Source organism: Nicotiana sylvestris, chromosome 1, assembly GCF_000393655.2.
Source record: "Nicotiana sylvestris chromosome 1, ASM39365v2, whole genome shotgun sequence".
Lineage (NCBI taxonomy): Eukaryota > Viridiplantae > Streptophyta > Magnoliopsida > Solanales > Solanaceae > Nicotiana > Nicotiana sylvestris.
Genome location: NC_091057.1, coordinates 96503715 through 96575803, shown reverse-complemented (window position 1 = coordinate 96575803; position 72089 = coordinate 96503715). Strand labels below are relative to the sequence as shown.

Here is a 72089-nt window from a genome sequence, read left to right as displayed (position 1 = left end):
GGTGACAAGGCTCGACCTTATATATATATATATATAAATCAGTTTCAATTATAAATTCAATCAATTAATACAACAGAATGAGTTCAAATAATTTAAATATTACATGATAAAATCTTAAGTCTACCCGGACATAAACTTTCTTTAGCTACGTACAGACTCTCGTCACCTCGTGCGTATGTAGCACCTACAACTAGTAGAACATAATAATTACATCACCTAAGGGGGTAGTTTCCCCCTCATAAGGTTAGACATGAGACTTACCTTGATCAGAAGTTCCATAATCGTCTCCATCACCTCACTAGCACCTCAAACCAATGCCTATCAATCCAAAACTAGTCAAACAATCATGAAAACTAATAAAAATATACTCCAACACTCATAATTAATCAATTTATAACAATTCCCAACTTCGCTCGAAAAGTCATCAAAGTCAACCCTCGGGCCTATGTTTCCGGATTCCAAATTTTTTTTGAAGATAAACATTACCCATAATACCACGAACTCAAATACATAATTTATTCCTAATTTTATGCCCAATTTCGTGGCCAAAATCCAAAAAATACTAAATTCTAGATTTTTTCAAAATCCCACAATTTCTATAACATTCCATATTTAAATCCATATATTTATATTATAACAAGTAGTAATACCTTACCTCATGATATATAGCGAAAATGATCTTCAAGAATCGCCCCAAATCTCCCCACATGTGCTCAAAGAACTTAAAAGTGAGGAAGATTAGCTCAAAATCCCGAAATTAGATGTTTAATACACCTACCAGGCCTCCTCCTTCGTGATCGCGGTCATTACCCATGTGATTGCGGCTAACAAAAGTTCCAACATCGTTTCCTTCATCGCGATCGCGGCCAAAATCATGCTATCGTGATGTACAAATTTTATTTTCTTCTTCATAGACACCCTTCAGTATAATTGTCATAACTTTTTGTACAAAATTCCAAATGATAAAAGGTTTAATTTTCTGAAATTAGATTCAAAGGTCTACAACTTTCATTTTTTGATCATCTCCAAATTCTTTATAGATTGCAAGATATGAGCTTCCGAAGTCAGATAAGTGTCAGTAGAAATTCCTTCTATGCGATCGCGACCCTTTCTTCCACGATCGCGATTCACAAGGCCTGGATCGCACTTTACTCTTTCCAATCACGGCCCATACCTCCACAATCGCGCAGCACACCTCCAACCCCAGTTATCAGCAATTCCAAAAGTCCAAAAAGTGGTCCGAAACCACCCCAAAACTCACCCGAGGTTCGAGGAACCCCGTTCAATCATTCTAACAACTTTATATACCCTATGTAAACTTGTTCGAAGGTTCAGAACACAAATTACAACATCGAAACCAAGAATTAAGGATCAAACTCTACTTCTTAAACTCTCTTAACTTTCAAACATTCATCCTTCGTCGAATGCATCCTTATCACACACAAACATTTCAGAATGATACCAAATTTTGCGTACAAGTCACAAATCACAATACGAACCTATTCCAAGGTTCAAAATCCCAAACGGACATCAATAACACCAAATTCTACTTCAACTCGAACTTAGGAAATTCTATAACCTTCAAAATGCCAGCTTTCCACAATCAACGTCGAAATGCTCCCGGATTTTCCGATACTTAATCCGAACATACGCCCAAGTCCAAAATCATCATATGAAACTATTGGAACCTTCAAATCTCGATTCCGAGGTTGTTTACTCAAAAGTCAAATCTTGGTCAACTCTTTAAAACTTTCAAATTGAGAATTTTCCTTCTAAATCAACTCCGAACTTTCATCATATACCAGCTGATCAGGTGGTGGTGCGTAAATAACACTGTAACCTTTTTCCATATCCCATATACATATATTTACATATATACATGTATATAACGTCATCTGGTCATGGGTCAATGCACATGTATGAAATTGATGAAAAATACGTAACAATCTCAATATTCCTTCCGGATAAATTTTTCCAACTGCGTATTATTTTGAGACCCACGAGCAGAAGATAATAATATTTTTCATGGGGAATCAAGAATATAGACACCCCTACTATTTCTATGAATAGAATAATTTATAGAAATTATGTGTTTGCTCATTTCTTCAGTATCATATGGACCATGCCAAAAGGAAGAAGGGAGGACCTTAACATACCTGGAGTAGGAACAACTCCATATAATTATCCCGTTGGAAACCTTCGTGGATTGAACTTAGACCCAAAAATTGAATTTAAGATTCTGTGTTTTTTTTCTTTGAACTGGATGAACGAAGTTTGGCTTGAAGTTGAATTGATCTGATTTTTGGAGTGAGGCTTTGATCAAAATTGCTTAGAATTGAGATGATTTGCTTCTGTTCACATTTTTGTCTAAGGCAGAAGGTAAAAATGGTCTTTTTTGATCTTTAAGAGAAATGGTTTATCACTTTTTAAAAAATCTCACAACAAAGTATTGATAAGACTTTGAAACCTCAAATTTTGACACGTGTAAAGTTAATTAATGACTCACCTTATCCTAAGAGAGGGTTGCCACATTACTCCTTGGGGTAATTGATTAAATTTATCCACTTATTAGTTAACCGGGTAATGCTTCGTTACCCGATAATTAATCTATTACCCGCATAATTTAAAAATTACCACAAATTACTTAAAATATTACTCACTTTCCACATACCTTATACACCTTACTATCATGGTCATGTAGTACTTTGTATGGCACTAGTCCATAAATACAGGGTATTTTAGCTCGGGCCATATTTTATCCCAAAATGCCAAACTTTGACAAAATTCGTTTTCTTCGATTTTACTTACCCTCTTACCTTCACGAATTTACTCATCACTTATGATCCTTATAATCCCCAAATAATCTTTTTTTCCTTGGACTGATGTCAATTACCTTATGTCAAATTCAACGTACAATACTAAAGGGTGCAATACTGTCGTAACTTATTACTGCAAAGCGCAACATCACCGTAATGTAATATTGTTGGGTAGAACACTGTCGTAACATAATACTGTTGGATGTAACATCATCGTAATATATTATTGCAGAGGGTGACATCATCGTAACATATTACTGCAGAGCATAACATTGTCGTAATATAATACTGCGGGATGTAATATTGACGTAATATTTCGGGGTGTAACATGGTGTTAGAGCACTATGTAGTATCCTTAGCTTGTGATTTCGTGAGATTCCGGGTTTTGGGAGATATTTTCAGTTGAGAGTGTGTATTTATATATGCCGAGCGGCATCTTAAATGTTTTGATTATGTTTATCCGCAGTTTCTATTAGTTTTAATCTGTTGTTTCCTTTTTCCACAAATTGTTAGGCTTTCCTAGTCGTAGAGACTAGGTGCCATCACGATAGTTCACAGAGGGCGAACTGGGGTCGTGACACTGTGGTTGAGTATTGTGTGATCTTTGGAGCGAGGTAAGTGTTGAGTCTAACCTTGAATTGAGAGAATTAGGAACCCTCAGACTATGTGCTATGTGAATTTCATGTGAGCGGCGTATATGTAAGGTGACGAGTGCTTATACGCTATCGAATTTCTTATTTTTCCCTGATTTCCCGTTGTTCTTTAATTATCTCCTTCTCTGCCTAAAATGTTATATTCCCTATATGTTTTCCATGCATACTTGCTACCTGTTAACCAATATCTTATTTTGTTAATGATGTTATATCTATTCATAGTTTCAGGATTCCCTGCTATTTGCTTAAACTGACTTACTGCTATTTGTGTAGAAATTACTTACCTCAAAGTGCTAGGTAAAAACCCTCTTCCAAAAGCTCCAAAAATTGCCCAAGAGATGAAGTGAAATGAGATAAATGGACTAAGTACCACATTAAATGAGTTGGGCACATGTCCCTGATGTCATATTTGCGACACCAGGTTTGCAAATGCGAAGGTCGCAAATGCGGCAAATACTTTGCAAATGCGGATCCTGGGCTTCAGCTGCTAAGGTCGCAAATGTGAACATTGCTAAGGTCGCAAATGCAAACAATGCCCCAGGTTGAGCTCTTACGCAATTGCGAAGCTCTTCTCGCAAATGCAAGGTTCACATTTACAAACTAATTCTCGCATTTGCGAGAACTGCAACTGCTGCCAAGAAACACCAGAAATCTGGTGGTTTTTTCATTTCTTCCGAATGTCCGAAACTTACCCGAGCCCTCAGGGCTCCACACCAAACACCCACACAAGTCTAACAACATCATAAAAACTTGATCGTGCGATCGGAACACTGAAATAACATCAAAAACCACGAATCGGACGCCATGAATTCTCTAAAAACACTTTCGCACGTCTGATTCCTATCAAATCAACTCAGAATGACGCTAAATTTTGTGTGCAAGTCTTAAATGACATTACAGACCTATTCCAACTTTCGAAAATGAAATCCAAACCTGATATTAAAGGGTCCACCCTCGGTCAAACCTTCCAAAATCTTCAAATTTCTAACTTTCACCAATTGATCCCGAAATGACCTACGGACCTCTAAAACCACTTACGGACGCACTCCCAAGTCCAGAATCACCATACGGAGCTATTACCAATCTCGTAATCCCAAACACACATCTAGAATGTAAAAATCTACTTTAACCCAAACTTATGAAATTCATTCAAATGCCAACTTTCATTATTAGGTGTCGAAACACTCCTGGGTCATCCAAAACCCGATCCGAACATACTCTCAAGTCGAAAATCATCATACAAACCTATAGAAACCATCAAATTCTAATTCCAAGGTCGTCTACTCAAAATGTTGACCGGAGTCAGCCTTTCAAGCTAACCTTAAGGAATCAAGTGTTTCGATTTCAACCCGAACTCTTTTAAATCCCGAACTAACCATTCCCGCAAGTCATAATACAGTAAAAGCACGTACGGGAAATCTTATTTAGGGGAACGTGGTTCTAGAAAGCAAAATGACCGGTCGAGTTGTTACAGTAGATCTGCGGCGTCCGCAGACCTTGAAGTCCCCTTTTATTTTTCCCTTTTTTACTATTTCTTTTCATTCAAAATAGTTGTATTTCTTTCAGACTCTATTTGTAGAAAATCCTATAAGCTCATGAGTTGTGACTCCAAATCTTGATTGTACCAAATATTATGGGTATTTATATTATTCCTCACTCGGTTTTATTTTATTTTAGTCTTAATTGACTTTATTTATTGAAATTGAATAATAATTGGCTTAACGGTTCTCTAACATTGGCTAGCAAGTGAAATGTTAGGCACAATTACGGTCCGAAGATGAGAATTTTGGGTCGTGACAAGTTGATATTAGAGCATTAGGTTGCCTAGGTCTCACAAGTCACGAGCAGGTTTAGTAGAGTCTGGAGGATCGGTAAGGAGATGTCTGTACTTATCTTATAGAGTCTGTGAAGTTTATGAACAATTTCTATGTTGTACGATCTTATTCTATCATTGCTGATTGCACTCTTTTATTCTTGTCCTTCTGCAGATGGCGAGAACACGTGCTACGCCTTTAGCTGGACAGTAGTCGGAGCCCTTAGTGGCAGCTTCTATGGGGGAAGAGGCCGAGGCCGCGCTAGAGGCTAAGGCAGGGGCACAGCTCAGCCCAAAGCTCGAGCCGCAGCACAAGCAGTGGAGCCTCAGGTAGAGTTTGATGTGGAGGTTCCAGCCCAGACTATGCCTGTTATACCAGCTTAGGTCCCTGAGGGGTTCATCACCACCCCAGTGATTCAGGATGCTCTAGTCCGTGTGGTGGGCCTTATAAAGAGTGTGGCCCAGGCCGGTATATTTCCTATGGCACCAGCCATCTCTCAGGCTGGGGGAGGAGCACAGACTCCCGCTACTCACACTTCGGAGCAGATGGCTCCCCAGCATTAGACTCCAGTAGCCCCGCCTGTTGGGGTAATTCATCCAATTATTGCGGCACAGGCCGGTGATGGACCCTCATGTCTTTTGAGGCTTTATGGATATTGGACAGGTTTACTAAGCTCTTTCTAATTCACTTCATTGGTGCACCTTCAGAGACCCACAAAATTATCTTAACAGTTGTCATGAGGCGTTGCGGAACATAGGTATAGTGGAGACCAATGGGGTCAATTTTGTTGCATTTCAGATGACGGATTTCGCCAAGAAATGGTGGAGGGATTATGTGTTGACCAGACTAGCTGGGTTGGCTGCTCTTACTTTGGACTAGTTCTCTCAACTCTTCCTAGAGAAGTTCCTCCCTATCACATTGAGAGAGGAGTATCGTCGGTAGTTCGAGCGTCTCCAATAGGACAGTATGACTGTTACTCTGTACGAGACCCATTTTGTGGATCTAGCATGTCATGTTATTCTTATGCTTCCTACCTAGAGAGAGAGAGAAAGAGAGAGAGAGAGAGAGAGGGTGAGGAGGTTTATTGAGGGACTTGCTCAGCCTATCAAGTTGCAGATGGCCAAGGAGACCGTGAGATTTCTTTTCAGATGACTGCTAATATCTCCAGGCGAGACAAGATAGTTCTTAAACAAGGGGGGTCAGGGGTTTGACAAGAGGCCTCGTCATTTCGGTGGGTTCAGTGGTGCCTCATCTGGAGGCAGGGGTACTTTTGGTATGGTACATCATCCTAGGCCATTTCATTCAGCACTCTAGGAAACCCACAGTGCTTCAGGGAGTCGAGGTCCTTATATGCCTCATTCTAGGCAGTCAGCCTACAGTACACCACCAGCTCCTATCCGTGCACCTCCTATTCGAAGTTATTACCATGGTTATCCGACCTGTTCGGGTCAATCTCAGTTTTCGCAGCCACAACACCAAGATGGATGTTCTGAGTGTGGTGGTTTTGGCATATCAGAAGGACCTATCCGAGATTATTGGGGGCAAGCCACATCATCAAGGTTCTCGTGCCATAGTGCCGACACCAATTGCTACACCACCTACGCATCTAGTCAAAGGCAGGGATCAGGGAGCCAGAGGTAGAGGTCAGACTGTTAGAGGTAGAGGTCCGGCCATTAGAGGTGGATGCAAGCAAGTTAGAGGTCATCTCAGGGACGTGTTCCGAGTGGTGGGTCCCAGTCCCGATGTTATGCCTTCCCAGCCAAGACTAAGGCTGAGTCATCTGACGCTGTTATCACAGGTATTGTTTCAATTTGTAGTATAAATGTTTCAGTTCTATTTGATTTGGGTTCTACTTATTCCTACATCTCATCCTATTTTGCTTCATATTTGGTTATGACTCATGATTCTTTGAGTGCTCATGTGTATATGTCCACACCTATGGGAGATGCTATTGTTGTTTATCGTGTGTGTTGTTCGTGTATGGTTACTATTGGGAGTCATAACACTAGCGTAGATCTTCTACTTCTTGATATGATTGATTTTGATGTCATTTGTGTATGGATTGGTCATTACCTTATCATGCTATATTGGATTGTCACGCTAAGACGGTGATTTTAGCCTTGCCGGGGTTGCCTCGATTAGAGTATAGAGGGACTCCTGGCCATTCTACCAGCATGTTTATCTCTTATGTGAAAGCTTTTCATATGGTTGATAATGGGTGTCTAACTTATTTGGCTTATGTCCGCGATTCTAGTGCGGAGTTTCCCTCCATGAATTTAGTACTAGTTGTTCGTGAGTTTCCAGATATGTTTCTTATAGACCTGTTTGGGATGCCACCTGATAGGGATATTGACTTCTATATTGATTTGGCTCCGGGCACTCAGCCTATTTCTATTCTGCCATACCGTATGGCCCCGCCAGAGTTGAAAGATTTGAAGGAGCAACTGCAAGATTTTCTTGATAAGGGCTTCATTAGATCTAGGGTCTCGCCTTGGGGTGCACTTGTATTGTTCGTGAAGAAGAAGGATGGATCGATGATGATGTGCATAGATTAAAAGCAGTTGAACAAAGTCACCATCAAGAACAAATATCCATTACCAATAATTGATGATTTACTTTATCAGGTTCAGGGTGCCAAGGTGTTTTCGAAGATTGATTTGAGGTCTGGCTACCATCAGTTGAGGATTAGAGCATATGATGTCCCTAAGATAGCTTTCGGACTCGGTACGGGCATTATGAGTTTCTAGTGATGTCCTTTGGGTTGGCAAATACCCCAGCAACATATATAGATTTGATTAACCGGGTGTTCAAGCCCTATTTGGACTCCTTTATGATTATGTTTATTGATGATATCTTGATCTACTATCACAGTCAAGAGGAGCATGAGCAGCATCTTTGGATTGTACTTCAGACTCTAAGAGACATCCAGTTATATGCAAAATTTTCAAAATGCGAGTTTTGGTTGGATTTAGTCACTTTCTTGGGGCACGTCATTTAGGCAGAGGGCATTCACGTGGATCCTAAGAAGATTGAGGCAGTTCAGAGCTGGCCTAAACCTACTTCAGCCATGGAGATATGGAGTTTCTTGGATTTGGCGGGTTATTACCATCTATTTATGGAAGAGTTTCATCTATAGCAGCCCCATTGACCAGGTTGACCCAGAAGTGTGCTCCATTTTGATGGTCAGACGAGTGTGAGGCGAGCTTTCAGAAGCTCAAGACTGCTTTGACTATAATGTCAGTGTTGGTGTTGCCCACAGGTTCAAGATCTTATAGGATATATTGTGATACATCCCGTGTTGGGCTCGGTGTAGTATTTATGTAGGATGGCAGGGTGATTGCATATGCGTCGCGGAAGTTGAAGGTTCATGAGAAGAATTACCATATCTATGACTTAGAGTTGGCAGCCATTGTTCATGCGCTGAAGATTTGGAGGCACTATCTTTATAGTGTGTCATGTGAGATTTTCACGGATCATCAGAGCCTTCAGTATTTGTTCAAACAAAAGGAACTCAATTTGAGACAGATGAGGTGGTTGGAGCTATTTAAAGACTATGATATCACCATTTTGTATCATCCGGGGAACGCAAATATGGTGGCTGACGCCTTGAGTAGAAAGGCAGCGAGTAAGGGCAACCTTACGTACATTCCAGTCGGTGAGAGATTGCTTGCATCATATGTTCAAACTTTGGCCAATTAGTTCGTGAGGTTGGATATTTTAGAGCCCAGCCGTGTTCTAGCTTACACAGTCGCTCGGTCTTCCTTATTTGAGCGCATCATGGAGTAGCAGTATGACGAACCTCATTTTCTTGTCCTTAGAGACACAGTGCGGCATGGTGGTACCAAGTAGGTTACTGTTGGAGATGATGGAGTTTTGAGGATGCAGGGTCATATTTGTGTGCCCAATGTAGATGGACTTCGTGAGTTTATTCTTAAGGAGGCCCACAGTTGCCGATATTCTATTCATTCGGGTGCCGCCAAGATGTATTAGGACTTGAGGCAGCATTATTGGTAAAGGAGGATGAAGAAGGATATAGTGGCATATTTAGCTTGCTGTCTAAATTGTCAGCAAGTAAAGTATAAGCATCAGAGACCTCGTGGTTTACTTTAGAAGATAGAGATTCCCGAGTGGAAGTGGGAGCGTATCACTATGGATTTCACTGTAGGACTCGTACGGACTCAGAGGAAGTTCGACGCGATATGGGTTATTGTGGACAGGCTGACCAAGTGAGCTTATTTCATTCTAGTGGCAGTTACCTATTCTTCAAAGCAGTTAGCTGAGATCTACATCCGCGAGATCGTCCGTCTTCACGGTGTGCCCATGTCTATCATTTCTGATCGAGGTACGCAGTTCACCTTGCACTTTTGGAGAGTAGTACAGTGTGAGTTGGGCATGCAGGTTGAGTTGAGAAAAGCGTTTCATCCTCAGATGCACGGACAGTCCGAGCACACTATTATCATATTGGAGGATATGTTCCGCGCATGTGTTAGACTTCGGAGTCTCGTGGGATCAATTCTTGCCACTTGAGAAGTTTGCCTACAACAACAGCTATTAGTCGAGCATTTAGATGGCTCCTTATGAGGCATTATATGGGAGGCGGAGCCGATCAGTTGGATGGTTCGAGTCGGGGGAGGCTCGGTTGCTAGGTACAGATTTGGTATAGGATGCCTTGGATAAGGTTAAGATTATTCAGGATCGACTTTGCACAGCTCAGTCTAGGCAGAAGAGTTATGCCAATCGTCGAGTTTGTGATGTTGCATTCATGGTCGGATAGAGGGTATGTCTTCGAGTTTCACCCATGAAGGGTGTGATAAGGTTCGGAAAGAAGGGCAAGTTGAGCCCTAGGTACATCATACCCTTTGAGATTTTGGAGAGAATGGTAAAGTGGCTTACAAGCTCGCATTGCCACCTAGTTTATCAGTTGTTCATCCGGTGTTCCATGGGTCAATACTCCGGAAGTATCACGGTGATACGTCCCATGTGTTATGTTTCAGCTCTGTCTAGTTGGAAAAGTATTTGACTTATGAGGAGGAGCTGGTGGCTATTCTAGCTTGGTAGGTTTGTCAATTGAGGTCAAAGAGTTATCCTTTAGTTCGAGTGCAATAGAGAGGTCAGCCCGTCGAGGCATCTACTTGGGAGTCTGAGTCGGACATACGGAGCAGATATCCACACCTTTTCACCAGCTCAAGTACTTTTCTATGTTGTTCGAGGATGAATGATTGTTTTAGAGGTGGAGAATGTGATGACCCGATAGGTCATCTTATATTTTAGAACCTAATTCTGCGCTTTGAAGCCTTAAATACCTCATATTAGCCCTCCTCGATTTGCGTTCGCAGTCCAAGTGCATTTTATGTTAAAAACTGAGAAAATATGAAATATTTGCCTTAAAATCCATTTTAGTTGACTTCGATCAACGTTTTGGGATAATGGGTTGGAATTTGTGTTTTGACGATCCTGGTGAATCTGTATTATAATTTAGGACTTGGGATTATGCCCGAAATCACATTCGGAAGTCCCTAACCCGATTTATCACACTTTATAGAAATTTGAAAGTTTAAAAGCTTAATGACTTTGAATGTTTGGCCAATGTTTGACTTTATTGATATCGGGTCCGTATTTTGGTTCCGGAACCTAGTATAGGTCTAGTAATACATTTATGAGAGAGTGGGTGAAGTGTCTTACAAGCTCGCATTGCCACCTAGTTTATCAGCTGTTCATCCGGTGTTCCATGGCTCCATGCTACAGAAGTATCACGGTGATACGTCTCATGTGTTAGATTTCAGCTCTGTCTAGTTGGACAAGTATTTGAATTATGAGGAGGAGCCGGTGGCTATTCTAGCTCGGCAGGTTCGTCAATTAAGGTCAAAGAGTTATCCTTCAGTTCGAGTGCAGTGGAGAGGTCAGCCCGTCGAGGTAGCTACTTGGGAGTCCGAGTCGGACATACGGAGCAGATATCCACACCTTTTTACCAGCTCAGGTACTTTTCTATGTCCGTTCGAGGATGAATGGTTGTTTTAGAGGTGGAGAATGTGATTACCCGATAGGTCATCTTATATTTTAGAACCTAATTCTTCGCTTTGAAGCCTTAAATACCTCATATTAGCCCTCCTCGATTTGTGTTTGCAGTCCAGTGCATTTTATGTTAAAAACTTAGAAAATATGAAATTTTTGCCTTAAAATCCATTTTAGTTGACTTCGGTCAACGTTTTGGGATAATGGGCCCGAATTCGTATTTTGACGATCCTAGTGAATCTATATCGTAATTTAGGACTTGGAATTATGCCCGGAATCAAATTTAGAACTCCCTAACCCGATTAATCACACTTTATTGATGTTTGAAAGTTTAAAAGCTTAATGACTTTGAAAGTTTGACCAATATTTGGCTTTTTTGATATCGGGTCCATATTTTACTTTCGGAACCTAGTATAGGTCCAGTAATACATTTATAACTTGTCTGTCAAATTTGGTGAGAAACGGAGTTGGTTTGACGTGATTCGGACGTCCAGTTGTGAAAATAGAAGTTTCAAAATTTCTTGAAAATTTCATTTGATTTGGTGTTTAATTCGTAGTTCTAGGTATTATTTTGGTGATTTGATCATGCGAGCAAGTTCATATGATGTTTTTGAGCATGTGTGTATGTTTGGTTTGGAGACCCGAGGGACCGGGTGAGTTTCGGATAGGCTACGGAGTGAAATTGGACTTAGAAACATAGCTAATGCATTTTTGTTTCTGGTGTCTGTTGCAGATCTCGCATTTGCGAAGAAACCATTGCATTTGCGAGCTTGGGCATGGTAGGGTGTACTCGCATTTGCGAGGAAAAAGTTCACATTTGTGAACTTGCCAGTTCCGCTTTTGCAAAGGCAGAGTCACATTTGCGACTCAACACTGTTTTGAGGATCTTTGCATTTGTGAAGAAAGGTCCACATTCGCGAGGGCACCAAGGTTTGCATTTTCGTTCATTTTATTGCATGTGTGATCACTGGGATTTGAGAAGAGTTCGCAATTGTGACCTCTTTCTCGCAATTGCAAACATGACATTGCAATTGTGACATTTGCAACTGAACATATATGAGTTAGACGAGATTTTTGTTCATTCTTCAAATTTTCAAAACAAGAAAACTCTTGAGGCGATCCCAAGCACCCTTCTTCCCCAAATCGTTGGTAAATGATTCTAATCCATTTTCTTTCAATCTTTCACTACATTTGCTAAGATTTCAACCTAAAATTTAGTGTTTTCATGGTGTAAATTGAGGGTTTGAGAGGAATTAGGAATTTTTATAAAATTGGGATTTGGACCTCAAATTGAGGTTTGATTCCAAAATAAATTACATAACCGGGCTCGGGGTGAATGGGTAATCGAGTTTTGGTTCCAATTTCGGGTTTGGACCAAGCGGGCTCGGGAGTTGACTTTTGTTGACCTTTCCAATAATGACCTAAAATGAATCTTTTGCAATCGTGGGTAGTTTCTAAGGCTTAATTTGAATCATTTGGTTGGTAATTTGCTAGATATTGTTGGTTCGGAGGCTTGTTTGAAAGGCAAAGTTGTGGTTGAGCATTAAGTGTTCTTTGGAGCGAGGTAAATGTTGAGTCTAACCTTGAGTTGAGGAAATTAGGAACCCTCGAACTATGTGCTATGTGAATTTCATGTGAGCGGCATATATGCGAGGTGACGAGTGCTTATACGCCGTCGAATTTCTTGTTTTTCCCTGATTTCCCGATGTTCTTTAATTATCTCCTTCCCTGCCTTAAATGTTATATGCCCTACATGTTTTTCATGCTTACTTGCGACGTGTTAACCAATATATTCTTATGTTAATGATGTTAGATCTTTTTATAGTTTCATGATTCCCTGCTTTTTGCTTAAACTGACTTACTTACACCTTCTAATTGTCAATTACTGGATTGATCTCGCTGTGTAGTATTACTTATGTAGATTCCTATGTTGTACAATGTTTCCTTTTTGGTTCAGTTTGGTATTTATTGATCGTGAGGATTTCGTTCTTTGAATGGTTAATTTGACTGTGCACGTTGAGTATTTGGTACTGATATGGTGAGATTGGGTTGCACGCTGCAATAGGTGAAATAAAGGTGGATTGATATGGCGGAATAAGGTGAATTTGTTCTGTATGGTAGGATCAGGTTGCACGCTGCAACAGGTGGAATAAGGGTGGACTGTTACGGTGAAATAAAAGTGAATTATGACACTGATATTGTTATACGGTGGGATCGGGTTGCACGCGGCAATATATATTATTTGTTATTGTTAATGTTGTTACGGTAAAATAATGGAGGATTATGTGATGTACGGTGGGATCGGGTGTCGACGCCTCCTTTTTCCTCTAACCGCGGGGTCAGAAATCGGGTATACGACATTGGGAGGACAACTCTATTCCCTTTCAAGAATTGGGTTTGGAAGTTGAAGAGTCGCCACCTAATGATTATAGTGCATTAGGACACTTTAAGAAGGGTTTGAGATGAAGAGACCAGAGATTAGGGTAAGGGCTAGAAATTATCTCGAGGGGAAGGTATTAGGCACCCCTCAAGATCCACTAGTGTGGTTCCCGTCCATGCTACAATTGTGACTTTAAGAAGACAAGTAAGAGAACAAGTAAAGGGATTCACATAGCTTAGCAAACAAGCTTAAGAGTTGAAGAAATAGAGTGTTTAGAAAATTAGTCTTAAAAGAAAAAAAAGTTAACAAGTAAAGGGAAAGGGGGTCCTAGGTTTATTGATAATATGGATCACGTCAATGCAATATCCAGCAATCACTCCTCGAAAGAGGGGTCGCACGTGATATTAGCGCACCAGTCATCATATCCATATTCTACCATTCCCACCCCGTCAAGGTATTAAACGCGATTAGTCTCGTTTTCTTATTGCATGCTAATACCTGTCCCGACCTATCAGTCCCGGGGTATTAGGACTTCTAATCCTAAAAGGGGGGGGGGAAGGGATAGAGGCATATATGGAGTTTCAAAAGGATAAAAAGACTAGGGCGTCAATCAAAACAAGTAGCAAGTAATGGGGAATAAACAAACATACAAAGGCTTCACATAACCCCTTTGAATCACATAGCAACTAGTTTAGCATAACTTGCACGTACTGATTTGGTCTTTAAAGTTAAGAAATTAAGAGGCGGACGAATCGGTTACACACATAAAGTTGGATAAAATGTCTGCATCAAGCCCCACGGATCTGATTGTTAGTTATTGAGGTCTTAATGCAGAAGAGTTTAAAAAGAAATAAAGACTGCAGTAAGTTTATAAACGAATTTGAAATCAGCGGATTGTTTGAGTAGGAAAAGGGAATGCAGAAGAGTTGTGAAAGAGTTTCAAAGGCAAGAATATCTTTAAGAAAAGAGTGAGTTACCGGACTGTTTTAAAAGACCATTTCAGGGAATGAGTAAAATGTTTAGGGAGAATGTTTAAAAGAACTGTTTAGGAAAAGATGCATATTTGAAGAGTTTAAAAAGCATACTGGTTTACAAGAGCTTTATTGAAAGCATTACATCAAGACATTAAGGACCAATTAACGGATTCTTACTACTTAAACGAATCAGACAGGTTTGAGACGAAACCCTATAGGCATGGTATCTATACTTGATTTTAAGGCATGTTAAAGAGTTGGTAAATAGATGAATGTTTAATTACCCTATAGTTTGCCTAACGCATATGCATTTCCTATAGGCATGGTTTCTATATGCAATTGATTACATGAATGTTAGAATCCTATAGGCAGGATCTCTTGTGATTTGCAATATGATTAAACGTTAAACCCTACAGGCATGATCTCTAGGTGACTGAATTAGGAACATTAAACAAACCTATAGGCAGGATTTCTAGTAAAATTTAAAGCACAAAAGACCTATAGGCATGATCTCTACCCTTTGATTTATGCAGGCAACATAAACCCCTCCCCCACCCTTTACTAATATTTTCCCCGAGTTTCTTTTACAAAGTTATTACAGAACTGGAAGGAAAAGACTAAAAATAAATACATCAAAACTACAGACAGATCCGAGGAAGCCCAATGCAACCTTAATGCCCAACAACATGTGATTAACCAATTCCGAATTTCCAAAGCCTTCTCCTTACTCAGAATGTTTTCAAAGTTCCAAGGAGTCTTAAGAACTCCAGGCAATGCTTAACACTCTGAGTAATTATAATAGCAACAGAGTAGTGCAGTGTGGAAATGTCAGCCCTCAGGCATCCAAGTTCAGAGGGAGCTCAAGGGTCCCAAAGCATGCCTTACCAAAGGGGGCAGAACTTAAGGAACTAGGAGTAAGTGTAAAGTGAGGGGAGTTGAGGGAATCAGAGCAAAGGGTGGTCATACCTAGCCATGAGTATAGGCTGGCACATCCCTGACCCTTTACTTGATCCAAATAAATAAAGAGTAGACTTTTTAAAGTCCAACTTGAGCCTACATGGTGATTAGGACACTACCAGACTCTAGTCAAGGCTCAGCACATAAAGGGGGAAGATGGGAATGAGACTGATTTGAGTAAGGTTCAAGAGAACCTGGTCCCAGGTCATGAATAAAAATGGGATGCTACCCTAACCTAGAACAGTACTCACACATAAGGGGTCACAGGGAAAGGGTTCACATGGAAAGCATGTATAGAAAAACATCAAGGAAGGACAAGAAAGCATAACAGAACTTAAAGGTGTAGAAACATAAAGAAAGAACATAACAGACTAAAGTATAGCTACAGAATGCAGGATTCTGCAATATCTTCTCCTAAAGATACCTCTTCATCGGGAAAATACATTTTTAGGGGCTCGTATTCTCCGTCTATAGGATTCTCGGCGAGATGGTCCGCCAAGGCTTGCCCTTTGATTGCTTTCTGGGTTACATAAATAATGTCGAATTCACTTAGTAGGATCTGCCACTTGGCGAGCTTGCCAGTGGGTATGGGCTTCTGGAAGATATACTTCAGAGGGTCCATTCTGGATATGAGATAAGTAGTGTAAGCACATAAGTAATGCCTCAACTTTTGCGCGACCCAAGTCAGAGCACAACAAGTGCGTTCTAAAAGAGAATACCGGGCCTCGTACGGTGTGAACTTCTTACTGAGATGGCTTGCTCCTTTCTCCCTGTTTCATCATGTTGTCCTAAAACACAACCGAATGCTCTATCCGATACCGCAAGGTAAAGCAATAGGGGTCTTCCTGGCTCAGGTGGAACCAAGACCGGCGACATTGATAGGTATTCCTTGATTCTGTCAAAAGCTTTCTGACAGTCATCAGTCCATTTGGTAGCAGCGTCCTTCTTCAACATTTTGAAGATAGGTTCACAAATGACCATGGATTGAGCTATGAACCGGCTGATATAGTTGAGTCTTCCCAGGAAACTCATCACGTCCTTCTTTTTCTTTGGCGGCGGCAATTCTTGGATAGCTTTGACCTTTGATGGATCCAATTCTATTCCTCGACGACTCACGATGAAACCCAATAATTTTCCAGCAGGAACCCCGAATGCACACTTGGCAGGATTCAGTTTCAGATTGTACCTCCTCAGTCTGTTGAAGAACTTTCTTAGATCTGCCATGTGATCCCTAGCTTTCTTGGATTTGATGATGACATCCACATATACCTCGATCTCCTTGTGTATCATGTCATGAAAGATGGTAGTCATGGCTCTCATGTAGGTGGCACCAGCGTTCTTCAAACCGAATGGCATCATTTTGTAATAGTACATTCCCCATGGCGTGATGAAAGCCGTTTTCTCTGCATCTTCTTCATCCATCCATATCTGATGATACCCAGCGAAACAATCAACGAATGACTGCAGCTCATGCTTGGCGCAGTTGTCGATCAAGATGTGTATATTCGGCAAAGGAAAGTTGTCTTTGGGACTGGCCCGGTTGAGATCCCGGTAGTCGACACAGACTCTAACCTTCCCATCCTTCTTTGGTACCGTCACAATGTTGTCTAACCATGTCGGATATTCTACCACCCTGAGAACCTTAGCTTTGACTTGCTTGGTAACCTCTTCTTTGATTTTCAAACTCATGTCGGGTTTGAACTTTCTGAGCTTCTGTTTTACTGGCGGGCATGTCGGATCTATTGGCAACTTGTGAGCTACAATGGATGTGCTAAGACTAGTCGTATCGTCAAAAGATCATGCAAAGATGTCCTCATACTCTTTTAGGAACTCGGTGTACTCTTTCTTTTCTGATGGTGACAAATGCACGCTGATGCACGTTTCCTTGATATTCTCTGCATCCACTAAATCAACAATCTCAGTTTCGTCCAAGTTAGATTTAGGCCTATTCTCAAAGTTCTCGACCTCTCTGACAACCTCTTCTGGTATATCCTCCTCCTCTGAATCTATATCTGTTTGTTGTGTTGCCTTGTTGCACGTCACAGTCGTTGGTTCATCATCAAGATATGTAATAGTAATGTTGTGTAAAATAAAGTGAATGATAGGAAAATAATAAGAGCAAGATATATAATAAACTGAAATGCTTCGATTAGATTCATAATTGTTTTGAATATCATAGCTCTTTTCAAAATTAAAGACAACGCGGAAATAAAATCAGCTAGTAAAAAGTAAAAATATGATGCATGGTGCTTTTGTTTAGCCTTGCTACCCTGAAACTTTCCGGGCCCTGGTGGTTCTAATTGACCAATTGCTGACTGAGCATTGGATCTCTTATTGTATGATGATGGTGCCAGAATGCACGAACTAACCTTTGGGGAGGGGAATAAAAATAAAGAAAAAAGGTAACAAGTTATTGCGGGTTATGAGAAGAAAATTGTTGCAATATTTAAACACATTATGCAAGAATATAAATCACGTCCTAATTTGGGTGCCTCGTTGTGCCCGAGGTAGGCCTAGCGACAAATTAATTTGGAGAGCTTATAATGTTAAATGCCTCATTTTATTGATAAAAATAAGACGAATTCACAACGATGCTAAGAAAATAAAATGTCACTAGTGGCCATTGGCCTTATTACATCATTAAAAGACTCCTAACTACTTGGTCCTAGAAGGACCTTCCCCAGATTTGGCATCTCTATCCCCCTCGAACAACTTCACCAGCTCGTGCAGTCCTAGCAGCAGATAAGCTTGGGCCAAATGTCCGCCTGCATTCCCTTCAGCGAAGCGGAACACGGACCTGTCACTATCCCAGAACAGTGTCACAGCCTCTATGATTTTATTGTCAGGCTGGATTTCTAGAAGAGAAGGCAGATTCCCTAAGTATTTGCGGACGAGTGTCTGATCACTGGAGTGAAGATCTTCCCACCAATTCAGCAGCCTTGGATGAATGTTGGTTACCATGCCAAATCTGGGGACTTCGTGCCTCATTTTCTGCAAAACAGAGTGTTAGACCCTTACCCCACCAGACTCGACTATCTAAACCAATAATTAGCATAAAAAGCATTTAGTTCTCCAAATAAATGCACAGAACATGTAGGTGTCCGTTTGGGTTTCAGGGAAACCCGATGGACTTTGGACAAGGCTATCATAATGAGTCATTATGTGGACAACATGATTGACTCGACTATGTTTGACCATGATGCATGCACAGTTAGACAGAGTAAGGTTTCTATTGGGGTATTAGACACCAGGTACCCTTGAGCGGACAACTCAAGAGGGAAAGGCACGGAACCGTCGACTGCACCGCTGATCGACTGGTTTTACCGTAAATACGCCTTTGCCGAATTTAAAGGGTGATAATATTGGAAGAGCGCAACGACTCATTATAAGTGTTTCTATGGTGTTTGTTTGGCACAAGTGGAATATGATGTTGAAGATGCAGTTTACAAGAATGAAACAAATTGACATGTATTTTCACGTTCATAAGATAAATGATTACAATAATTGCAGTAATTACAAAAACATTGAAATAAAGTAGTAAAGGAAAGCAGCTAAAGGAAAGAAAAGACATGAAGAGCCAAGTCAGTTTCGTAGTGAAAGAATAAAAGACAGTAAATAAAGAAATTAATGAGATAATAAAGTCACAAGCAACATGCAATGGTAAAAGCCTAAAGAAAATCCTCAGCAGAGTCGCCATGCTATCGACGCCCCCTTTTTCCTCTAACCGTGGGGTCAGAAATCGGGTATACGACATTGGGAGGACAACTCTATTCCCTTTCGAGAATTGGGTTTGGAAGTTGAAGAGTCGCCACCTAATGATTATAGTGCATTAGGACACTTTAAGAAGGGTTTGAGATGAAGAGACCAGAGATTAGGGTAAGGGCTAGAAATTATCCCGAGGGGAAGGTGTTAGGCACCCCTCAAGATCCACTAGTGTGGTTCCCGGCCATGTTGCAATTGTGACTTTACAAGTAAACAATCAAGGCTCAAATAAGGATTCGCACATAAGATTGCGACCAAGTTGAAAATTTTCAAAGATAAGTAGAGAAGGCAGAAATTCATGAAAAAGAGATTTGAACAGTTTTACAAGAAGAGATGAAAGCAAGTAAAGGTTTATTGATAATATGGATCACGTCAATGCAATATCCAGCAATCACTCCTCGAAAGAGGAGTCGCACGTGATATTAGCGCACCGGTCATCATATCCATATTCTACCCTTCCCACCCCGTCAAGGTATTAAACGCGATTAGTCTCGTTTACTTATTGCATGCTAATACCCATCCCGATCTATCAGTCCCGGGGTATTAGGACTTCTAATCCTAAAAGGGGGGGAGGAGAAAAGGGATAGAGGCATATATGGAGTTTCAAAAGGATAAAAAGACTAGGGCGTCAATCAAAACAAGTAGCAAGTAATGGGGAATAAACAAACATACAAAGGCTTCACATAACCCCTTTGAATCACATAGAAACTAGTTTAGCATGACTTGCACGTACTTATTTGGTCTTTAAAGTTAAGAAATTAAGAGGCGGACGAATCGGTTACACACATAAAGTTGGATAAAAAGTCTGCATCAAGCCCCTCGGATCTGATTGTTAGTTATTGAGGTCTTAATGCAGAAGAGTTTAAAAAGAAATAAAGACTGCAGTAAGTTTATAAACGAATTTGAAATCAGCGGATTGTTTGAGTAGGAAAAGGGAATGCAGAAGAGTTGTGAAAGAGTTTCAAAGGCAAGAATATCTTTAAGAAAAGAGTGAGTTACAGGACTGTTTTAAAAGACCATTTCAGGGACTGAGTAAAACGTTTAGGCAGAATGTTTAAAAGAACTGTTCAGGAAAAGATGCAGATTTGAAGAGTTTAAAAAGCATACTGGTTTACAAGAGCTTTATTGAAAGCATTACATCAAGACATTAAGGACCAGTTAACGGACTGTTACTGCTTAAACGAATCAGACAGGTTTGAGACGAAACCCTATAGGCATGGTATCTATACTTGATTTTAAGGCATGTTAAAGAGTTGGTAAATAGATGAATGTTTAATTACCCTATAGTTTGCCTAACGCATATGCATTTCCTATAGGCATGGTTTCTATATGCAATTGATTACATGAATGTTAGAATCCTATAGGCAGGATCTCTAGTGATTTGCAATATGATTAAACGTTAAACCCTATAGGCATGGTATCTAGGTGACTGAATTAGGAACATTAAACAAACCTATAGGCAGGATTTCTAGTAAAATTTAAAGCACAAAAGACCTATAGGCATGATCTCTACCCTTTGATTTATGCAGGCAACATAAACCCCTCCCACACCCTTTACTAATATTTTCCCCGAGTTTCTTTTACAAAGTTATTACAGAACTGGAAGGAAAAGACTAAAAATAAATACATCAAAACTACAGATAGATCCGAGGAATCCCAATGCAACCTTAATGCCCAACAACATACGATTAACCAATTCCGAATTTCCAAAGCCTTCTCCTTACTTAGAATGTTTTCAAAGTTCCAAGGAGTCTTAAGAACTCCAGGCAATGCTTAACACTTTGAGTAATTATAATAGCAATAGAGTAGTGCAGTGTGGAAATGCCAGCCCTCAGGCATCCAAGTTCAGAGGGAGCTCAAGGGTCCCAAAGCATGCCTTACCAAAGGGGGCAGAACTTAAGGAACTAGGAGTAAGTGTAAAGTGAGGGGAGTTGAGGGAATCAGAGCAAAAGGTGGTCATACCCAGCCATGAGTATAGGCTGGCACATCCCTAACCCTTTACTTGATCCAAACAAATAAAGAGCAGACTTTTTAAAGTCCGACTTGAGCCTGGATGGTGATTAGGACACTACCAGACTCTAGTCAAGGCTCAACACATAAAGGGGGAAGAAGGGAATAGGACTGATTTGAGTAAGGTTCAAGAGAACCTGGTCCCAGGTCATGAATAGAAATGGGATGCTACCCTAACCTAGAACAGTACTCACACATAAGGGGTCACAGGGAAAGGGTTCACATGGAAAACATGTATAGAAAAACATCAAGGAAGGACAAGAAAGCATAACAGAACTTAAAGGTGCAGAAACATGAAGAAAGAACATAACAGACTAAAGTATAGCTACAGAATGCAGGAAAGCACAATACAAACATATAGTGAGGGACATGTGAAAGGGAGAAGTAAACACATAGTTTTGGAGAATATTATTTAACTTATGGAGACATACCAGTTGTAGCTTTCAAACAGCAGAACAAACAAAGCAAGAAAACAGCCATAGAGTCCACTCAAGCCTCAGCAAACACTTGAGAAAAGCAAGCAAGATTCTATAGTCTAGCCTTGGCTTTCAGCCGACTAGACACAGCAGTAGTACTAATAGTGGTAAAGAGAAGAGAGCTTTTAGTGTGTGTGTATTTTTGAACTCTATTATTCATGTGTTTAAAGAAAAAAAAGCAGGGTATTTATAGTTTAAAAACCAGGCAAGTAAGCAAGGCAAAGAATAATTCAGTATCAATTAGAATCAATCAGGAGAAGGGGATTCCTTTAATTAAGGAGTCCAAATTTGAACGGTAAAAGGGCAGAGTTTTATTTAAGGAAAGAAAATCAAGTAACACATTGGGCAATGAAGGGTAAATACATAAGGGAAGTTTAAAAATACACGGTTAGGTAAATAAGGTAAGAAGTAAATCAACTAGTACATAGTAAATCAAGGAATCAAGGATTCGAAATCAATAATGAACCAAGTCAGAAAAAGGTCCAAATTAGACAAAGAAAGAATCAAACAAGCTCACATAATGGTAGTCTGAAATCAATCCCCAAAATTAGGGTTATTTCGAGAGGGAAAGGTCTGACTATAAAGAGTGCATAGCTTTAAACATGCGAGGCTGGAATTAAACAAACAGAGTGGTCATGCAATCAAGAGTAGAAGAACATAGCTAGAAGAGAGTGTCAGATAGCATGAGAGAAATCAGAAGGTCTTGCAAAGCTCAGCAAGAATCAGAGAACATGAGACGAACTTAGAAATTAGGGTTTTTGAAATCAAACTAGTTGAGACACAGGAAGCAAAACAATCGCACACAAGTATTTTGAAAACCCCCAAAATCTAGGGTTTCCTCCATAGATTAAATGTAAAGACGAAAGCGTAGAAAATCAGGCAAAGTAAACTCAGAAAATCCAAGGAACATAAACATTTCATGGAATCATAATGAAAGAAAACACAGTAAAGGAAATCACTAGCAAACCCTAGGAGGAAATACAGTAAAAGAAAAATACATTGAAACCATAGTGAAAACACTTAGGAGTTATAACAAAGCAAATACGGTAAGAAATCACAGTAGAACAAGTAAAAATCAAGGAAACCCTAGGTTCGAGAAGACGAACAGTTTTGAAAGCAAAAACTTGAAATGATGTAAGAAATACTTTAAAAACCTCAGAAATAGCACGAATCTAAATTAGATCTAGAGAGAAACAAGAAAACCTCGAAATGGCATAGGGTTTCAGAGAAACCCTAGAAAATGAGAAAGGCCTGGAAAAGGGGCTGGTCCGAGTCGAGATGGACTCATAAGGCGAAGACACGTCGGAGATGAGCCGGAGATGGCCGGAGATGGCTGTAGAACTTGAATCGAAAAAGGTACTGGTTCGATTCTTCGTGGCCAAGGCCATGGAACTTCAGTAATCAAGTGCGAGGAGCCTTAGGAGACTGGTGGGTGGTGAAACCACCATAGATTTAGGTTAGAAAATGGCCGGAGAAGGTGAAGGGAGCTCATCGAAGAGGCGAGGAGGTGGAAGGTTCCAGAGAGAGTGAGAGATAGAGAGATAGAGATGAGTGAGTGAATGAGAAGGGATTGGGGGGGTCGTTAGGTTAAAAAAAGAAAGGGCAAACGGGGGCCGTTGATTAAAACAATCAACGACCACGATTTTAAAATGGGATCCAGGCGGGTTCATTTAATTGGGTCTGGGTCGGGTAGAAATGAAATTGGGTTGGGAATTGGGGGGTTAGAATTAGGCTGTAATTGAAATCAAAAAGAGGCTAAAATTGAAATAGCCATTTTTCCCTTTTGAATTTATAAAAATAGTAAAAGATGTTAAAAATTAAATTAAAAATACAGGGTTGATAAACAATATGTAGGTATTAATTTAAAAATATTAGGATTGATTTTGTAATAAAAATTGCTATTGAATCTAGAAGTAGGCTAAAATTGCAATTTCATGCAATTTTAGTTTATAAATAACAAATGGACTTGTAAAATTATGCAAAAAATCATGTAAATTGTATTTTGATGTAAATGTGAGAGTGAAATAAATTATTCACCAAAATGACAAGTTTTGGGAATAATTAATGGATTTTATAGTGCACAATAGGCCATAAATTGGTCTTAAAAATTATCAAAAATGCCAAAATCTTTTGGGGTGCTCATATATGCACACATATGCTATTTTGAAAGTGTTTTGAGTATATAAAAAATATATAGGGAAAAATTGGGTATCAACATCGGGTTGCGCGCCGCAACAACCTATGTGTTTCTATTTCCTTGAGTTGTGTTGGTTATATGGTTCTTTCATCTGAACTCTAAGGAATGGTAATTCTGAACATTATCGGCTTATTTCTTAAGGTTGTAGCTATTATTTTCAATTGACTGCCTTATTTGATTCTATATTTTCTTTTTTGTTTTTATTATATACTGCGTACAAGTTGTAGTGTGAGTGACCCTCCTTAGCCTTGTCACTACTTTATCGAGGTTAGACTCGGCACTTACAGAGTACATGGGATCAATTATACTCATACTATACTTTGCACTTCTTGTGCAGATTTTGGCATTGGTCCCAGCAGATCGTGAGGCATAGTAGCTTGGATTTGCTCAATGGAGACTCAAGGTAAATCTGTTGGCGTCCGCAGACTTTGAAGTCCTTTTCTATTTTCCCCTATTTTATTGTTTCTTTTCATTCAAAACAATTGTATTTCTTTCATACTCTATTTATAGAAAATCCTAGAAACTCGTGAGTTATGACTCCAGATCCGGATTGTAGTAAATATTATGGGCATTTATATTATTCCGCACTCGATTTTATTTTATTTTTGGCTTAATTGACTTTATTTATTAAAATTGAATAATAATTGGCTTAACGGTTCTCTAACGTTGACTTGCCTAGCAAGTGAAACGTTAGGCGCCATCACGGTCCTAAAGGTAAATTCCAGGTCGTGACATAAAAACGTACATTTGCTTCCCCGGAACGGCCCAAACCTAAGTCACTCTGTTTTCATAACTAGAATCCAAAGATACATTTTCACACACTATCATATTCCATGTACATAATTTTCTGTTAAAAGCCACGAATGTTGTTGGCAAAGAATTCAGGGTCTCTTAGTTAGACAGCTTAGCAAATAGATTCCGATAATCTCATCTAAAAAAGAAGCTCTTTCCTCAAAATATATTTCTAGAATCTCTTACCTAAGCCTTATCTGTGAAAATGTCACAACTAGTGTCGAAGTGAAAGTAGAGATTTCTCTAACCATTTAGGTTAAAGTATACATGCATCCTATAGGAAGTCATTGAAATATTTGAATATAAAAGAACACGGAACACTTAGTATAGCCTTCTTATCGTAATTATACTAATAAAATAAAATAAAAAAACCTCACCAGTCAACTTTCTAGTGAAACAAGGAGCACTTCGACTAAAAAATTTATCTGCATGATATAGGGATACTAGGGGGTTAGAAACTTTCATATATAATTGTAGCAATCCCATTAATTTATCAATATCCACCTCTCTAGCAAAAAACAATACTCTTCCTTGAAAGCACATGAATGCTTTGACCAAAAGGAAGTATAGCCGAAACATGGCATCTACATGCAAGCAATAACAAAATTCACAGTCTGAGGCTACAACCAGGGTATACCATCGATGATCACCCTTTCAATCTTTCTCTATGAGCAAATAACAAGTGGAATTTTATTATATAACCATCCCCGTCTATGTTCATAACCTGAAAGAAAATAAATACTCTTAATAAGCAGCTGTTTGAACATGAGGTAGCAAGAGAGAAGCTTCAGATTAATGATAGATGAAAACACAATACACGATAATACTTGTCCAGTAATATAGTTGGCTGCAAGAATTCCACAAATCCAGCAACTTCTTTTGGTTGACCACAACGTCATATATTTATGAAATCAAAATTAGTGAATGCAGATATGGTTTAAAGGAACTCTACTAAGATGATGGGAACCATATTTTCAAAAAATAATAATTCAAAGAATAGTTACTCTTACCTGTTTAATAAATGAATTTTTTATAAATAACAAGTATAAAGTCTTGGAAATGTTGGATGCAAGTGGAGGTAGGGAAATCTTCTGTATAGCAAGATTCAAATTCTAAGTTGATGGTTTTCAGTTCAGATTTAGTTTTAATTACTTCATTTTCTAGAGTCAAAATTATCTATTAATGCACGGAAAATCTGGTTAATGCATCTAATGTTGTCCTATTCTAATTGGAGTCTTTGTCCTAGAAGTCAAGTAGAACTCTCCCTTGTTTTAGATGTGCAGGAGCAAAGGAACTCGTCATTGTGTTTGAGATATAAATGCAAAAAATACTTTTAAAAGGTATCTGCCCTAGCTAAGGGAACACTTTGCAAAATTTCCTCTTAAGTGTCTTCACTTAGCTTGGCAGACATATCTGATGCAATGAATCCAGGGGCAACAACATTAACTTGTCGAAAGATAAAATTCAGTATAAGATACCTAATTACGAGTCATAACAAGTACTCCCTCCCCCCACCCCCCCACCCCCCGAAAAAAAGGAGCCATAAGTACAAAGGCGTCTCAATAAAAGTCATGGCCTAAAGCCAAATTTTAATAAGGGGCCTTAATTTTATTTTTTTGCCTATAGTATCATCTTGCAAAATATAATATTAATATTACATTGGTTTCTTTTTTTATTTCTTTCTTTTTGTCTATTGAGGAGTTATCTTGTAAAGTATAATATTAATATTTACATTGGTAAGGAAATTCAAGTTAATAAGATGTTAGCATGTATTTACAATTTATTACCTTGGATCTTATTGTAATAAACGTTATTTATTAATATGAAGATGTGAGTATCTTAATTCAAAGTTCTAAAATATTTTTATTGTTAAAAATGCATAGTCTTTCATTCCTTTTTTATAAGTATTTTGTATTTGTTTTTTGTTTTTCTACCAACTTCAATATTGTCTAAGCAAAAATAAGAGAGGAAATCTACAACTAAAAATATTTTTAGGCCCCTAAAATTTAAAGGGCCTAAAGCAACGGCTTTACTAGCCTCCCGTTGAGCCGCGCTGCATAAGAAGTCGTTAGTTTGTCCTCGGTTCCTTTATAATATGATTTAAGAAGTCGTTCGCTAAATAGCATTAACATAACAGAATGATTAGGAGCACTTACAGTGATATTCCAGCTGGCATATCTTTGCAACACTCTTGGTTAAGCCAATGACTCCTACTTTAGCAGTGTCTTGCCTGGCATTGCCAACTAAACCAATCACAGGAGATATGTTGATGATTCTTCCCTACAAAGTATAGACCATGCGTCAACATAAAATTCTGGAGTATATACGGAATAATACAGAAAATGCATTGCATTGTATTGCTTCAATCTTAGTGATCAGTTCTTTTTTTCAAGGATCAGAACATATCACTATACAAGCAGGACACTGTATAATGGTGCCAACAATCTCGTCAATTGGCATCTGCCACAACCTGGCCTACTTTAGCTCACTCGATCACTCAATTTGTTGGTCGTTTTGTATGAAAAACACAGGTTCAAATTGATTGAAAAGGTTACTCTCAGCAATATAGCAGATGACAGAATCTGAGACAATGACATCAGCAACTGAAATCCGTAAAAGGGAATAGGTAAAAATAGTTGAGTTACATCAAAACTATTTCATTCAAATCAATTTCCAACACAATCAAAATATGAAAACTCCAGCGGAAATCGACTCAACATCTGATGCTTCTAACAAAATAGGAAGCTAATTGATGCGACAATTTTACTGTAGCAGTACTTTATCTTTCAAAGCTAGGTGGGAATAAACTATCTCCCCTTGAGTAATCTGTCATTATCTGCTCCGTCCCTTAACCTTCACTAAGATAAGGAACTACTCAGCCCACAACCTGTGAAATCAATCTAGTGCTAGCATCACAAATTGCCAGCCTATCATTGCGTTTCTGATTCTCTTTTGCTTTCTGCTTTGACGAGCATGTGAGCCCAATAAACTAGGAATGACAATCATAATTTTGGTTCATTACATGTAAAGGATCTCTCGATTAAATAAACAAATACATGCTGCTCGCCTTTATGCAATAGTTTTAAAAAACTTGAACCTTTCCAGACAACTATACCTTTTTCTTTTTCATCATGATTTTAGCTGCAGCCTGCAACAAGAAGAAAGATCCGTCATAAGGACCTTATCATAAAATATATACAGGTTTTGGGAGGAGGGGTTGGGGAATACAACCCCAACACTAATGAAACAGAGTGCGGAACCAAAATGTGGTTTATTTTTACTAAAAATACTCAAATAAGTGTAAAAAAAAAGTTACCAAACTATATATAACGCCACTAATAGTGGCGCTATACAGTAACGTTAACTGTACCGTTACTGTATAGCGCCACTATTAGTGGCGTTATACTGACAAACCTTACATAGCGCCATTAATAGTGGCGCTATATGCCTTATTACCTGACCCCACCAATAATTTCTGGGTTCAATAATTTAAATGCGTATAAAGCCACTTTTTGTGGCGCTATATACAAAAAAAAAAAAAAACCCGGCTAGCCATTTTCTATATAAACATCGTAGAATCGCCACAACTTCATTCAATTTTTTTTTAACTCTTGTTGGTTTCTATTGTTGTTAAATTCTCCAGCATTTTTTCATTATGTCTGAAGAACGTAGAATAAGAGTATCATTATATTGGGGGGTGAGGTTGTGATGGAGAATAACTCTGTGGGCTACAGTTTACCTGCTAAGTGTAATGTTAAATTGCCACTTTCAATGGAGTACGGAACATTGATATCGTTGTTATGCAAAAAAATGAGTGTGAGAAAACGTTCAGTGATACTCAAAGTAACCGGAAGATATCCGTATTCCGTTACGCCGCAAGGGGTTGCTTTTTACTCAGAGTTTAACATCGACGATGATGACACTTTGAGTGATTTCTTGAGGACTCCGGACGAATGCCGGGAATTTCTTGTAATCACAATGTTGGAGATGTACGTGAAGGTCGAAGATGTTCCAAAAAATGAGGTTGTGCGTAGTAGAGATAACCCCCAGTCATCGGGTGGTTATTCTGGATCAGTTTTTGCCGGACATGTTTCAGATGAAAGAATTTTTCTTGATTTAAATTTATCACCGTCGGCGAATGAGCAGCGAGAAAATAATTTATACCCTGCTTTCCATAATTCATAAGAAGAGTGGTAAACTTCAATTTTTATTTGTGTTAATTATGTATATTTTTGCGTATTGAATTAATTTTAACGCTCATTTATTTAATAGGGGGTACCGGCCGGATATGAATTTTACAAGTGGCCCATCCGATAGTCATCACCTAACTGAAAACGTCCATCATGGAATGTCATCACATTACAACTTGTAAGTGAAAAGCTACAGCCATATATAAAGTATTTATTAATTTAGTAGCTTATATTTTTGTTGAAATGTGCAGTGAAAACGAGCAAGTTGAACTACCCGTACTCACTCAATTGCCCGAAAACGACGTATTACATCAGGATCTGGCAGATGAACAGAGTGAGGAAGAGAACAGCGATTACGATAACAATGCCGATGAATCGGGAGACGAGACACCATTTGCTCGTGAGGATGGTGATGAAGAGGACGAGGAGGAAGGACCCGATTTGAAGAGAGCCCCCATAGACGAAAAGTGAACGAGTCTGAAGTGTCGTTTCATTCAAGGGAGATTCCTTATATTGATAACTTGCCAGCCGTGCCGGATGTGGAAGCTCTCACAAGGGATTTTGATGAAAACCGGACAGCAATGTGGGATGAGTCTAGACCAACGGTGCTTGCATAGGGGATGCTTTTTCCTGATAAAGAACGCGTAAGCAGGGCTTGTAAAATGCACAATGTTAAAGAGTGTCGTGAGATGCAGGTATCGGAGTCAAGTCCGACGGTATACAAGGCTATTTGCCGCAGGTGGTTTTGGCCATGTAATTGGATGTTGCGTGCGTCGAAGAAGAAAACAGGTATGTGGAAAGTGGGTAAATACATTCCCACCCACACATGCGAAATGGACACTTTCAACGGGAATCACTTCAACTTGGATATTGACTTGATATCTCTTGTACTTATTCCGCACATCGAAGCGTCCATAAGGTATAAAATCAAAGAGTGCATTACAGCAGTCTACCAGGAATATGGCCACACAATTACTAAAAGAAAGGCATATCTTGGGCGCAAAAGAGCGTTTGAAATAGTCTATGGTAACTGGGATAAGTCATTTGCAGATCTGCCTAGCTACATGGCTGCACTGCAGCACTTTAACCCCGGAACAGTTATTGAATGGAAGCTTGAGCGGAGTCCGGGTAAACCAGAATATATATTCAATTACGTGTTCTGGGCGTTTAAGCCAGCAATTGATGGTTTTCCGTATTGCCGGCCCGTAATATCCATAGACGGAACTCATGTCTATGGAAAGTACGATATCAAGCTATTGATAGCCGTGGCTGTGGATGCAAATGGACAGATATTTCCTCTAGCCTTTGCTATTTGTGCAAATGAAAGCACAGAGACGTGGACAATGTTTTTGAACCACTTGAAAGAGCACGTTGTCAAACATCGTTCAGGTATTTGTCTAATATCTGATCGGCACGGGGTATATTAAGTTCTGTGGAGAACCTTCCTGCCTGGCAAGAACCTTATGCATACCACCGTTACTGTGTGAGGCACTTTAAGGCCAATTTCAAGAAGGCACATCCCAAAAAAGATCTACATGATTTGATGTGGATGGCAGCAACAGACCACCAACAACATAAATTCCGGAGGCATATGGATTCTATCAGGCAAGAAGACGATGCAGCATATCGTTGGTTAATGCGACATGATCCTGAAAAGTGGACGTTGCATGCAGATGGTGGCAGACGCTGGGGAATTCTTACTACAAACGTGTCAGAATCCTTCAACGGGTTATTAAAGTCGGCAAGAGGATTGCCCGTCACAGCCATGGTGCGTATGTCGTTCAAGCAGATGGCGGAGAGGTTTGTACAACGGTCTGCAGCTGCAACGGAATTGATGGAAAGGGGTGTTGAATTTATGCCAGTGCCTATGAAGAGATTAGAGAAATACAGACGGCGAGCACATTGGCATTCCTTTTTGCAATATGATAACGAACGAGGTATTTTTGAAGTTCGCACCGCTATCCATAATAATCGGGGTAATAATGTACATACTGTAAATGAATCCACAAGGTTATGCTCATGTGGGAAATGGTCAATCTACCACATGCCTTGTTCACATGCCATCAAGTGTTTTCAACGTGTTGGTTATGCGGAGACCAACTATATTGATCAACAATATAGTGTTTCCAAATACCTAAACACATATAGTGGTCAGTTGCAACCAGTGGGTTCTGAGCATTACTGGCCCCCAGAACCATTTAAAATGGTGTGTAACAAGTCCTATTTGCGTAAAAGACAGGTGCAGAAGAGAACGCGTATACGGAACCAAATGGATGTTAGTGATATCGTATATGCACGCAAATGTGGTATATGCTCGCAAACAGGCCACGACCGTAGAAAATGTCCTTTGGGTGGCAACAATAATCAAGCTCAGGGCGGGTGTTCTTCTATTGTACCTAACTACCCATGAGTTCATGTTGTAATAATTAGTTGTTATGTATACGATTTAAGTATTTATGAAATAATATTTTCTTGTTTGTTAATTATGATTTGTACTTTCCCTTTTTACCTATTTAAATAATAATTTAATATAATTATCGGTATATTTATTATGTGTGTTGTCGTGTCGCTATGACGATATTTAATACACAAAATATACATATGGCGCTATGTGTGTCTTGTCTTGTCGAACTGAAAAAGCTGAAAACATCATGATATGGCGCCATTAGATATGTGTGACCGGCTGACATAAAGTTGTCTCGTCAACATCATGATATGGCGCCATTAGATATGTGTGACCGGCTGACATAAAGTCGTCTCGTCAACATAATGATAAGGCGCCATTAGATATGGCGCTATCTAATATAGCGCCATTAGATATGACGCTATATGTGTCTTGTTTAGCCTATAAATAATGGGGTCATTGTAGTTATTTTGTGTGCTAAAAATTTCCCCAAGAAATATTTCATTAAAAGTAAGTAAGGTTTTTATTATAAGCAAATAGTTCACAAATGGCTCAACCTGGTCGTCCACCAATTTGCTTATGTGGAAAACCATGCATGATGGATTGTGGGTGGGAAGGTGCTAACGTTGGACGCCGCTATTGGTGCTGTATGAACAAGTTGTACAAGCAACCCGACGAACCTACTTGTGAATTTGATGAATGGGCTGAGGAACCATGTTATCAGGAAAGCTACAGGGATAGATTACAGGAATTTCATAATATGTTGTTATACCAGCATAGAATACAAAAGGAGGGAGATAGAATTATTACAGAAATGAGGGAGAAACTGAAGGAGGTGGAAGATAAAAAATGGAGAGCAGAATGGAATTGTGAAGCACACAAGGAACGCAACGAAAAATATAAACGGGAACTTGCGGAGGTGAAGGCGAGAGTGAAAGAGTTAGAAGAAGAAAAAGAACAAATGGAAGAACGATTTAAGTGGTTGGAGCGAAGAATAAATGACAACTGAGGATGGAGCATTGACGTGTATGTGTTTAGTGTCATTTTCATATGTCATGTATTTTTATTATGTTGGCCTATTATGTTTGTGTTTGTGTTGTAGTAATGTTTTCCTTGTTTGTTGTACTAAATTTTATTTTAATTTAAGTGGAAGTTAAGTTTAAGTTGTTGTGTTACTATACCAAAAACTATAAAACGAAATGAGAACTAAAAAAAGTAACTGTCATATTCGACTAAATATTGTTGTTAATGTATACAAAAATATTATTTACACCAAAAAAACAAAAATATGGAAGACCGAATCAATGTGTCCCGCATATGGTGTATCTCAAAGTAGCCGTTGGCCTGAGGCGCATCCCCTACTGCCCGGGTACGCTATCAGGATCATCATCATCAAGTCGTCTCCTTATGGCCGGATGCGGCACATGATGACATGTATCGGTAGTGCTGTCAGGTCCAGTAGAAGTCTACATAATAATATCAAACTTAGTATAGAAAACTACATAACAATTCACAAAAATTTATATTGTCTTACCATAATCGTGTCTGGATCCTGAATGTAGTCATCTGTCGCAGCATCGCATGAAGCCTAAAAAAGTAAATTAATAAAGTTAAAACAAAATAAATAAGTTATAGTAAAAACAATAATAAAATTAATACTAATAAACTCATACCTGCGCATGTGATGAGCTGCCATAACTCAGTCGGTGCCCACTATCAAAATCTCGGATCGGTCGAGACTCATCAGTGGTAGACGGGCCAGGGAAATATCTACCCAACTCCACTCCTTGAAAATCCGAGCCCATGATCAAGAATTGACCCGATGGGGTCACCTGCGACGTCCCTGGAGTGTCATAAATGCCAAGGCTGTAAGACGGCATGTCGGTCTCATGCATGCCACCTCCCATATCAGCAGCAACATCATAAGTAGGAGCCTCAAAGCCCCCTTGCTGGGGACCTCCTCTCCGCCCACGACCACATCGTCCAACACCAGAAGGTCGTCGTAGAGCAGTAGCAGCTCGTCGGCCACCACCCCGTGGCATACCACGACCTCGCTGGTATGTGGCTGGGTCAACATAATCTGGCTGGTGTGCCAAACGCTGATCCGATCGGCCTCGCTGCAGTATCTGGGCAGCCACATCCATTAAGCGACGACTATAGTCCTGCATGATCACAGGGTTGTGGACATAACTTTGCATCTGCTGCCCCATACGATATACGGTATGCAATCCAATCGCCTGCACAAAAGTTTTTAATATAAACTACGTATTTGACTAGAAATTACTATTAAAGTAATTGATAATAACAGAAAACATACCAGAGCCTCATGTCTCCCGGCGTATGAGACGTATCGACCATCTACCTGATGAACTGGGTTCCCGATAAAAAGTCGGGAAACAGTGCGGTACCATGCCATATAAACTTCGATAGGAAAGTGTTGCGGAGCTGGGGTCAAGTCCCCTCGGCTGTCCCAAATACCCAACTGCGTTGTCAGCCACTCAATAAATGTGTCATCCACTCTCATCCTATCATCCCTCTCATAATGTAAAGGATCCCATGCAGGCTGAGTCGGTATAGACTGCGGAAATCCAAACTGACGAAATACTCGCTCTGAGGCATGATGCTCAACAATATCGAGGCACGTGAGAGGGACGGAAGCCCTCCAAATATGGCGACCGTGCGTGCAATACGCTGGCAGGGTACCTATCAGCTCTTCGCTGTACGGCGTCCAGATGAACTATCAAATAATAACACAAACCGTTAGTATGCGCAACACCTAGTTAAAAAATAATTGGTAAGTTTAGTTAGATATTCACCTGTGCATCCTCCAGAAAATCCAACACATCCCTACAGAAGGGGAGATTATGATGGCCATGATACTCTCGTGCAAGTCTACGACGCAATACCCACCTACAAGCTAGAGGGAGATCAGGAATATGTACATTAGCCGGTAGTTGTGGTAGAGGTGGCCGAAGTTGCAGAAATCGCTCCCACACCCAAACCTAAAACAGAAAGTTGACGTAAAGATTAACTATAACTAGGTAGAGTTGGAACTAAACGACAAATTATTTGAATAAGTTGTCACCTGTAGAAGTGGCAGAAAGCCAGAAACGTCTCTCTGTGTGCCCATGGATGCCCGACACATCTGCCTGTACAAAAAAGATAGGACAGCACCACCCCAGTTGTAGCTGACTGTATCATCAAAGTCCGCAATATGATGCAGAAAACGAAGGCTCACTAGGTTCCCCGAAGTGTTCGGGAATAAGACCCCCCCCCCCAAATAGAAGGAGCAACAACAGCCTCATATATTGCTCCACATCCACCTCCGCTGAGTCATCGGTGATAGTATCGTGGATCTGCACCAAGCGGTCTCTAATGGGGACCAACTGCATACGACTGCTCCCAATTGCTACATCTGGGTCCTCGGACCTGAAGCCCGTGAGCCTGTGCAGCATATCTATATATGAAGCCCGGTTAAAATATCTCATATTCCCAAGCAGTAAAACTGGCAAGCCATCAGTGGACAGGCCATATAAAATCTCGACGTCCTGGAGTGTGATGGTGGCTTCGCCGATGGGCAGATAGAAAGTGTGCGTCTCCGGTCGCCACCGCTCAATCAACGCCGTGATCAAAGCATAGTCGAGCTGTATCCGGCCAATGCTAATGATCCTATATAATCCCATCTCCTCCAGGTGATGGACCACACGGGGATGTAGAACGCGGGGAGGAGTCAAAAACTCTCACAATAAATCCACTCTCCTGCCCCGAAAAGTCTGCGTAAGCAACTCTCCCCCCCATATATGCTCGGATCTATGTTGGGGCTGTAGGGGTAGTAGCTCCGACGTCCGAGGGTCGGGATGTATAGGTGCATCCATGTCGTCAACTGCAAATTCATAATTTTTAATAACTATCATTATAATTTATGTGTGTTTTTTATAATTTAAATTCATATTTTTAACAACTTAATTGTAAAAATTATATATATACTTATGGATTTCGTCCTAGATTTTCTGAGGCCTAGTGGTACTAAACTATCATTAATAATTTTATGTTTTTTTAATAATTTTTATTCATATTTTTTAATAACTTAATTGTAAAAATTATATATATATATATATATATATATATATATATAATTTTTATAATTATGGGTTTCGTGCTAGATTTTCTGAGGCCCAGTGGTACCAAACTATCATTAATAATTTTATGTTTTTTTAATAATTTTTATTCATATTTTTTAATAACTTAATTGTAAAAATTATATATATATATATATATATATATATATATATATATATATATAATTTTTATAATTATGGGTTTCGTGCTAGATTTTCTGAAGCTCAGTGGTACCAAACTATCATTAATAATTTTATGTTTTTTTAATAATTTTTATTCATATTTATTTAATAACTAAATTGTAAAAATAATATATATATATATATATATATATATATATATATATATATATATATATTATAATTATGGGTTTCGTGCTAGATTTTCTGAGGCCCAGTAGTACCAAACTATCATTAATAATTTTATGTTTTTTTATAATTTTTATTCATATTTTTTAATAAATTAATTGTAAGAATTATATATATATATTTTATAATTATATATATATATAATCATGGATTTCGTGCTAGAATATAAGATAATTAAACAATTACTACGCTACAAGGCTCTACATTTTACTACACTAAAGGGGTCTACGTTTTACTATGCTAAAAAGGTCTACGTTTTACTACGCTAAAAAATTATACATTTTACTACGCTAAAAAATAATCTAAACTAAACGGCATAAAAACACATAAATATACATGAGGATATTAACAAACACATTTTTAGACTAATTTACATATTTTTATACAACACTAAAATTAAATCCGGATAAAATTTAACATGCTAGTTTCGGAAAAAATAAACACAAACCGAAATAGAACACATACAAATCAAGTAATATGCATTGTTATAAAAGTTTTAACTTAAAATAAATCGAAATACCTCGATTTAGAATTTTCGAAATGTAGATAGATCGAAATTTTGACTCCGAAAGAGTGAATCCACAATAACACGAAGCTCTACTCGACAATGTGACCACAAATATTAAACTTTTATGTGACGGGGGGACCCAAATTTTTTTTTTTTTTAAAAATGGGGGCAGAATCGGTGGTGGTGGTGGTGGGGGACCAGAAATGAAAATGAGGGAGATGGAACGAAGAAGAAGAAGATGGAGGATTCGTATTAAGGGGTATAGCGCCACTATTAATGGCGCTATGTCTTCAGGTAATAAGGCATATAGCGCCACTAATAGTGGCGCTATGTAAGGTTTATCAGTATAACGCCACTAATAGTGGCGCTATACAGTAACGGTACAGTTAACGTTACTGTATAGCGCCACTATTAGTGGCGTTATATATAGTTTGATAACTTTTTTTTTTACACTTATTTGAGTATTTTGAGTAAAAATAAACCACATTTTGGTTACGCACTCAATGAAACACAGCTGATGTACATGTGCGCAGAGAAAAAAAAATCCTGTCAGACTAAACTCAATAACCTCCTGCCACTGAGACTGATTCATTCTCATCAACAAGGTATCACGCGTGAGCGTGAGTCGTGACACCTGAAAAGGCGAATAAGAGAATTAGTGATTGCACATTCTAATGAAATTTAATGTAAAACAGGATGACTGTCTCTAAACTGGATTAAAAGATATTGTTTCGGTCGTATATTTGGGGTAAAGACATATATCCATTATTAAAAAGAAACAAGTAGCCTTGATAATTTGCCAAGTGTCGTGTGGAAAAATTGACATGTTTCATTTTTAGGACAAAATTAGTTGATTTAGGAATTAGTTAGTTACGTACTTTATTTGAAATTTGAATTTAAAATTTAAAAATTTATTTATATATAATAGGAGAGACAAAGAAATGTTATAATGGCAAGTGTCATAATATTATATTGACATATGTACTTTTTTTGGACAGTTCTCCAATTTTGTTGGAGTTTCAAATTTATTTAAAAAAATGTAAAGTTTTTTTAGAATTTTTAAATTTTCAAACAATAGAAACCACCAATAAAAATCACCAACTACTCCCACTTCCTACATTCCCCCTCCTCACATAAAGTTTTTAAACTTTAAAGGCAAGCAACAGTTAACTTCAAAGGCCACATTACTCAGCACTAATAAGAAAATAGAAACTGCAAAGGTTTAAAAAAAATCTGAAACAGTACCCACATTATGGACTATTCATCCCCACTCCTTCCCTCATAAATGATTCTCCTCCTATTTTTCTTAATTATGAACTTTGTTCAATGTGTGGGCTTAAAATTTCTGCAATTTCACATCTTCAGTTCAAGTTATCCGTAGTGATTCTACATTCGTACACTGCGAAGTTCAATTTTGAAGTAAAATTTGAATTGCTAAAAGTTCGTCGGCGACAATATTGTTAAACCATGGTTATGGATTCAGAATAATCGGTTTATAATTTCATCCAAAAAAGGTGCTCTTTTTTTATTCGAAAAAGTGTAGGTTCTGCATTTCAATTTTAATTAATTTACTTCTAAGTAGGTTTTGTTTGTTTTGTATTTTTTCAACATTTTTCACAAGGAGGATATGTGATAGAATTCTTCTAATGTGATCGACGAAGGGAGTATATATTCAGTAGTAAGGTAAGTTTTCTTTTGCCTATTTTTCCTTTATTTATCCAATTTGGGTATTATTCTTCTCATTCTGTTGAGTTTAATAGTAGCAACTTTTTTGGATCTTCTTCTTTTTCTTCCTTTGGGCTAATTCTTTCAAGACCATTGGCGGAAATCCTCTACACTACTATTTTTACCATTGCGCTAACTGCTAAGATCACTGCTTCTACTTGCGGAACAAACTAAAAGAAAATGCAACCTCAAAATTTCCATCCAATCAGACCTTCTTTTGGAAGAGTCTACTTCAATTCAACAGTGCAAACTTATGTCATTTCCTAATAAGATTGAAAAAACTGATAAATGGTTGACATTCTTTCCCTCTAACGATATATATATATATATATATATATATATATATATATATATATATATATAAAAGGATAAGAATACAAACGGGAAGAAGAATTTAATTTAATTGCTCATCAAAAATAATACAAAAATAATAACTATGATCATTATTAGTAGATTTATAACATATAATTAAAAAAAATTCTATGCTTACTGTCACGATCCGGATTTCCCACCCTCGAGAGTCGTGATGACGCCTACTAGTGAAAGTTAGGCAAGCCAACCAACTGAACTATCTACCTTGTTTCCATTTTTAATCTGATAACAGTTAAGAGCCAACAATCAGATAACAACAGAATTGAATATGAGGAATGCTACATTTTAAAGTTTTAATAATACTGCTAATACCAATCCATAACAAATCTACCCACGACTAGTGTCACAACTTCACAGACTGTCTAGGAGTACTACAAATAAAGGTCTGAAAGAAATAAATACAACATTGTCTATGGAAATACATGAAGGAAACAGGAATAATAGATAGAAGGAGACGCCAAGGCCTGCGGACGCCTACAGGACTACCTCGGGTCGCCTGATGAAGAAGAAACAGCAATCTCACTGCGGTCTGAAGTCTACAACACTGAGATCTGCACAAAAGAGTGCAGAATGTAGTATCAGCACAACCGACCCCATGTGTTGGTAAATGTCTAGCCTAACCTCGGCGAAGTAGTGACGAGGCTAGGACCAGACTACCAAATAAACCTGTGCAATATAGCATACAAAATAATAGTAAGCAGATAACAATGATGGCAGCAATGATCAACTAATGATATAAAAAGCAGGCAACAAGAATACCATAAATGTTCCCCAACAATTAATAAATACAAGTGCAATCAATTAATCAAGTCCTTCAAATATAAATCTCTAAGATAATATGCTTTTCAATGAATATATTTTGAATATATTTCCTTTAAATAAATATCTTTCAGATAAGCATCTTTCGAATATAATTCTTTCGAGTAAAGTTCACCTCGTGACGCCTCATTTCATAATCACAAATAATATAGGTCTCAGCCCATTTTCATATTTTCACGGCACTTCGTGACCATATTGATATCACAATCACACGGACAACTCATGTGCCATTAAATAAAATCATAATATTTTCCTCGGCACCTTGTGCCCACATATTTTTGCCTCACATTGCACAACAATATCCTCATGTTACTCAGTTCATAGGTTCCATAACCCAATACAATTAAGAATGTTCAAAGAGCCTCATTCACTTAACATAAAGTAGAGTACAACTTCCAACCCAACTAGGAAATCAACAAGAAAAGATGCAGTTATTTTTAGAAATTATTTAATAAAGAAAATACTATTTTCAATTAAAGTACAATATCGAATGAATAATTACCTTTAATACGAGAAATCAATAAATCAAAACATAGTAGAAATTCCTTTTTAAGTAAATTACAACCTCAAACGGTTTAAGAAAAATTTAATTGAGAAATCAATTGAGTTAAAAATGTAACAAATTCTGAAATTTGAAGTGTTGAACATATAAAAAAAATAAGGCGAGGTATTGTAAACACTATGGATTCCAACACAAAGGATCACAACAGTAAAGGGATCGAAACAGTTAATACACTTGAATTGTTAATAACAAGTAAATACAGCAAACAGAAAGTACACGGCATCACCCTTCGTGCTTTAACGCTCTCTCACCAAAACATACACGGCATCACCCTTCGTACTTTACACTCTTCCTCATCCAAGCAACAATCACAAGAAATAAGGGTAAGGGAATCTATAACATCGAAATAAAATCAAGTAACAACAGAAAATCAGTAAATAAATGTAAAGGACAACATAACTCAATTAGAATTAGGAAAAATCAAGGACAAGTGCACGACATCACCCTTCGTGCTTTTACTCTCGTCCTCACCATAAGAATCAATATAAACTGCACGGCATCACCCTTCATGCTTTTACTCTCGTCCTCACCATAAAATCAATATAATCGGCACAGAATTGTACATCGTGCGGCACGGCATCACCCTTCGTGCTTTACACTCTTCCTCACAAAATCATACACGGCATCACCCTTCGTGCTTTAACACTCTTCCTCACCAAATCATACACGGCATCACCCTTCGTGCTTTAACACTCTTCCTCACCCAAACAACAATCACAAGGAATAAGGGCAAGGAAATAAATGAAATCATAATAAAATTCCGGCAAGGGAACAATAGTACAACAATCAAATCCCGGCAAAGGAAACAACATCAAAATAATAACATCCCGGCAAGGGAGACAATATCAAATATCATGATTCTCTCTCTCTCCTTTCTTTTTTCACGTTTACTAAACAACTCAATTCACAACTTGAGCCAATGCTCTACAATGTTCAATAATTCAATTCCCAACTTGAGCCAATGCTCTACAATGTTCAACAATTCAATTCTCAACTTGAGTCAATGCTCTACAATGTTCAACAATTCAATTCTCAACTTGAGTCAATGCTCTACCATGTTTAATTAACAATAATACTTCCACAAATCATATTCTTCAATAGAAATTATCATATAGAGCATATACAATACAAAACAGAGTCACATTAATCAAAGTATAAGACTCACGAGCATGCTTGACACCAACGTATAGATACTCGTCACCATGCCTATATGTCGTGCTCAACAAATAACACATAACAAATAGTACACAACTCCTAATCCCTCAAGCTAAGGTTAGACCAAACACTTACCTCGCTTTGCAACCAATTAAAATTTCAACAAGCCTTTGCCTCGAGAATTCGTGCCCGAAATTCTCAAATCTAGTCATAAACAATTTGTTTCAATCAATAAAAATTATAGGAATTAATTCCATATGAAATTCTACATTTTCCCTTTAAAATCCGAAATTGCACTAAAAATTCACACGTCTCAGAACCCGACAAAAATTACGGAATATAAAATCTCATCCAACCACGAGTCCAACCATACCAATTTTACCAAAATCCGATATCAACTCGACCCTTAAATCTTTAAATTAAACCAAGAGGGTTTTCAAGATTTTCCCAACTAAAATCACCAATTAAATGCCAAAACTAGTAATAGATTCGGGTAATCTAACCAAAATGAAGTTAAAAACACTTACCCCATTGTTTTCTCTGAAAATCTCCCGAAAATCGCCTCTCCCGAGCTCCAATTTGGTAAAAATGGAAAATGGGACGAAGTCTCTTTTTCAGAACTTAACATTCTGTCCAGAATTTTCCGTGGTTACTGTTCACGCGTTTACTATTCACGATGATTGTTCACGGTACTGTTCATGGGTACTGTACACGGCTATTGTACAAGGATACTATCATGTGTACTATACACGGGTACTCTACACGGATACTGTTACACAGGTGCGGTCACTGTTCACACGTGAGAAAAATGCAGAAACTGCCCAGAAAATTTCAACAGCCTTTTATATCCGTTAACCATCCAAAATCCACCCGAGGCCCTCGGGACCACAACAAAATGCACCAACAAGTCCTAAAACATGATACAGACTTAGTCAAAACCTCAAATCGCATCAGATAAAGCTAAAACCGTGAATCACACCCCAATTTAAGCCTAATGAAACTAAGAACGTCCAACTTCTATATTCGATGCAAAAACCTATCTAATCAAGTTCGATTGACTTCAAATTTTTCACACAAGTCATAAATGACATATCAAAGCTATGAAAACTTTTAGAACTGGATTCCGACCCCGATATCAAAAAGTCAAATCTCCGGTCAAACTTAAGAAATCTTTAACCTTAGATTTCTAGATTTCGTTAAATGACGATAATTTGATCTAGGGACCTCCAAATTCGATTTCGGGCATATGACCAAGTCCCAAATTACGATACGGAACTACCGGAATGGTCAAAACTTTTATCGGGATTCGTTTGCCCAAAATGTTGACCGAAGTCAACTCAGTTGAGTTTTAAAGCTCTAATTCACAATTTAATCCATTTTTCACATAAGAACCTTCCGAAAAATTATATGGATTGCGCACGCAAGTCGAGAATTTATTGATAGTGCTTTTCAAGGTCTTAAAATACGGAGAAAATTATTTAAATTAAAGATGACATTTTGGATCATCACATTTACTCTTTGAATTAATTCAACACCATCCATTTAGAAAAACAATACAATAATATTTGTATTATACATAAATTTTTTGTAGAATTTTTAAATTTTCAAACAATAGAAACCACCAATAAAAATCACCAACTACTCCCACTTCCTACATTCCCCCTCCTCACGTAAAGTTTTTAAACTTTAAAGGCAAACAACAGTTAACTTCAAAGACCACATTACTCAGCACTAATAAGAAAATAGAAACTGCAAAGGTTTAAAAAAACCCTGAAACAGTACCCACATTATGGACTATTCATCCCCACTCCTTCCCTCATAAATGACTCTCCTCCTATTTTTCTTAATTACGAACTTTGTTCAATGCGTGGGCTTAAAATTTCTGCAATTTCACATCTTCAGTTCAAGGTATCCGTATTGATTCTACATTTGTATACTGCGAAGTTCAATTTTGAAGTAAAATTTGAATTGCTAAAAGTTGTCGGCGACAATATTGTTAAACCATGGTTATGGATTCAGAATAATCGGTTCACAATTTCATCCAAAAAAGGTACTCTTTTTTTATTCGAAAAAAGTGTAGGTTCTGCATTTCAATTTTAAACAATTTACTTCTACGTAGGTTTTGTTTGTTTTGTATTTTTTCAACATTTTTCACAAGGAGGATATGTGAGAGAATTCTTCTAATGTGATTGACGAAGGGAGTATATATTCAGTAGTAAGGTAAGTTTTCTTTTGCCTATTTTCCCTTTATTTATCCAATTTGGGTATTATTCTTCTCATTCTGTTGAGTTTAATAGTAGCAACTTTTTTGGATCTTCTTCTTTTTCTTCCTTTGGGCTAATTCTTTCAAGACCATTAGCGGAAATCCTCTACACTACTATTTTTACCATTGCGCTAACTGCTAAGATCACTGCTTCTACTTGCGGAACAAACTAAAAGAAAATGCAACCTCAAAATTTCCATCCAATCAGACCTTCTTTTGGAAGAGTCTACTTCAATTCAACAGTGCAAACTTATGTCATTTCCTAATAACATTGAAAAAACTGATAAATGGTTGACATTCTTTCCCTCTAACTTTAGTGTAGATATATATATATAAAAGAATAAGAATACAAACGGGAAGAAGAATTTAATTTAATTGCTCATCAAAAATAATACAAAAATAATAATTATGATCATTATTAGTAGATTTATAACATATAATAAAAAAAAATTCTATGCTTACTCTTTGAATTAATTCAACACCATCCATTTAGAAAAACAATACAATAATATTTATATTATACATAAACACTAAATGGGAAAGTTAGTCATATATAGATCTTTGACACATTTGCACTTTCATCATATGAAAGTTAGTCATATATAGTAACAATATTTATATAATATTGTAACTTTACATAGTTCCTGAGTTAATTTTTTTCTCTTTTTTTGGGTAACCGAGAAATTCCATGTGAGTTGCTCTCACTCTAATTACCAGGCTTTATTACAATGCTTTAATGAAACTCGGGGAGCATGGCCCTGAGCCTCTCAGCAAATGAAAATTAGTTGGTTATATATGGCTAAAATTTAATGATATAACAACTTCAGACTAACTAAAGAGAGATTTCTTCAAGGTACCTTAAACTATTGCCAATGTAAACACAATTAGAGCAACTACCATAGCACATTAAAGCTGATGCTGTTTGACAGTGAAACCACAGAGGTTGTCATGAAAGAAAATGTTTCATTCACAAAAAGAACTTTTCTTTGGGGTATTTTCTAGCAGTTAACTGACTTTACAACCAGCCTTTCCCAAAGCCAAAGCAATTGCCTTGCCGATTCCTCTATAAGCTTCCGTTACAATAACGACAGGACCTTCAACTTTTGCAGCAGCGTCAACTCCAGCTTGTTCAGTGGTCTCCACCTGACCTCTCACACCTGATCATATCATAGTCCCTTTATCCATCTATACAACTAATTATAAACAGAGGAACATATACAGAAACACGTAAATGACTAATTAATCTCCTGTGCCTCTTCTTTCGGTATACCCAGAGCCAAGAATGAGTTCTTGATGATAGGAATTAACGCTATAATGAGTGCTAGTTGGTGACTGTTAGGAAGAAACAAGTATTAGAAGAGTTTTGCAAAATTTTAAAGAAAATGTAAGCAATAAAACCTACGCCAATTTCAGAAGTTCTGATACACATATTGGCTATTAGTTTTTGACATTTAGCTGCCTATGTTTTGGCGGGAAAAGTAGTTAGTGCTTGTGTCACACAATTAGCGTGTTTGCATTTCCTTTTCCTTTTCCTTTTATTTCAGCATTTTAGCTTCATTACAAATATTATATATAGGAGATACATAAAAAATGTAAACACAGATTGATATGAATTGAGTTTCCCTATTCTCTTCGTCTTCTTCTCTCTAAGTTATGCTTCTCTTCTTCTCTCTTCTTCTGTTTTTTCTCCATTTCTATTATTTTTCCCACTGTTTCATTGGAGTGGTATCAATTGGTATCAAAACCAAGTAGACGATGGACCCACGACGAGCTGTTGATGTTTGTGACTGTTAATCAATCCATGGATTTGCAGGAGCAGTATGAGGATCTAGCAGCTCAACAGCTAGATCTTCGAGCAGAATTGGCACCAAAAAAGCAGGAATTACGAGATGATTTGGACAAACGTCATGGTGAACTTCTGCAGATGGTGAGTGCTCTTACACATTCCTTTGATGGACTGCAATTGAATCAACAATCAAAGGATAATGCATCTACATTAGCTGCTAAGGAAAAAATGCTCCAATCAGGTCAGGGTATTTTAGGTCCAAATCCTTACTGTGTTAATTCTAATCGAAGTCATAACCTGGTTTTTTCTCATTTCAATGGAGAGAATTTGAAAACGTGGTTGTATAGAATTGAGTAATATTTCACTGAGGATGAAACTCCTCTCAATCAGAGAGTGAGGTTATTAGCTATGAACCTCGATGATGAGGCACTAGCTTGGCATCACTCATACCTTAAGTGTAGGAATTTACCTATGTTACATGTGTGGGATGAGTACATAGCTGAGCTCATCGAGACTTTTAGTGGTGATTTTTCTGATCCTATGCTAGAACTGAAACAGTTGAAACAAACAGGATCTGTTAGAGAGTTTCAATTTGCCTATGATAGTTTGGTAGCTCAACGCAACTTAACTGTTGAGCAAGCTATCTCTTGCTTTCTTGGTGGTTTGGAGGAGGAATTGGTGAATCCTATTATGATGCATGAGCCCAAAACCTTAGCTAAAACTTTCAGGCTAGCTGAGGCCACTTTGGCTACTAATGCTAGTGCTCAAAAACATACTTCAACTGGTTACTCTACTGCTAGGAGAATTTCTTATGATAACGAAGGCCCCAAACCTCCTCTATACTCAGCAGTTAGTCATACACCTCGATTGGCATTACCTGCTGCTAATACTGCTGTGGTACCTAGGAATAAGAGAACTATTTCTCCAGCTGAGATACAGCCAAAAAGGGCCCAGGGATTGTGCTATTTCTGTGATGAAATTAAAAATACATTGCAGGTCACAAATGTAATCTTCCAAAACAATTGTTCATCTTAGATCTTGAAGGACCCTTATTCTTTACCTACAGAAAATGGAGACATCATTTCTGAAGCTGAGATACTTCCCGAGGAATGGCCTGCTGCTGAAGAAGAACATCCTCACATTTCATTATGTGCCTTAGCTGGTATCCAGGGAGCATAGACCATTCATGTTATAGGTTACAGTGATAAACAGCCTTTTCAAATTCTCCTAGATGGTGGTAGCATCCGTAATTTCATAGATTCATCAGCTGCAAGGAATCTAGGTTGTTCTGTTACTCCTACTATGTTAAGTTATGTCAGCTTAGGCAACAACACTCTTGAAGCCATTTCTGGAGTGGTAAAGGATTTTAAATGGATGCCAGAAGGTACTATATATGTATCTGACCTCATTGTCTTTCTTGTTGGTAAATATGATTTGGTTTTGGGAGCCTTGTGGATGAAGACCTTAGGTACAGTCACAATGGACTATTCAGCCTTAATTATGACCTTTAACTACCAAGGGAAACAACATTTTTTGAACGGAGTTTCGGAGGATTTTAAGCTCGCTAGTTCTAAAGCTGTTAACAGGTATCAAGGTGACAATGCTCGATTGTATATGCTACAAGTGTTGTTTGAGGCACCATTACCTGCTTGTGGAAGTGATGTAATTATGATAGCCTTACATTTACCTAATGATGAATTGATGCCACAGTCACTCAACGACTTGTTGATGACCTATAAGCGAGTATTCTCAGAACCTACTGCACTACTCCTCAAAGAGGTGCATTTGACCACAGGATTCCATTGCAACATGGTACCAAACCAATCAATATCCAACCTTATAGATATTCCTCTATAGAGAAAGATATCATTGAGAAGTTGGTAAAAGAGATGCTGCAGCAAGGGGTCATACAGTACAGTAACAATCCTTTTGCCTCACCTGTCCTGGTGATAGGTAAGAAGGATGTCACTTGCAGGTTATGTGTGGACTATAGGGATCTAAACCATTGCACTATTAAAGATAAATTCCCTATTCCTATTATTCATGACCTACTGGATGAGTTATCAAGGGCTTCTATCTTCTCTAAAATTGATCTCAGGTCTGGTTACCACCAGATCAGGATGGATCCTAAGGATATACCTAAGACAACATTCAAAACACACATGGGACACTATGAGTATTTGGTCAAGCCCTTTGGCTTGACCAATGCTCCTTCCACCTCTCAGTGCTTAATGAACCATGTTTTTCAGGAACTTCTCAGAAGATTTGTACTTGTTTTCTTTGAAGATATTCTTATCTACAGCGAGAACTTGCAAGATCATCTTCTTCATTTACAATAGGTTTTTGACCTTATGATGCAGAATAGTTTATTAGCCAAGCATTCTAAATGTGTTTTTGGTGTGCCAAGAGTGGAATATCAGGGGCACTTTATTTCTGTACAAAGATTTGCTACTGACCCAAAGAAGATAGAGGTTGTGCAGCACTGGCCTACTCCCACAACTGTAAAGCAACTACGAGGCTTCCTGGGGTTAGCTGGGTACTACAGGAAGTTTATCAGAGTCTATGGCCTTATTAGTCAACCTCTAACAGACTTTCTAAAGAAGGACAACTTTTTATGGGATGGCATTTTTGGAGTATTGTTTGGCTTGCTCGGTATTGGATTTAGCTTGATCGAGGTAAGTAACACGTCTAAACTTGGTGTTGAGGGTATGAAACCCTGAATTACGTGTTATGTGATTGATGTTGCGGTGACGCACATGCGAGGTGACGGGCGTGTGGGCATACACCATGTGAATTGTGATTTAGTCGATTTCATGAAATTGTGCAGCTATCTTATCTGGACATTTTTACTGTATTCTATGTGTTAGATCACCTGAGTTGTAGTTTATGCTAGAAATTATGTCTAGGCTATATGCTGGTACTATTGGGACCCACAGTGGTCATTTTTTGCTGTTGAGTTATTTGCTTAATTATAGTTATGTACTCAGACGCATTCATTATTACATATCATATCACAGTCTGTGTTGATGTATACTCTCACATCTCATATCATTGATTTGAGCTGCTTAGCATTGAGCGTTGTGAGCCCAAGAGACTAGAAAGATTGATGACTAAGTGAGGCCGAGGGCCTGTTATGAGTGATATTTATGGGATCGGCTACACGCCGCAACAAGCTTTATTGATTCATGCCAGGATTTGAATTATTATAGCGGTTGGGCTGGATGATCCCCTCCGGAGTCTGCACATCCACAGTGGGCGCAGTTGCTATTGATTTTTGGGTTGGATCTGCCCTAGATTCATTTTCATTGGGCTGGATCTGCCCTATATAATACTGAGTGACCGAGTGTGCTAAGTATTGAGCATGGTGAGAGAGAACAAGAGGCAGTGAGATTGAATACTCTGAGAGTGTGAGTACATGAGTTCATCACTGAGATGCATTGCATTTGACATGCGTACTTGAGATATAGGCAGGGGCGGATTTACTTTAGGCAAAGTGGTGTCACTCGACACCGCTTCATCAGAAATCTTTATTAAATATATATAATGTTTCCACATAGAATATCCAAATGTGTATATATAAAATAAGTGATACTACTGGACAGAAAGTGTCTCATGGTCTGATTGTCAAGCGCTTAATTTTGTATAAGAAGTCAGGGGTTCGAAACTGCATTACAAGCATGGTTTTAGAACTTTCGAAGCCTCTTTTTTTTAAAAGTGAAGCCCTCTTTTTGTTAAAAAGTAGAGGCTTTAAAGAGTCCAACAACATTTTGATCAGTAATAAGTGACAAAATCGATGAGTCAAAGCTCATTTTTTGCTCACAGAAGTGGTAAGTAATTATTATTGTCTAAATTTTTTCCACAATAACTTGAGTTGATCTAGAACCCTAATGTTATTATAGTGGCTCATTAATATTTTAAATTCTTTAAATGTTCGATACCATTTATGAAAGTTTCTGCTTACGCCCCTGGATGCAGGCATAGAGGGACATTCCTCATGCTATCCGATTTTGGTGACATTCATAATTTTACCTGCATATTGTAACGACCCGATCAGTCGTTTTGAGATTTTGCAGTTCGCTCACTAGTTCTCGGGCATGAATAGCCCCGTGTGATGTATTTTGACTAATGTAAATCATCGGTTTTGATTTTCAGGGTAATTAGAATGAATTTAGAAGAACAGTTCTCAATTTGAAGCTTAAAATTTGAAAGGTTTAACCAAGATTTGACTTGTTAGTATATGATCTCGAATTGGAATATTTATGAATTGGTTAGCTCTATTAGGTGATTTGGGACTTAGGAGCGTGATAGTAATGTATTTTGGAGGTCCGTGGAAGGTTCAGGCTTGAATTGCCGAAATTGGGATTTTGGCGTTTTCTGGTTGATAGGTGAGATTTTGATATAGGGGTCGGAATAGAATTCCGGAAGTTAGAATAGGTCCTTTGTGTTATTTGTGATGTGTGTGAAAATTTCAGGTCATTCGGAGTTGAATTGGTGGGTTTTGGCATCATTTGTGGAACTTGAAAGTTCCTAAGTTCTTAAGCTTGAATCCGAAGTTGATTTGGTATTTTGGCGTTGTTTTGAGTGATTCGAAGGCTCGACTAAGTTTTAATGATGTTATGGGAGGTGTTGGTACGTTTGGGTTGAGGTCCCGAGGGCCTCGAGTGTGTTTCGAGTGAGTTTTGAACGAGTTCGGGCATTACATGGACTTAGGCATTGGTTTTGGTGCTTAAATTTACAGATGGGGTAGAAGTTTTACCGCTGGGCGCGGTGGTTTTATTGCGGTCACGGAAAATGGTCCGCGGTCATAAAGAATCCGTAGGTCATTGGTCCAACTTCGGAAGCCTATATCCTTTTATCTACAAGGAATGTTGAGATGATTTAAAAACACAAGTTGTAGCCCTTCGTGTCTTGTTTCCAGAAAGGTATAGAAATCATAATTTGGACATCTGTAGAGAAATTATAACCAAAATACTAAACTATGTCACTGCAGTCAACATTTTCCGCTGTAGCAATGGTTTTACCGCGGTCAGCGGTGATGGGGATCCGTAAGGTACTCTATAAATACGAGATTTGGGGTTTTATTTTATATTTTGACCTAGAGAGCTCTGGATTTGGCAATTTTTTGAGGTATTTTCAAGAAAAAGCATCGGGATAAGTGATTCTAACTCAATTTTAGCTAAAATACATGATTATAACGTTGGATTCTTCATTTGAGTAGAGATTTGGGATGTAAATTTGGGAAAAATTGTGGAACTTCATAAAATGAATTTTTTAGATTTGAAAGTCGATTCAAAGTCGGAATAGAGTGAAACTAGTATGGATAGTCTCGTAATTGAATGGGTTGTCGGATTTTGAGACTTTGGTCTGATTCCGAGATGTGGGCCCAGGGGCCTGGTTTGAGCAATTTTGGGAGACTTGAGTTAATTTGATTATTTTCGCCTGGACTTTGTCCCTTTAGCATATATTGATTATAATATACTGATTTTGGTTAGATTTGGAGCATTTGGAGGCCGATTCGAGAGGCAAAGGTATCGCGGGCTAGAGTTTGGACCAGTTTGAGACGAGTAATGATTTTAAATATTGTCCTGAGGGTATGAAACCCCGAATTGCACATCGTTGTGCTATATTGAGGTGACGCACACGCTAGATGATGAGCGTGGGGTCGTGCACCATTGGAGATTGTGACTTAGTCCATCCCATATGACTGTTTTACCACGTATTTAATTGAAAACTATTTGCTATCATCATGTTTTGGGCTGAATGCCATATTTAGGCATCGTGCCAACTATTTGGACCCTTAGGGAATTTTTACTGATATTTTCTCGCTGTTTTGACTTTATACTTGTACCTAGTCATGCTATATTCTACTATTTTCATAACTCAGCCATCTCTACTCTGTTTTAATACATTAAATGATATTTTAAATAATAATTTGGGTTGAGCATCATGTTTTACTATTGCCCGAGTGGCTTATGAGATTCTGACTGAGTAAGGCCGAGGGCCTGTGTTGTGAGGATACACTGATTGTGATTATGATGCCGAGGGCCTGAGATTTGTACGCCACGAGGTAGCTTGTTGATATGAGGCTGAGAGCATATGTGATTATTGATAACTAGGGATTTTGATACATTTTATACTCCTTCTTGCTTATGCTTTGATTAGAAATTTGTACAAAATAGTCCCAAAAGGCTCACAAGTTGTGCTTGATTGCAGGTTTGATCAACAAAGTGACAAGATGTCAAAGATCAGCTCAAAAAGGAGTGAAACTTGCACAAGTACCAAGACAAGACAAAGCCCAGGCAAAACAGGCCCAATGCGGCCGCACACCATTCTGTGCGGTCCGCACAAGTGATGTTCAGAGAGGTTGATTTCCAGGCCAACAGGCAATGCGGCCGCATGAGATTTAATATAGTTCGCATTGGAGTCACTACGGCTGCACTCGATTTAGTGCGGTCCGCAAAACCAAGGATCAGAGAAGTGCTAGTTTGGAGATTAAAGACAATGCGGTCCGCGCCCCATTTCATGCGGAACGCACTAGAACCACCGCAGCCGCACTCGATTCTGTGCGGTCCGCATTGCCCGAGTTCAGAGAGTTGGATTTTCAAGTTCAGAGCCCTAGTGCGGCCGCACGTGATTTTGTGCGGTCCGCACTAGCCCCGCAGGGGTATTTTTGTCCAGATTTTTCAGCTTAGTGTAAATAGCTTCTTTTCCCATTTTTAGGTCATCAGATAGATTTTGTACTAAGCTGCTATCGTGACTTCGATAGTTTTAGCTATTTTGTGCAATTTTAGCTTCATTTCAACATTGAATCTTCTAGTTTATCTTAGCAATTAATTAATATGGTTTTTTCTTCATCTATTTCTTTGTTTTCTTCTTCAATTATGAGTAGCTAGACCCATAAGCTAGGGTTGTGGCTCAACCCTCGTATGGGTAATTGATGGGTCTTGTGTTTTAGGGCTAGATTGACTATGGGTATTTGATATTTGGGCAAATTTCATGTTTAATAGCTGATTTGGTGGTTGCAAACACTAGTTTGTGTTTAGTTGACTTTGGTTCTTCTTGAGAAAGAGAGCCCATGTCTCTAAAATTGGTCCAACAAGGAATTGGGGCGTACTCAAGAGATTGATAGCCCCAATTAAAGGGTTAAACCTAGAGATAGTAATACCCAACTTGAACCTTGATTGCTTGTGCAAATTTGCATACCCAATTGGTCTTGAGAAAGTCAATTCGGGCAAAATCACTCGAACCACCGAGAGGTGTAGAGTGGGTAAAATCGTACAACGATTATATCATACTCTCCAAATGTGTCAATCATGCCTTAGACTCAAGTACCCATCAATTGACCACCTAGGCGAAAGTCACTACCATAGTGCCTTTTAACCATTTGAACAACTCGCAATAGTTTACTCTTAGCTTATTCTAGTTTAATTTAGCATTGTAGTTTGATAAAATTAGAAGTAAAACAAAAACCCAAAAATGTTTAGAAGTGTAATTTGGAACACATACACACCTCTCAATTAGATAGAAACTCAACTCCAACTTCTAGCTCCCTGTGGAAATCGATCCCGACCTTAATCGGGTAAAAGCTGCTTCGACCCTTTCTCGCTACTCCATAGTAGTGCAGGGTTGGCCTCGATCAATTATGCCACGAGATGGCTTGATATTGTGCTTGGGCCGTAAGGGGCCCCCTAGGAGTCTGCACACCCCCAGTGAGCGCGGGGTACCTATTGTGATGTGAGATATAGCCTGAGGGGCTGGTGTTGTTCCATGTTGTTGCCCGAGGGGCTGTTTCTGTTGGTATTGTGCCCGGGGGGAAGATTTTCTGTGCTTATCTGTTCTAGCTGCTTTCCATTCAATTGTTTGATTGTCAAAAAGATGTTTTAAAGAAGTTTAAGCTGAGCTAAGATGTTTTAAGAGATTTCATTGCTTTTACTGGTTTTATTCTGCTTCTATATAGCATGTTGATGTGCTTTACGTGATTTCTTATCACTCAGTCTTCATTTATTGTTATTACTCACTGAGTCGGAGTACTCACATTACTTCCTGCACCTTGTGTGCATATTTTGGTATTTCTGAACCCGGTAGCGGGTGTTGGTTGCTCAGAGGTAGAGTCATCGGAGTTTAGCAAGGTGGCTGCCCGACATTCGCAGCACTACTTTTCTCCCTCTTGATTTTATTAGACTGTATTTAGTACATTTTTCAGACTTTCTGTTGTATTTAGACCTTAGTAGATGCTCGTGACTTATGACACCCCAATGTCGGGCTGTATTTATTTTCGCACTTGTTTTATTTCGCTTAATTTTGGGATTTATTTCTTATCAATGGCTTAAATTGACTTATCAAAAATTGTTAAAAATGAATTTGGGAATTGTGTCTGCTAGCCTTGTCTTCACGAGAGGCGCCATCACGACGGGGTCCGGTTTGGGGTCGTGACACATATAAACATGTAGACATAGAGATGTACTTTCTCCCATGCTATCTTAAAATGAAACATCATATTTATTGTTGAAAGGTTTTTGGGAAAATCACAGTTTTCAAACTTACTCATATATTTTTTGTGTTTTCGGTGAAAGATTTGGGATATATTATTATACTTGAAAAACATGACTATTTTTCTGTAACTACGAACGAGTTGAACATCTTATCTCTGAGTTACTTTCTTGTACCATTTTTATTATATTGTTATGAAATGTGGTTGGTTATTGGAGTTTGACTCTGACCTTGTCCCAGCTCGTCACTACTTTCAGCCTAAGGTTAGGTTTGTTACTTATTGAGTACATGGGGTCGGTTGTACTCATATTACACTTTTGTACCTTGCATGCAGATGTTGGATGCTGATGATGTTGTATTTGGCGGGAGTTGGATTTGAAGATGTACCTGCGTTCCAATTATGGCTATCACTTGTCCTTGGTAGCATTATCTTCGAATTTTGTTCATTTACATTTCAAACAGATGTTATAGTTATTTCAATTTAGTTTTATAAAAATCTAAATTTTAGAAGCTCGTGATTTGTACTACCAGTCCTAGGAAAATTCTTTGTATTATCTTTTCTTCTCTTAATAAATCTCATTAAATTGGATAATTGGTCATTGTCTTACCTAGCGGGTTGGGTTAGGTGCCATTACGACTAGTTGGATTTTGGGTCGTGACAAGTTGGTATCGGAGCCCTAGGTTCATAGGTCCTACAAGTGATGATCAATTGTCTAGTAGAGTCTTGCAGATCGGTATGATGACGTTGATAACTATCTTCGAGCGGCTACATTGCATTTAAGATAAACTTCCCATCTTTCTTTCCTTGTCGTGCAACATTGATTCGGTTTGAAGCATAAATCTTTGAATCCCTTCCATGCATTCGTGTGCACATGTGAGCGCTCGATTTCAGCGGTGCATCGACGACTTATGATTCCATGGATGAGGTGTGAGATGATATTTTTGTGTGTTAATGATGGGCAAGTTTGGAGGACTTGAGACCGAGTTTTTATTGTAGCTTGAGCACGGGAATTTTAGTTGTGTGAGCATGTGCTTTTGGACTTATAAGTTCGGTAGTGCCCATATTAATGAAATTTGTGGCTCGATGAGTGGTTGGATGGCTATATGATGAGTTGGAAGTTACTACGAAAAGTGTTTAGATGGTTTGAATGTGACGAGAAGAGCTTGCCTGAGATGTAAAAAGTACTATTGGGTGCTTGATTTCTGTCTTGATGTGACGTATAGTCTCAAGTTATGAGTGTATTGAAGGATCTTTCATCTTGTTTAATTGTGGAGCGAATTATTCTCAGGGCTTGTTGATGAGTTTAGACTCAGGAAGATTGGGTGATTGCGTAATAGTTGTGGATGTGAAAGCGTATAGTTGTGTAGAGGCTTTCTTTTCTACCAATGGGTTATATTTGTGTGATTTGAGGTTAGATCGGTTGAAATGGTTGAACTGACCGCTATGTGGATGAACACGAACTTAGCAGATATTTTGAGGCATTATATAGTTTATGTTAACTGAGCTTAGGAAATATTTGGTTGAATCTCACTATGGCATTATAGCAGTAATAGAGTGCGGGCATTGTGAGTTATTGAGTGGTTTGATCTATGGCTTTGGGCCAAGTGGGGGAGTCTGCTATTGACGATTGGATTACATGTTTATGTGTTGTATTGGTTTTAGTTGGAGGCATACTTTTGAATCAGTTATGACTTTCAGAGGTTGAGATCAAGGATGACTCGAGTAAGGGAATTTCTGAATACGGGTTATGTTACACTTTATGTGTATATAGGAATCATGGAATGATTGAGTTGCTATTGTGGAAGATGTAGTGCGCATGGAGTAGGACTTTGCTCGGTTGTGTTAAGGTGGGGTTACTTCTTCGGGGCTTGTCGTGCTAATGGGGCACAAGTCGTTCGGCCTGTTTGATCGGTGCAATTGAGATTTGAGTAGAGTGGTTGACTCTCGAGAAGGTTCTACTGGATTCAAGATTTATATGTAGCAATTGAGAATTTTTCAGATTGGTATATGGCTAGAATTTGAGATTTACATTGGATGGTGTCGAGACTCGCGGTGTTTCTATATCATTATGGATTCTACATTTCAGTATCAGGAAGGTGAAGGAAACGACTTTAGATTCACATAAGTTCTCTTCAGAGTGGGTGTCTTGGTTGTGGTACTTTTGGGGTGCTTAAGAGGGAATGCAGTGGCTTATGGGCCTTAAGGCGGTGTGGTTTTATGCTTAAAATCTTTTGTGGTGAGCTGCGGGTAAGGATCGTGGTGTTCTGGCAAGGAGAACTGTCAACTTGAGGGTAATTTAGAAGGAGCTCAGAAAATAGGCCAGCTTGGTAGTAGGTTGGATCAATATAGTAATGGTATGCTCGGTTCTTTTGGTTCTCATGATGTGATGAGTCTCTACAGGTGTTTTGTGGAAGTACTCTTGGGTTGGCGACTCGCGTGGCTTGGTTGAGATAGAGAGATTTAGTTCTGACGGCTTGCTTGTCTGCAAATGGATTTCAAAGTGCTCTTAAGGATTTCTACCACAGTTTGAGGTGTATATTTCCTTCTGGCATAAGGAGAATGTTGCGTATTGTGATTTTCTCCTGGATGGGATCAATGGAATGTTTCCGAGTGATCGGGTATTTAGTCTGCTGGTGACTCAGAGTTGATTATGAGATCCTCATACTTTTCATATGATGGAATGATTGATGCAGTGTGTTGTGTGGGATTAAGATTTGCGTGTGCAAGGTCACAGTTCAGTTTTGAATGGAAGGTCATGAATTCTTAGGCAACATGTACAGTTTCAGATGACTAGGTGAATGATAATAATATTTGGTATTGCCTGAGGAGAGTGTACATTACACAAGGTGCACTGTGTTTTGGCATACAAATGCTTCATTAGCGTTGTGGTACTTGCCTGATTGATCGATTACTGATATTCAGAATTTGCTATGTGGCACGAAAGAACTCTAGAGGTATTCCTCGTGGGATGATCGTGTATGAGGTATGTGTTAGAAATTCAGGCAGTGAAGTTGGGATCAGATATGGTGATTCGTGTGTTCTATGGATCTGGAGACTAGAGTTCTCAAAAGCAGATTATTTCGTAGTTAGGAACTATGAAGATGTGGCCAAAGCTAGCCAGATGATGGTATGTGTTATGGTTAGGACATTGTGGACTTTTAGAGGGGTATTTATCTATTTGTGGTTGACCGGGGTTGATTTAGGGGTCCATTGGAAGGCCTAATGGGGATGTGTATCCTATACTGGGTCGGATTTGTTGACTCAGAGCTGTTAATGTTGAGGGGTGTGTCATTCGGTTAGAGTTGAGCTTATTCGTGTTCAGATATGATCTATGTGTTGCTCGTCTATGCTACAAGAGGTTGTGATTTGTTGGCTATATACACACATGGTGCAGTTCTGTTTAGGCCTTATAGCGAAATTCGAGCGAGACAGTAGTTGGGGGTGTGGAATGGTTGATTGCGTCTTGGTTTTGGTCTTTCCGATTGTGGTATACTGTATTGTTTGCTTCTTCATGGTTATGGCTATGCACTTTGTGTGTTTGATGACAAATTGCGTGTGGTTGTTGATTTGGAGCATTGTGACTTGAGGTATTTCATATGGACCAGTGTTTGGATGGGGTCACGCATTGCAGTGGAGATATGATCCTTTGTGGTTAATTCATGTGTCTTGGTTCTACTATGTATGATGGGTTCATAGCATTGCGGTTGTGGTGGTACTTGTCGAGCTTGTGGGACGGTTCTCTCATTTGAGTCATTTTTTGTTTTTGGGTGCATTTAAATTGTTGCATATTGGTGCACAGTTTGTGGCTCTAGGTTAAATTGGTATATCATGTCAGTAGGGCGGCTCTATTTGATAAGATGAGGTCGTTGGACCTAGAATAGGTGCTATCATATTTGATTGTGGTATATTTGGAAGGATAATGTCACTGATCTGCTTAGAAATTGTCTATAGTTCTTGTCAAAGAAGAGGGAGCTCCATGACTTGTTGATCTGATAAGTGGTTACGAGTTTCTGCGTGTTTTTTTCATCATCAGCAGTGTACGAAGGTTAGAACGGGTTTTTGTTTTATATGAGGTTTATTACCGGTATTGGGTTGTTTTGAGCAGCTACTGTGATCGGAAGTTATTGCTATGAATATTTGAGTTATGTGGTATATCATGTAATTGTGTCATGGGTTATGGTTATGGCTTGATGCAGCTTGTTCAGACTTATATAGTGTGTAGATGCGAAGTTCGGGTCTTGTAGAAAATTCTGGTTGGTGGAAATTTGGATTATGTGGTTTACGGACTAAGTTTGAAGTAATGATCTTCAATTATGTTGTGTTGTTGGGCCTATATGGAATAGGGTGACGTGGGATCACCCCCGGGTATGTGCATGGTAAGGTTACACGGCGGTTTGATGGCTTTGGAATGACTCTCGGCACGTTCGAGGATGAACGCATGTTTAAGTGGGGGAGAATGTAACGACCAGACCATTCATTTTGAGCATTTGCATGGTAGTTTGAGGGCATGAGTAGCTCTGTATGATGTATTGAAACTTGTGTGAATCGTCGGTTTTTGTTTTCAGGTCATTCGGAATCGATTTGAAAGAATGAATTTCATCGTTGAAACTTTAAGTTGGAAGAGTTAACCAAGTTTGACTTTTGTGCATTTGACCCTGGGACAGAGTTTTGATGTTTTTGTTAGGTCTGGATGGTAATTTTGGACTCGGGCGTATGTCCAAATTTGCATTTTAATATTTCTAGAAGGATTCAACACTAACTGGTGACAGTTAGAAATTTAAAGGTTTGGAAAGTTCATAAGTTTGATAGGGAGTTGATTTTGATGATATCGGGTTCGGGTTGTGGTTCCGGGAATTGGAATAGCTTCAATATATCATTTGGGACTTATGTGCAAAATTTGAGTTCATTCCGAGTTGATTTGATAAGGTTCGACACGAGTTTTGGAAGTTGAAAGATTCAAAGTTCATTAAGTTCGATTTGAGGTGCGATTCGTGGTTTTGATGTTGTTATGCATGATTTGAGGCCTCGAGTAGAGCTGTATTATGTTATGGGACTTGTTAGTATGTTCGGACGGGGTTCCGAGGGGCTCGAGTGAGTTTCAGGGTAGTTTCAGACCATTTCTTGGCTACAGGTGTGGACATTGCGATTGCGTGGAATTGGACGCAATCGCGAAGAGTAAAATGGGAAAAATGGCCATGTGATTCGCGATCCCGTAGAGGAAATTTTGCTATAACGGATCCGACTTTGAAAGCTTATATCTTGAAATCTATAAGGAATTTGGAAATGATTCAAAAATAAAAGTTGTAGCCCTTGGTATCTAGTTTTTATAAAATCAAACCATTTGTAATTTGGAAGTTTGTACAAAACGTTATGGCTAATATACTACAGGCTGTCTGAAAAGGGTTTGGGAAGAGTTATGGAAGTTTGTTCATCGGGATCGCGTGGATATGGCCGCGATCTCATAGGATAAAAATTGTCCTGAAAAATTTTGTAATCACGATCGCGAGGTTTTGTGACTACGATCTCGAAGGGTACCCCTGGAACAGTGTATAAAGTACTCTATTTTGAAGGTTTCGGACATTTTAGCATATTTTAAGCTATGAAACTCAGATTGAGGTGATTTTTGAGGCGATTTTCACTACATGGATTGAGGTAAGTGTTTCCTACTCGTTTTGATTATATTTCATGAATCCATCTTCGATTTTGGCATTTGATTGATGATTTTGAAAGAGAAATTAGGGGTTTTTGTCTAAACTTTCATAAAATGAATTTTTGAGTTTTGAACATCGATTCGGGGTTAGATTTGAATGAAACTTGTATGGTTGAACTCGTAATTGAATGGGTTGTTGGATTTTGTAAGTTTTGTCGTGAACCAAGGTACGGTCCCAGGTTTGACTTTTTGGTTGACTTTGGGGTTTTGATTAATTATTCTACCTTTACCATTTGGAATTGTTTCATTAGGTATTATTTGATGTTCTTGAGTTGCTTTTGGCTAGTTTCGAGCCGTTCAGAGGTCGGTACACGCGAGAAGGCATTTTTGGAGTATCGTTTAGCTTGCTCGGTATTGGATTTGGCTTGTTCGAGTTAAGTAACACCTAAACTTGGTGCTGAGGGTATGAAATCCCGAATTACGTGTTATGTGATTGATGTTGAGGTGATGCGCATGCTAGGTGACAGAGGTGCGGGCGTCCACCGTGTGAATTATGATTTAGTCAATTCCGTGGAATTGTATTGCTATCTTATCTAAAGATTTTTACTATACTCTATGTGTAGAGCACCTGAGCTGTAATTAATGCTATAAATCATGTTTAGGCTATATGCTGGTACTATTGGGACCCACAATGGTCGTTCTTTGCTATTGAGTTTTTGCTTAATTGTAGTTATGTACTCAGTCATATTCATTATTACATATCATATCCCGGTCTATGTTATTGTATACTGCCACATCTCATATCATTTATTTGGGCTGCTTAGCATTGAGTGATGTGAGCACGAGAGACTGAAAAGATTGATGACTGAGGTAGGCCGAGGGCCTGTTATGAGTGATATTTATGGGAGCGGGATGCACGCCGCAACATGCTTTATTGATTCATGCCACGATTTGGCTTATTATAGCATTTGGGCTTGATGGGCCTTGCCGGAGTTTGCACATCCACAGTAGGCAAAGTTGCTATTGATTTTTGGGTTGGATCTGCTCGAAATTCATTTGCATTGGGCTCGATCTGGCCTAGATTTATTTATGTTTGGGTTGGATCTTCCCTGGGCAAATTCTGCTCTGTACAGTACTAAGTGACTAAGTGTGCTAAGTATTGAGCATGGTGAGAGAGAATACGAGACAGTGAGATTTAGTAGTCTGAGAGTGTGAGTACACGAGTTCATCACTGAGATGCATTGCATTTGACATCCGTACTTGAGATACAGACATATAGGGTCATTTCCTCATGCTACCCAGTTTTGGTGACATTCATGATTTCACCTGAATATTGACATGTAGGCATAGAGGTGTACTTTTCCTCATGCTATCCGAAAATGAAACATCTTATTTATTATTAAAAAGTTTTTGGGAAAATCACAGTTTTCAAATTTACTCATATGTTTTTTATGTTTTCTGTGAAAGATTTGGGATATACTATTATACTTGAAAAGCATGACTGTTTTTCTGTAACTGCAAACTAGTTGAGCATCTTATCTCTGAGTTATTGTACCATTTTTATTATATTGTTATGGATTGTGGCTGGTTATTGGAGTTAGACTCTGACCCTTGTCCCAGCTAGTCACGACGTTCAACCTAAAGTTGGGTTTGTTACTTATTGGGTATATGGGATCAGTTGTACTCATACTATACTTCTGCACCTTGCGTGCTGATGTTGGATGTTGATGTTGCTGTGTACGGAGGGAGCTGGATTTGAAGATGTACCTATATTCTATTTAAGGCTATCACTTGTCCCTGGTAGCATTAGCTTCGAATTCTGTTCATTTACATTTCAAAAATATGTTGTACTTATTTCAATTTAGTTTTGTGAAAATATAAATCTTAGAAGCTTATGATTTACTACTTGTCCTTGGGGAATTCTTTGTATAAAAGCAGTTGTATTATCTTTTCTTCTCTTAATAAAAATCTCATTAAATTTGATAGTTTGTTATTGGCTTACCTAACGGGTTGGGTTAGGTGCCACACGACTAGTTGGATTTTGGGTCGTCACATATTTGCAATCCTTCTTTCTCAGAAAATCCATCTTCTCAGCTAAGATTTTATCTGTTTTCATGTTAGTTACGGTCTTAAAATTTTCTTTGACTAATTTTGAAATTCTGCAATTTAAAACAAAAGTGTTTCAAGAAATTAACACCTGTAGTACATTTACATTTTCCAAAAAAAAAGAAAGGAAATTAAAGGACCGAAAGATCTTTTCCACCCTATTGACATTGACATAGAGATAGCCCGAAGACACTCCAATGCCTTGGTAAAGTTATCTCAACTCCAGATCCTCTTATATATATATTCAAGAAATTTATAACTGATGAAAGAATAAATCCTTATCAGATATGGGGAGATGAAAAGTTTTTTGCTTTTATTGATAAATTTCTTACATATTATAATCACAATTAGGGATTTTTAAATTTTCTAAAATAAGGTAACTGAGAAGATGAGGAAAAAAAGCCCAAACAAGATAAAAACAATTAGATATAAATGTATTTACTATTTTGTATATTACTAATTTGATTGGTTTTTGTATTTTAAAAGGACACAAACGTCCATCAAAATTTTAGGGAGATTTTTATCTTTTAACTTTAAATTAATATCTTCCCACTTGTATTTTAAAAGGACACAAACGTCAAAATTTTAGGGAGATTTTCGTCTTTTAACTTTAGATTAAGATTTTCCACTTGTAATATAGTATGATATGACATGATGATTAAGTGAGTTTTGGTCTAGGATTATGTTGGCCCAAGTGAGGTTTGTTTTGAAGATTGACAAAGGAACTCAAGTATGAACCAGGTTCATCCACATCGTACACAGACGTGGACAGATTCAAGCATAAGGGATGCATAAAATAAGCTTAACTTATTATATCTGATATCTCCTAATCGAAAAGGTTGCATAATTGATAAGCAGAAGGACACCTTACTCAAAGAGAACACTATCCAAGATAAGGAAGGAGTTAGAAGTTGAAGTTAACTAGAACTCTTCTACCAAGAAAGAATATAACACTGGAACTCTAGTTATTTTTTATTCTACTAACTCTATAAATTACAGGATGTTCTCACTTTATTGGCACACACAAAAGCTGAAGTTAAACGTGAGTTGAAGGCAAAATAGCAAGGCATTTTTCAAGCAATTCTTGTGTGATTCAAGTGTGCGAACCTGAAGCTACATGAACCAGATAGAAGAACCAGTTCCAAGTGTCAGTCTTTTATTCTAGTTTCATTGGAGTAGGTGTTTTCAATATGTACCTTTCAGCTTTATCTAGAAGCAATTGTATTAGGTACTTTGAGTATTCAAGTTAGAGTTAGCTTGAAGTTGTCGCAATAGTTAGAGGGTGGTTGCCACAATGGGATTAGAGGTAATCCTTAGGTTTACAAAGAGTTTTTGTAAATGTTGTTTTGGCTCAGTGATTTAGTGAAGTGTTGGGGAAAATCCTACTGAGTAGTAGGTTGTGGTTTTTTTACCTTTTGAGTCGGGTATTTTCCACGTAAAAATACTTGTGTTATTTACTTTATGCATTTATTATTTCCGTAATAGTAGTATAAGGAACATAAAGAAGAACCAGGTCATTCTATAATCTGTGCACGCAAAAATTGGACACCATACAAATCACCCCCTTTCTTGTGTGGCATTGAAGTATAAAACATCAATTGGTATCATAGCGGGTTATCCTTGAAGAGGCTTACACCTTAAGAGAAGATCAACATGAGTGCACCACCTGGAAACTGGGAAGGGCAATCCACTGTTAGGCCACCACTCTTTAATGGCACTACTACTCTTAGTGGAAAAACAGGATGAGAGATCACACTATAGGAGAGGATTATGAGCTATGGGATATTGTCATCGATGGTCCATTGTCTACCCTGAAAAAAATGTTGAAGGAGTATTTGTGCCAAAGACAAGAGCTGATTGCATTGCTGAGGACTTGAGGAAGTGGGAGAAGAATGCTAAAGATAGGAAATGGCTTGTTTAGGGACTTGGTCCAGATGAGTATAGCATAATCCAAGGCTATACCACTACTAAGAAAATATGGGATACACTGCAAGTGGATCATGAAGGAACACCACAGGTGAAGAGATCCAAAGGAACTCTACTGTACTCTCAATATGAGAGTTTGCTATGAAGAAAGGAGAAACTATCCAAGAGATGCACACAAGCTTTACTACACTGACAAATGAGCTGAAATATCTTGGAAGGATTATTCCTGAATAAGTAAGGGTCAAAATGATATTAAATAGATCTTTCCTATCTCTTGGGAGAGCAAAATCACTGCCATCCAGGAATCAAAGAATATTTCCACTCTCCCACTAGATAAATTGATTAGAAATCTTACTGCCTATGAACTTAGGAGACAGATATAAAGATAGATGTACCTAAGAAAGAAATGAGTTTGTCTCTCAAAATCACTAAAGGTTCTGATCTGGAAGATAATGAAATGGCCATGATCACCAAAGATTTCAAGAAGTACCTAAGGAGAGGAAATGGTTCTTCAAGAAGTGGTAGCTACAACAATCAAAATCTCTAGAGAAACAAACCAATGATCACCACATCAAGAACTATCCTCTGTAGGAAATTGAATGGAAGAATGAAAGAGTTGAACGAAGGAACAAGAAGAAGGAACAAGTTCAACCCAAGAAAAGCAACATCAAAGGATCAACAAAGTCTATGGTCGTTGTTTGGGGAGATAGCTCAGATGAAATCTCAGATGATGATGATGATGATGAATGAGCACTTATGGCTATTGGAGAATCTGATGAAGAAGCTGAGGTAAGTGTTTCTCATCTCAAAGACAAGATTAAATTTTTGTCTAAGGAAAGATTATCTGAGTTGCTCCTAGAGCTAATTGATGAACCTGAGGATGTAAATAATGAAAAGGAACAATTGCCAAAAGAGTGTGTAGTTTTAAAAACTAAGTGCAAAAACCTAGAACATAGGGCTAGTGAAACTGAAAGTGAAAATGTTTTGTTGAAGACCAGGTTCATGAACTTGAAACTGCTGTCTTAGAGCTTAGATCTGAAAATCTAAAATTGAAATTAGGAACAGGTAAAAAGACAATTGTTCACACATAACTCACTTTAGAAGAGAATTTAGAAAAATTGAAAGATGAGTTGTACAAAAGAGATGAGCAGATAAGAATCCTAAAAGAGGATCTGAGCAAGGTCATACATGAGCTAGACAGAACCTGTAAATGGAATAAGTCCTCCGATGTACTTTCATGGCTACAAGAACACCATAGCAGCAACAAAAGAGGGCTTGGCTTTGGGAACCCTGCACCTAAGTGGGATCCCAAAAGCAGGTATCTCACACTTCCTAAGAATAAAATTTGCACACACTCTGGTAAACCTGGTCACTATAAAAGTGAATGCACTGCAAAAGAAAAACGCAAGTTAAAAAATAAAGAATTTGTTCAAGGGAAAAATAGGCTGCCAAATTAGGCTAAAAAAATTGATCATCCTTTTGCCTATAAAAAGGGACCCAAACTAGTTTGGGTTCCTAAGACTAACCTCTAATTTCCTTTTGCAGGTCTAAGTGAAGTGGAGCAGCCAAATATGGTACATGGATAGCGGCTGCTCAAAACATATGATAGGAAGCAAGAACCAGTTCCTTTCACTTGAGTGCCTTAAAGGAGGTAAAGACTCCTTCGAAAATCGGAAGAAAGATGAGATCATTAGGGTTACAAAGGTAGGTAAGACTGACTCTCACTCTATTGATAATGTCTACCTGATTGATGGAATGAAGTACAGTCTAATAAGTGTATCACAATTGTGTGATAGAGGTAACATGGTTGCATTCACCTCTACAAAATGCTTTATGATTAATCTTATCACTGACAAGATAGTTTTGCAGGAAAAAAGAGTAACAACATATATATTGTGTACCTGTCCACACTGTTAGATAATGAACTCACTTGCTTAAGTGTGTTGGATGATGATCCCCTCCTTTGGCACAAAAGACTTGAACATGCCAGTCTAAGTCAACTCAACAAACTAGTCTCTAATGATTTGGTGATAGGACTACCTAACATTAAGTTCAAGGAAGATAAAATTTGTGAGGCTTGTGCATGGGGAAAGCAGGTAACATTTTCTTTCAAAAGTAAGAAAATGTTAAGTACTACCAAAACGATGGAACTGGTCCATATGGATCTTTGTGGACCGATGAGAACATTGAGAAGAGATGGTAGGAGATATGTTATGGTGATTGTTGATGATTACTCTAGGTTTACTTGGACACTGTTTCTAACATCCAAAGATGAAGCATTTGATATGTTCACTTCTTTTGTTAGAAAACTCAAAAACAACTAGGTAATCAACTTATATCAATTAGGTCTGATCATTGTAGTAAATCTGAAAATGCTAAATTTGCTGAATTTTGTGATGAGCATGGCATAGATCATAATTTTTCTGCTCCTAGGACTCCACAACAAAATTTTTCTACTCAGACTGAAGTTGTACCAAAGGAAGGAACAGGTGACGGAATAGGTTCTTCTACCTAGGGCAACTTGATAGGGGGAACTGAACAAAGAAGAACTGATCCTCAAACCTTGAGGGAACCTGTCCATGAACCTATTCCTCAGCAACAAAACACTAAAGAAACATCTAGGGGAAACCAGCTTATTGTGGAACCTTACAAGTACCATAGTTCTCATCCCACTGAAAACATAATTACTGATCCAACCTTAGGAATCAAAATCAGATCTTCTTTGCAGAATCTTTATGCTTTTGTGCTTTTCTATAGCTTATTGAACCTAAAAATGTTGCTGAGGCTTTGCAGGATGCAAATTGGTGAATGCAATGCAAGATAAACTCAACCAATTTGAGAGAAGTCAAGTTTGGCATCTGGTACCAAGACCTAAGGATCGATCAGTAATTGGCACAAAATGGGTTTTTAGAAATAAACTTGATAAAGATGGAACAGTTACAAGGAATAAGGCAAGATTGGTGGTTCAAGGATATAGTCAAGAGGAGGGCATAGACTATGATGAGACCTTTGCTCCAGTTGCAAGATTGGAAACAATTAGACTCCTTATTGCCTTTGCTTCTCACATGGAATTCACTCTCCATGAGATGGATGTCAAAAGTGCCTTCCTTAATGGCTATCTAAAGGAAGAAGTGTTTGTCAAGCAACCTTTGGAATTTGAAATCTAGGAATATCCTGATCATATGTACAAGCTTGACAAGGCACTTTATGGGCTCAAGTAGGCTCCAAGAGCATGGTATGAAAGACTATTAAAATTCTTGCTTGAGCATGACTACAAGAGAGATAAAATTGACAATACTTTATTCTTGAAAAAAAAAGGTAAAAATCTCTTGGTAGTTCAGATATATCTTGATGATATAATCTTTGGAGCAACTACTGAGAAGTTAAGTAAAGATTTTTCTAAACTAATGGGGAGTGAATTTGAAATGAGTATGATGGGTGAACTTAATTTCTTTTTAGGCTTACAAATTAAATAAAACTCAAATGGAACAATGATCCATCAGCAGAAGTACGTGAAAGAGTTGCTTAAAAGGTTTAAAATGGAGGATTCCAAAGAAACTGACACTCCTATAGCAACAGCCACAAAATTGGATATAGATAAACCTAGTTCATATGTTGATCAGAAGTTGTATAGGGGAATGATTGGTTCATTGTTATATCTCACTGCCAGCAGACCTGACATTGTTTTCAGTATAGGCCTTTGTGCTCGATTTCAGGCAAATCCAAAGGAGTCTCACTTGACTGCTGTCAAGAGAATCTTGAGATACCAAAAAGGCACCACTGACATTTGTCTATGGTATCCAAAAGATAGTAATTTAAACTTAGTGGGATATGCTGATGTTGATTATGCAAGTTTTCTTGTGGATATAAAGAACACCCTCAGGTATGGCACACTTTCTTGGCCCATGTGTTGCATCTTGGGCTACCAAAAAGCAAATTTTTGTGGCCTTATCTACTGTTAAAGCTGAGTATGTCATTGTTGCTTCATGTTGTGCTCAATTGTTGTGGATTAAACAACAATTAATGGATTTCGGAATTGATGTAGGTTGTATGCCTATAATCTGCAATAACATTAGTGCAATTAGCATGACAAAGAACCAGGTTATTCACAAAAGAACCAAGCACATAGATTTTAGGCATCATTTCTTGAGGGACAACTATGAGAAGGATTTGATCACTGTGGAATTTTGTGCTACTGACAAGCAAATAGCTGACATCTTCACAAAATCTCTAAGTAGAGATCACTTTGAAAGGAACAGACTAGAATTAGGGATGATTAAGATTACCTAAAAGGAACCAATTCTAACTCAAATATTGGTTAGAAAATTGTGAATTTTTGTACATAATAAGATTAGATTTTGCTCAGTCTCATACTTTCATCAGTATACTCTTGTGCTATATGATAAAATGACTCATTAAGCTCTAATGATATCATCTCTATTTTATTAGAAAAATTCAGACTTACACAAGAGATTTCTCAATGAAGAACCTGATTAATCAAGATTGCTTGGTACGTATGCTACATACTTTGAAATAACAATATTTGGATCATGATTAAGAGGAGAGTCCCATTTAATCCCAAACCCCTTTGAACTTATCCATTATGAAATGAACTAGTTTCATTCAAAAGGAGTCAAAAACTGCATTAAGTGCCTAGATTCTGGGGACACTCTTCAACATCTTTTCAAACTAAATTTCAATTTGATTAGACTTCTGAAAATGCTGTCGTTATCCAATTAAACACCCTCTTCTTAAATTGATTAGGCCTTAGTGTTTCTTCACTTCAAATTTTCAAGCCGTAAAAATTCTCTCCATCTTCTCTCATCTTCCAAACACACTCAAACTCATCTTCTCTCATCTTCCAAACACACTCAAACTCATCTTTTCTCATACCTAAGCATATATATGGCTAACCTCTCTGAGAATCTCTCATCACCACCCACGAAAACCTCACCCACACCATCAACTACACCTTCAACCACTTGCATCTCTAAGAAAAGAGGGGTAAAAATGATGGCTCGCAAGGTTGTCACTGGTGGAAAATAAATGAAAAATTGAAAGTGAGTCGGGAAGAAGAACCCCAGAAATCTGATGAAACATTCAATGTAAGCACGTAACTTTTTACCCGCGCAACTTTTAAAAATAGTATTTTTAAAATATTTACTTATTTTTATTTTGATAGGATTTAGCCTTTTTTCTCTTTTAATCTAATAGTAGAAAATAAAATTTGAAAATAAAAAATAGTTTTATTTTTCTATTTAATTCACGTATTAGGTATTTTTAGAAAGATATATTACTTTTAACCCATTTTTATTTTAATATAATCTTTAAAAATACCAAAAAATAGTTTCAACTTTAATTTTTAATTTTACTTTAAATATAATAGTTTATTAAAATCAATTAAGAGTTATTTTATATTTTCTTATAAGTATTTTATATTACTTTAGAAGTAAATTAAATTTTCAACCTTTTCTTAGCCTAATTTTTGTAAAATTTTAGAGCCTAATTCAAACTCAGGCTCAAAATTTAACAAACCATTCCCTTAGACCCAAGACCCGCTTGAGATTCGCCCCAATCCCCTCTTTAATCTCAACCTTCCATTCCACTCTAATCCAACAACCTATATTTTATCGTACCGTAATATATAAACCTAATTATACCACCTTTTACTAACCCTAGAGACACCCCTAAGAATGACAGCTAGTTCTCTGATTTGGAAAAGAGACTCAACAATCTTGGATTCCCTCAAAGAAGAGACCAGCCGCACTTCCAAGAAAAAGATATCTCCATCGTTATTTTTTTTCACGACCCGCCTCCGTGAACTGTCGTGACGGTACCTAGTCTCTACGACTAGGTAAGCCTAATAATTTGCAGAAAAAGGAAACGAAAGATAAAACTAGCCAAAAACTGCGGATAAAACATAAATAAACGTTTAAGATGCCGCTCGGCACATACAATACAAACTCTCAAACTAAAACAACTCCCAAAACCCGAAATCTCATGAAATCACAAGCTGTTGAATAACTACAAGTGTTCTAACTCCATAATGTCTAAAACAAGTAAATACAGGAGAGCTAAAACTAAAGGGGAGAATAGAGAGGGACTCGTCGGTCTGCGGATGCGGCAGTTATACCTCGAAGTCTCTGAAGATCCCCTCGCCTCATTGATGGTATGGTTGAGCCAAAGAACCTGTATCAGCACCTGAAAAACATGTGCAGGAAGGGCATGAGTACACCACAACGGTACTCAGTAAGTGCCAAGCCTAACCTCGGTCCGGTAGTGATGAGGAAAGTCAGGGCCCTATTGATTACAGATGAAAAACAAGGTAAAACAGTATAGAATACGACAATATAATTAAAGTTTAACAGTCTATAACGAATAAAAACACAAGAGAATCTAACTCACTACATAGAAATAGCAACAGGGGATCTCTCGGGATACCGTCCCATAGTCCCTAACGTAAATGTCTAGAGGATCTCCCAGGATATCGTCCCATAGTCCAAATCATAAATGTGCAAGGAAAACTCCCGGAATACCAAATCCGTAGTCCTAAAGTAAATATCCAGTATGGGGAATCTACCGGGTGTTGTCCCATAGTCCCTATCATAAATGTACATGGGGGATCTACCGGAATACCGATCCGTAGTCCCAAAGTAAACAAGCAGGGGGATATCCCGGGATATCGTCCCGTAGTCCCAAAGTAAATACATAACCATCTCAGAAAAATATATACAGTTCTATTCAAGAATTAGATAGGAGTTTCTACTATAACATGCTGCACAGAGTACAAATAGGCAATTAAGGCAGGTAAGGCAATTAAGTCACGTAAGCATGCTTTTCCTAATCTAAACAAGAGGCTTTAAGTACAAGTATTTGCTAAATTACAAGAAAACATAAGTATTAGCTTAATGAAAACGAGTTTTCAACAATTAGCACGTGTACGCACTCGTCACCTCACGTACACGACACTCATATAATAAAATACCAAATCCTAAGGGGAGTTCCCCCACACAAGATTAGGTAAGCCACTTACCTCAAACCAACTCAATCAACTAGATATCATGTTATTGCACAAGTACCCCGACTCCAAATGACCCAAATTTGTTCAAATGAATTGCATAATGTAAATATAACTTCAAGGAACCAATTCCACTAATTAATTCGAAGCTAACACGTGAAATTAAGAAAAATCACCTAAAACATCCCTCGGGTCCAAAATAAAATTCGCAAAACTAGAATCCTCACACTCTCACAAGTTCATACATACCAAATACACAAAAATCGGAACAAAAACAACCCCTCAAATCCCCAATTTCAAGTCTCTAATTTCAAACCCTAAACCCCCAAATTTAACCTTTATTTTCCATAAATTTCTTGCCAAATCAGTAGAAAAAAAATACCATAATAACGAGTTTGAGTTCCAAAAATCTTACCTCCTTGAAGCTCCCTTGAATCCTCTCTCGAAAACCTCTCAAAAAGCTCAAATTCTCGGATAAAATGGTGAAAGAATAGGCCAAAATCGCGACAGAAACCTTATATAGGTTCTGGCCTAGGGTTTCCGCACCTGTGGCCAATGCCTCGCACCTATGGACCCGCACCTAGGTCCCAGGTGCGCATCTGCAAAATTCCACTTAAAGCACAGGGCTGCACCTGCGCTTCCTCTACCGCACCTGCGGTCTCGCAGGTGCGCTCACCTTCTCGCACCTGCGGATTCTGGTCTCCAAGCGCCTGGCCGCATCTGTGGCTCCTCTATGGCTTCTACAATCACACACCTACAACCCCCAAACTGCAGGTGCAGTTATGATAGACTTCAGCAGCTGAAGCTGCTTCAAAATCTCCCAAATCCTTCCGTCAACCTTCCATAATCATCCCGAGGCCCCCAAGACCTCAACCCAAAATAGAACAAGTCATATACCACTATTCAAACTTGTACCAAACCTCGGAAAACTCAAAACAATGCCAAAATACCAAATCACCCTCGGATTCAAGCCTAAGGATTCCAAAACTTCCAATTTCTATTTTCGATCAAAAAGCCTATCAAACCTCATCCGAATTACCTGAAATTTTTCACACATCTCCCAAATGACACAACGGACCTACTCCAACTTCCAGAATTCCATTCCGACCCCGATATCAAAATCTCACTATCGAACCGGAAACTTCAAAATTTGACTTTCGGCATTTCAAGCCTAATTAAGCCCAAAATCACCCAACGGAGCTAACAGAATCAATAGAATTCCATTCTGAGGCCGTCTGCACACTGCTCTGACTACGGTCCAAATTCTAAACCTTAAGCTCTCATTTAGGGACTAATTGTCCTAAAACACTACGGAACCCAAAATGAATCCTCCCGGCAACTCACAATAGTAGAAACAAACATGGGGAAAGTAGTTAATAGGGGATCGGGGCGTTAATTCTTAAAACGACCAGTTGGGTCGTTACATCCTGCCCCTCTTAAAACATTCATTCGTCCTCAAACGAGCATAGAGACATACCTGAAGTAGTGAAAAGATTAAGGTAACGGCTGTGCATATCCTGCTCGGTCTCCCAAATCGCCTCCTCAACTGGCTGACCCCGCCACTGAACCTTCATTGATGCAATGTTCTTTAACCTCAGCTTCCGAACCTGCCTGTCCAATATTGCCATAGGCTCCTGAACATAGGATAGATCTTTGTCCAATTGGATTGAACTGAAATCCAACATATGTGACGGATCGCCGTGATACTTCCGGAGCATCAAAACATCCGAACCTGCCTGTCCAATATTGCCACAGGCTCCTGAACATAGGATAGATCTTTGTCC

At 38.4% G+C, this 72089-nt stretch overlaps 1 pseudogene; it reads right to left on the bottom strand.

Annotated features, from left to right (window-relative positions):
• Nucleotides 1-17403: 17403 nt before the first annotated feature.
• Nucleotides 17404-44779, bottom strand: LOC138872516 (3-oxoacyl-[acyl-carrier-protein] reductase 4-like; annotated as a pseudogene).
• Nucleotides 44780-72089: the final 27310 nt, after the last annotated feature.